This window comes from Solanum pennellii, chromosome 4 (genome assembly GCF_001406875.1).
Source record: "Solanum pennellii chromosome 4, SPENNV200".
Classification (NCBI taxonomy): Eukaryota; Viridiplantae; Streptophyta; class Magnoliopsida; order Solanales; family Solanaceae; genus Solanum; species Solanum pennellii.
In genome coordinates, this window is record NC_028640.1 from 41,766,454 (window position 1) to 41,838,542 (window position 72,089).

Below are 72,089 nucleotides of genomic sequence, written 5' to 3' on the forward strand. Positions count from 1 at the left end.
CTCACGAGGGTATTCCAAGTCAGTCGCCACGTCGAACCGACTTATAATAGGACTAGATGATGAGCATGAACCCTAGTACCTGCAACTAGTCACCTACACTCCTACCCCTATTGCCCACTCCAATAGAGCAACACCCACAAGGTTGGAGCCCGGCATAGTCACTTCCTCGCAGACTTAAGAAGAGTGCATACTGATTGGCACACCTTCTTGGTCTGCTGCATAGTTGAGCATGACCCCTAGTACCTGCAACTAGTCACCTGCACTCCTACCCATATTGCCCACTCCAATAGAGCAACACCCACGAGGTTGGAGCCTGGCATAGTCACTGCCTCACAGACTTAAGAAGAGTGCATACTAACCGGCACACCTTCTTGGTCTGCTGCATAGTACAAGGGAGCATAAAAATCCGAGGATGCTTCTGGTTCTGAGGAAGTGTTTGGTCCTTAGGAGGCCTCTGCTACCGCCACCACATCCCAATCTACCTCATCTGATGAGGTTGATAGTGATGACTCTACTGCAGCACCCCAGACTGGTGTCCCTGCCCAAGTTGCTGATCTGCCCAACCGGTGGTGTGTTAAGGGGAGTTCGTCCACCATGCTGACTATTATTGAATTATTCTCCAGGCATCAGCTGGAGTGGACGACTTGGAATGTAGGCCACTACAATGAGGATATGGTAGTTCTACGCCTCCTATGTGGCGAGTCTTTAATCTCAGATAGACAGGAAGGCAGCCCCTCCAAACATGCTCCTTTTAAATTACGTCCGAGTCCGCGGCAAGCGGGTTGACTTTTCCTTACCGGTCATCTGCAAGTATCTCTATGGCGTGGATGTTGATGCGCAGAGTTTCACAATAGGTGGAAGTTGATTAATGATGGCCGTTTCCAGTGTGAGCTAGAGTTGCGAGAAACCACCAAGTGGTGGATTGCACAATACCTTTTCGTCGTTAATGAGGCTGCCGATTGGTTGCTGGAGCCCAAGCGATGTATCAAAAAGGCTAGCCTCACCTTCACAGCCATGTTTTTGTGGATACTGGTCCGACACTGATTTTCCCCCACTACTGCTAATAATATTGTCACCTGGGATCGTGCACTGCTAATGGCGGCAATAATTTCGGGGATCGAAGTTGACTTCGCATGGCTACTACAAGCGATAATGCACAAGAGGTCCTTCAAGGTAACAACTACTTACCCTTTCCCGTGCATAGTTTTTGCTCTATGCAGGTTGGCAGAAGTGCCCGTGTGCCACACTAATGTGCTCAAGACCCCGTCTGGCACAGTAGATGTTAGCCTCATTCGGGATGAGGACAATGAGTTGTGTCAAAACAAAGGGCCCCATATTGAGGTGTATCCACTAGGTAAGAACCTAGAAACCATGGTAGAGAAGGCCCAAGGGGATAATCCGGCTACATCTCACCCTACCGACACTATCTCGGGTGGTAGCACCACTACGAGATCCTCCATCTCTATCCCATATACTACACTGGTCCCGCTAGCTAGGGTCCATAAACATGGAGCCCAAATGGCCACACTTCTACACCATATCCAGCCTTGAATGCAGAGCTTTATTGCTGAGGCAGAGGATCGCTTAGAGAGGAAGATGGCCCAGCACACTTAACAGAAGATTATGGAGGTCCACTAGTGCTTGGACGCTTTTGAGCTACGGCTCTTGCCCGACAAGCCCCTACAGTGTATGTGACGGCTCGCCAGGCACTTGGAGAGTCTTAGAGCAGAATTAGATACTATAATAGAAGATCTAGTGCACGAGTCTTAGGCCCCTTCTATAGAGCCTGCTGAGGACACAGTGTTGGCTGGCTTGTTCTCCACTGCAACAGTGCCACCACCTCTACAAAAAGAGTGTGCCAAGAGGTACCAATTAGAAACAAGAAGGAACTCCGAGATCCGAACAAGGAGCGTCATGAATTGGAATCAACGAGGAAAACCTCGCTTATTGATGAGGAGGCCCGCCAGTTGAGGGCTATAGAGTTGGCTGAGGGTTTACGACTATAGAGGGAGTATGTTCAAGGAAACCAGACCTGCCAACTTGTTGATCGCCGGCGCTTTGTGCCTCAGGTTTGCTTCACCTATGACCTTACCCTATGTAATTATATGCATTGGGGACAAATGCATGTCTTTTTGTCGTGGGTGGGGTAAATGAAAAGTGAGTGCTAGGGTGAAGTCTGAGTAGCCCAACTCATGATCCTCTCCTGGGGTTTTTTTTCTTGTGCTTTTTCCCAAAGAGATTTGTTATTTTTATTGTTGAACCGGCATGTTGGTATCCCTTGTACATAGTATATAAATGGAATCTTAAGCATGATGGATAAACAAAATGATATCCTAAGTTAAAGTATATGCTGCATCACTAGGCATAGTAACTGCTAAATGTGTGTCTCTAAGCATGATATAGAGATACACCACTGCATGACCCTAAATCTAAGACTCCAACTAGGTGTCTGATAATCTGGTAGAGTAATGAGATGTCAAGTGATTGTGAGGAAAATTAGAATAGTCCACTATTTGTACTAAGATAGAACTTACCTGGTTAAAACTGCAAAAAGTAAGTCGTAATAGACAATTAGTAAAGGATCATAGGCCCTTGTTCAAAATAGCCAATATTTAGCCTAAATAATAGAAAACCCGAATGAAATTAATCCCTTCTTGATCCAAATGATTTGATATTAAAATAGACATTTCTTTTTTACCCCAATTGATCTTTTTTGTGAACAATGTTTTTGCCCTGGTCCCTCCTTAGACATGTGCACCTCAGATTATACCAAAAGCATAAGTTGAGGGTGGCTAATGTAGGAAACAACCTTGTCGTGGCCCTGACCCAATTTTGGGTATTGTGTACCTTGACTCATGGCAAAGCTATGAGTTAAAGGTGGCTATTATGAGAAAGAACAAAAGAAAAGTGACTCAAGAATAATTGAACGCAAAGTGAAAAAAAATGGAGAATTTTAAAAATGTACAAAAAAAGAGAAGAGTCACTTATACAAAAGGAAAAAAAGGAGAATAATAAGTTTAAATAAAATTGAGAAAAAGGGAGGAATAAAATGATAAAAAGGTAGGACGCTTAGCCGTTATGTCATAAATGTCAACAAGTCACTAAAATATACCTAAATTTACCCTACCTTACCCTTATCCTATGTTTCAAGCTAAGAAAGTCCTATCGTGATCCTAAGAGTGCTTTATGGTAAACATAAAGTAGTGAAAATGAGGTGAGAAGTTTCTTTGAGAGTGAGTGTTAAAAAATAATCCTTATACTCAAACTCAGATCATTGTGTTAATAATGAGGATGTTGTTATTATGTGAGAACACTAGTTGCAATGCCGAAAAATTTTTACCTTAGTGAGAGATCAAAGAGGATAGATGTCGGTGTTTGCTGAGTCTATGTCATGGTATCATCGACATGATAAAGCCTAATAGTGATAGCATGCATAAATCAATTTGAAAATAATCGGGATTGACAGCCAGATGATTCATAAAGTTAAAATAGGATACTTTTGCGGTGAGTCATAATGAGTCGCTTGAGGAAAAACAACGAATTTATGTTAATGGTGTTGATGTACCACGGTTTAAAGGTACTTTCAATGCTTTTTCTTTAAGTTTAGTGTGTGTCTAAGGCCTCTTTGTATTAGTTTTAATGTATTTTTCTCTTTGTTTGCAGGAAAACTATCCAGAAGGAGAATGTGGGAAAATTGGACAAAAATTTTTATAAGTGACGACCGATGGAGCCATCCATGGTCCTTCATGACCTCAACGGTCTGTATGTTACCACTGTCTTACGAAGAAAAAGTCCTCTAAAGGAAGTTGGGTAATTCTGAATAAGTGTACGGATACGGAGGCTCTAAACGGACCATCATAGCCATGACAGACCGTCCTGTACATCTGTCTCCGTTAATAAAAAGTAGCCTAGTACCCATCTTCAAAAGTTTCTAAGTATGGAAGAATAGAAGTCATCGACGGATCGTCGTGCATTCAAAAGACCGTCATTTATGTCCGTCGATGGTAACAGAAAGTTTGTTAAGAAAGCAGCAGAAAAAGAAGTTGAGTATGAAACGACGGAGGGCCTCGACGGTCCGTCGCTCCAATCCTCGATTCAGACGCGTTTTTGGCCAAATTTTCCTTAAATAGATATCCCTCTTTTGTTATGACTCTTTTATTATAAATACATGTAAAAACCACGTTTGGGGTTAGAATCTTTGAAATTTTCTAGTTTTTTTGTTCTAAGTGTTGAATTTTGGGATTTTGTGAAAATTACTTTATTTTCCGAAATCATTTGTTGTATATTTTTTATTAATTCAAGTAATATTATAAATTTTCTTCAATCTCATCAATGGAATTACATGAATCCTTATCTAATAAATATGAATTTGCAGATTATTAACTTGGGTAACTAAACTCCATAAATAGGGTTTTGGGTAACATGGGTAAATAACAAGGTAAAACCTAGCTAAAATAAGAATTCTCGAATAGGGTCTTGCATGTATATATAATTATTTCAATTAGAAGTCTTTTTAATGAGTGCACGAATTAGAATTCACCTTGATGCTACTTTCCGGACCAAGGAGGTAGATAATAAGAAAAGAATTATCAACGTAGATTGAGTATAAACTATCTAATAGGCTAGTGTCGGTTGGTGCAAAGTAACTACTAAGCCAAGAATCAATTATGAAGCTTAATATGAGGTAAACGCAAGGATTAGTAAAGCATACACACGTAGCCGGACCAAGGTGCGAAGTGAAATTTCCTAGTTGCCAGACCAAAGAATTAGGGATACATAACTTACAACTTTTCCTGTAAGATACTAGGAAAGGATTGTTATAGTTAGAATTACCGCGCTAGGAACACTTAAGTCCTTGTTACTTTCATTACTTTATAAAAATCAAATCTTTTAACCTATTACTAATTTACTTAGAAATAGCTAAGTACAGTTATTGCTTAAAACCCCCATTTTTGTTTCCTCTTTCATGGAAAGGGCTTGACTAAATAGAAGTAATAATAGATTAAACTTAAGTCAAAATCATTTTCCTCGTGGGATCGACCCAAACCTCATAGTTCGGTTCTTCATTTGATACGACCACTTCTACTTCTTTTCAAGAATTAAATTAAAGCGTATCAGTTGTCTGGAAAGGCATCATATTAATCCTTAGGAAATGCATCATGAGTTTCTTATCGCCATTTAGAGGTAGCCCTAGTGGACATTCCTTGATAGGGTAAATGTGATTGGGTTATGAACTTGTTATGGAGCCCTTTTATGTAAACCTAATGAATGAATTACTCTAGGAGAACAAAGGCTATCACCGAGTAGTACGGTAAGAGAAGTACTTGTAGATAAGTATGAGAGTAGATTACAAGGAATTCCTTCATATTCCTTAACCATGTGCCAATATGGGATGTGTCCAAGTTATACCATTGGCAAGTAGAACAACCTCATCGGAGTAGGATAGATCTCTGGATTCAATGTCTATCGATCATGGTCTATGTGTGTTATTGCCCATTCTCATCATATGGAATACCTATTATTATTAGAGGATTTTGTGGAGTTTAGGTGGTGGTATGAGACACTATCGAGACATTGAATAATAGCCTTTGAACGTGTTATATGGAGTTCCTAGGTCTCGTCCAAGACCATTACTTCAATCTTCTTTATGTGATGTATGAATATTAATGAACTAATCACTTACGTTATGGAGTATCTAAAAGGAATAAGTACCTATCTAGGTTAGTTAAGGGTTGTCTAGTAAAGGTGTGAGGAGGAATAGGAATGGTAACTTCGTATGTTACCTAGATGAGTCTTGAGAATAACTCTAATTAGGGAAGATATTGATTATGTGGACATTATCCAAACAAAGGAAGTCATAAGGATTACTTTGTTAGTCTTTAAGAGGTCAATCATGGACAATATCTTCTTGACCTACATAAGTAAGTCTTTTTATAGATTTTGATAAGGAAATTTCATAGCGTCTATATGTTGATGTGTTTGATATCTTGAAGTGTGTACATGACTCATTATAAGTAATCCTAAGGGTCTTATACACACAAGTAGAGAGGGTGTATGGGCGGTCTTTCTTTACGTGACTTAAGTGAATCTTAGGATAGCCTTGAGTGAGAAGATTACATGCTAAAGGGTGTCAAATATGATGAACAAAGTGCTTCACTGTACAGTTAATTAATTCACTATAACAGTGAATGAGTTCACTGTAAAGTGATCTCTAAAATATGATATTTACTTAAGTGTTTTCTTATGTTATCCTCTATTGTTAAATGATGTAGTTATGATTATAATATGATTTTTTAAATGAAAATATGCATATTTTCAATAAATGTTTGTTTTCATGATTTTTATGCAAAAAGCCATACTTAGTACATGTGGTTGTACTAACTCCATGCTTTTATCTATCTCTATAGTTCTTCGCAGGTGAGGAGCTTTGAGAAGTTAAGACTTGGAAACAGAAGATCGTTCACGATAAATTGAAGTATGTCCTCACTTAACTATAGGGCATATATGTCTTTTATGTTTCTTATTGAAGTATTGTTATAGACTAAGTATTTCTACATTCGTATTTTTAAGTATAGGCCGTGTTCAAAGTATTCTTGTGTCTTAATATGATGAATTTGAGCTTAGTATTTCCTATTACTTTTATAGGAAAAAGAATTTTGAAGACTATAGTATGATTTGTGAAAAATTTTTATTCCTCGCTAGTTTTCACTATGTTTATGCAATGAATGATATGTAAGGGCTTGTCTTACACCTCCGAGAGGTCGACGACGCCGGTTACAATCCAACATTGTACCATAACTTCTAGGGTATGGTTCTGGTTGTGACAAATAATCATCATAATATAAGAGATATACAACATAATATTAAGAGAGTTAGGGCATCATACCACTAATCAAATCTCACAACTTCAATTCATGGCCAAATCAATAAATTCAATACTCAAAGGCTCTTACCAATAGCCTTGATAACTAATTCAATTTAATAAGCTTAATATACAATGAATCTAACAATATACATTACTCATATAATTCAATTAAGAGAGCCAATAAACTACGCAATCATGATCAATATATAAATCAAGAGCCCATAACAATCCACACATTAATTCACTACTATCATGTGATAGTCAATTCACCCATAACATAACCAAAATATAGATATTTCACGAGGTCATAGGTTCATCTATATTTTTATTTTTTTATTTAAAAATCAATTATAAATCAATAATATAATATTGTAATATTTGAAAACATTTCACGCAAGAACCCATGACTTAGAGTAGAAATTGGACTTTTTCATCTTTTTTAAATCTTTTAAAATCCTCTTTGAAATTGATTCTAAGGTGATAGCTAGAATTAAATGAAGAAATCACATACCTTATTATAAAAAAAACATGGAGAGTTTAAGAAGATACTCAATTTAATATACATCATTAATCTCCATTTTCACCTTGATATCTCATGGAGGTTTTTGGAGAAACATTTGGAGAGAAAGGGTTTTGATCTCGGTGATAGTGTCAAAATGAGAGTTTAATGACATAAGTAATATTAAAATACCCAACAAACCTGAATAAAACATCCTCCTATTTTATAAGACTTGGGGTGAATTTCCCAAAAACTCCCAAGCCTTTCAGTAAAGCAGGTAGACTTGCAATAAAAAACGACGCCCATTACCAACAAACGGTTTACTGGCCTACGCCCCGTCGATGGTGGTGCGTTAGTTTGTTATGAAACTAAAAAACTGCATACTACATGGCCCCTATCCACACCACACATCAATGAGCCGTTGCCTGGTTTACTGGTCGTCGTTTGGTGGTCGTTGTTTGGCCACTGCCAAACAGTGTTGAGCTCCAAGTTGGGGTGATCATCTAGGGCCCCTTGTCGGTCCTAAGAGGGGTCGTACCCAGACGTTAAACCTATAAATACGTATGTCTAGGTCTTAGGAACATATCTAATCTAATTCAACACAAAAGAACACATAAAACATACCAAGAGGCACATCAATACACAAGGACATTCAAAGTCAAACTTTCGAACATCTTGGACGTTCTTAGACGTTTTACCTCCAAACCTTACTAAATTAATCATGCTGACATTAAAAAATATTATTAACCATATAATGACCTCATAAACTTATGATACACACATAAGCTTATGCAATCACACAAGAAACTAATCATCAAATTTCTTGGCCGTCCCTTCACTCTTGACCTCAAATTGAATTTAACAGACTTCAAAACTCACAAAAATATTAATTAAGCTATTTATAATTCCTTAGAACAGTGCTTAAGCTATAGATAAACGTATTTCAGTTTAGGGTTGTTACAACTACTTAGAACCTCTAGCATGGCACGTTAAGGGGAGCTACTACCTCACACTTCACGAGCACCACCACAAGCCTTTGAGCTCTTCACGGCTCATGAAATGAGGCATGAAGCTGGTACGGGTTCCTATATTCTGTCGAGTTGGACTTCCTTTTTTAAAGTACAACTAGTGAGTGGTATTTTGGGGGTTTGTATGTCCTGATTTTAGGTCATTTATTACTCAATTACCACTTCAAAACACAATAAAAAATTTAAACTCCATTTCTCCCTTTTCTATCTACTTTCTCTCTCTCTCTCTCAACCTTCATTGATGACCAATTGATGTTTCAAGAAGAAGACCCAATATCCAATATTCTCAGTCAAATTTGTGGATAATGTCATCCTAAGGTATGGATTCTTTATCTCTTGGGATTCTTTCCCCAAGATTTCCATTCAAAGATTATTTCAAAAATCACCCAAATTCAATGATTTTCTCTACAAATGGTTTTCCTTAAAAATCTGAAATTTGTTGCCTAATTATGATGGATTATGAATGTTTAGTTGTATATTCATGCTTAATTAATGAGTTTTAATCAATTAATTTAATAATGAATAGTGTCGTGCTAGTGATAATGAAATTAAGGGTGCTCTTGTGATATTGATTATTTTATGATGAGGATAATGGATTGAGGGGTGAATTTATGTGTATAACATTTATTTGGGAAGGGTGTCTTGAATGTATTTCATGGAAGCCATTGGTAATACCTTCAAGGTTATGAACTAGTATTACTATTGTGTTTATGTTGGCTTATCTTCAATGGTTATGGTTAATTAGGATATGAATGAAGAATTTATGAAGGTATTATCATGTCATAAATGTTGTAAACCGTGAGATGATGATGATAGATAAGTGACTATGTAGACTTGCAGTTAATTATCATGTAAGAACATATGACCATGTTATGAAGTAATGATCACACATTAGTGACGGTTTTGAGTAAAGTTAATTTTCATCATATAATTATGAGAAAATGAACATGTTATACAAGGGGTGACTCTGTAGGGCATTTCTCATGACCTAATGTTTAAAAAAGAATTACAAGATTTTATAAAAAGGAAATTGTTTTTAGCACCGATGAACATAAAAATTAGAGGTGTTTCTTCAGAAAGGAAGGGTGGTTCACTCCATGTCTCGCATGAGGTATAAACTACAATACTAATTAGCATAAAAAGGGTTTCTAGTAACAACATCCTAACTCCTTAACTATGAGCCCCCTTAGAAAACTTAATTAGTAGATCCACGTAGACGCTATTATGATGTATATGTACTACCTTAGCAAGTAGGATGTCCTCCTTTTGGGGTAAGGGGTTGATACTGAATTCCTTGTTTAGCTTACATAGTTTCATGTCAATTATGGCAAAGTTTCTCAAAAGTAAAATGAATGAATGAAAGTAAAAAGATATATAGTAACTAGGGTTACTTGAGAGGTGTACGACTGTAGGAAAGGGAATGGTACATTACCTACTTATTTCACATGTGGACCTAGAAGGATTCCTAAGATAGTTATTAATATACATATTTTATGAATGAAAGGTATATTGTTGACTCAAAATCATGTTGGTATCTTATGATGTTGCATTCAATTGGTAAACATGATGTTGGTCTAAATTTTTATGTATGAGGTTGACTACACTTGTTTTGATGTCTTATGATGTAAATGTTGTGCTTATTGTCTCTTTTCTAGTTTACTTTTCTTATGTGGGCTTCACATTTGTATTGCACTAGTGGACTTGGAATGGGGTAATTAGTCAGGTCTTGTGATGTATTGATGAAATGGACTCTAGAACATGAAAGATTTGTTATGGATTTGTTATGATATTAATCTTGAAAATGAATATAAATATGTCTTTTTTGTTGTCATGTATAGACGTTTATATATTCTTGAAATTTGCATAAAAGGTTTCCAAAGTGAACTTGACATGTTTATACTAAAATGTCTATGTGCATGATTTTAAATGGTTTACTTTTATATATACATATTTATTACATGTGTTTTGTACTAACTCATATTCTCTCTATTTATACAGTTGCGTAGGTTTCGTTCATTGTAAAATTTCAAAGAAAAAATCCCAAGAATCTGGGATAGATTCGCAAATTGGTGAGTCCTAAAGTTTGAGGACGAAACCTATTATTCTAGTTCTTAAGATTTGATTAGCCTAAAGACTTAGTTGTAATTCCTACATTATTAATACTATGTTGTATTCTCTTATAACACATTTTGTAAACCTATTATTCTAATTCTTAATATTTGATTAGCCTAAATACTTTGTTCTAATTGCTACATTGTAAATACTATGTCGTATTCTCTTATGAAACATTATATAATGTTGTAACGGCTATGTCCTAAATCTTTTAATCCTTTTATTGATGGTTAGATGTGAGACAATTGTAGATTATTTTTGATAAATGAGATAAATGAGAAGTATAAGTAAATTTCATAAGTAATGTTCAAATTTTTTCATATTTTGTTGACCTATGAATTTCAATGATGTATGCTAAGGGCTTGTTTGACGCCTCTTTGAGGACGAAGACATCGGTTACGTCCAAGGGTCACTGCCACAAATTTAAACACCTAATAGACCTTATCTATATGCACTTGAGGATTTTTCTTAATCTTTAACCCATAAACGTCATGAGTCTCTATCCCATCTTGCGTCAACACTTGAAAACAAAACCTAAACTTCTTATTTGTTACATTATCCTCCAAAGAGTCAACAAGAATGAAGAAGTGACGTTTCCTAAATTTCTAATAATCTCTGATTTATAAATATGGCGCAATTCACACTTATGAGCAAGACTCTACTATATGTGGTTAGATACATACTAGAACCATTCAAAACCTTGTGCTTTCATTACCATATTTTCACAACCCAAGGGTAACCCATGATTTTACAAGGAGTATAAAACGCCGAAGGACTCCATACAAGAACCTTAGCATATTATAACATAAGGCGATTGAAAAGTGCAGAGAATTAAAAAAAATTAATAAATTTGAATCCTCGATTCTATGAGGACTCACCAAATCTTTACTTACATCACTTTGAACCTAACCTTGAGAATGGAAGTCAATATCGCTGAACCGTATAATTGATAAAAATATACACAAGAGTACGAATTAGTCAAATAATTAAATTAATATGATGGCACGCATAAATAATCAACATAAACATAATATGGGTATTATTTAACATAAGACATATACCATAATCATAAGAGTTATTAACATAAGGAATTGACTATATGCATAAGAGAAAAGAAAATAAATCATAAGCATGAGAAATATCAACATAGACTCAAGCGTGATCAATGCATCTAGATCAACATAATTTAAGAGAAACACGTCATAAGTAATGTCAAAGTATCCTTGTGCAATGCATGGATAAGACTCTATAAGTCTCACGCATCCTATGGAAAAACATTTAGGTCGTCATTCATATTCATTATGTTTTGTTCTCATCCTTTATCATATTTCTGATAGACAAGGTAACATTTAACTTTAGTCAATCATTTTAAGGAAAGAAACTATAGCAATAATGCATTCAAAGTATAAATCATACAAGTATATAAATACATACTTACAATACTTCATTGGAGTAATGCGTAGTTTAATTTAAAATTGGAATTATGGGAATTATCCGTATCTAACATAGAGAAAATGTTTGCTAAACCATAATCACCCATGGTATACACACCAAAAAGAGTTTTCCTATTTGCCTAAGGTAATACTGTGATTTAGTTTAGGTTAATCCATTAGCTAAATAACCTGCGGGGACACATTTTTTATGCAATACAAAGACTGCTGCAAAAAACAAGACTTATCTTGTATAGAAAGGCTCTATATGAAGACATATTTATACTTGCGAAATCAAACTCAACTACCTTTTACATCATGTCCACATGTAAGTATTAGATTAAATTAGATGAGGAAACCTTTCAACATAGAACATTGATTGTTTTTCAAAATCTTTTACATCATGTTCATTATGATTTCTTGAGAATAACCTTTCAAGAAGCCCACTGATACGCTCAAGCATACTTCTCAAATAAGAAGTAAAGAGGTCGTATCAATTAAAGAACCCATCTAATGAGGTTGGGATCATTTTCACGAGGAAAATAGTTCAGACTTAACTTTATTATATTATTACTTTTTTTTAGTCAATTATTTTCCTTGAAAACAAAAGATAGTAGAGGGGGGTTTTATTTCTATATTAATGAAAGTAATTAACTAGTTTAAAGTAAACAACCAACAGATTCAAATCTTAGAGCTTAATCAATTATTAAAAGTAACTAGGTCCTAAGTGTTCCCCACAGTTTCCTAACTTGATAATTCTAACTATAACAATTCTTTCCTAGTATCTTGCATGTAAAGTTATAAGTTATGTATCATTATTTTTTCTGAGTGTATATAATAAAATAGAGGGAAAAGGTCCACCCCAAAACCAAGGGGGTACTATCTAACGACTGAGTCCTCTCTGAACCGCAGGAGATAGTTCCATATCATACGGCTCACCAACTTCACTTGACTCTATGGGAGGCTCGCTTCGGGCAGGTTCAAATAACTTACAATGCACGGTCTCTCTAAATCCTTGGTCCGGCATTTAGAAAATTTCACTCTGCACCTTGTTCCGGCTACGTGTGCTGCTATACTAACCCTTAACTTTACATCATATTAAGCATTGTAGTCGATATTTGACTAAGTTATTACCTTGTACCAATCGACACTAGCCTATTAGATAGTATACACTAAATCTATGTTTATGATTCTTTTCCTATTATCTACCTCCTTTGTTCGGCAAGTAGCATTAAGGAGAGTTCTAACGTAATGCTACTTGTTATAGTTAGACATATCAAGTTATGAACCTGTGGGGATCACGTAAACCCTAGTTACTTTGATTAATTAATTAAACTCCAACATTCGAACTTGTTAGTTGTCTCCTTTAATTTCGCAAGTTATTTTTCATTTATTTAGGAATAGAAACCCCCCTTTTTATATTTTTTTTTCTTTCCAAGGAAGTAATTGACTGAATGATAGTAATAATAGATTGAAGTTAAGTCTAAGCTATTTTCCTCGTGGGAACGATCCCAACCTCACTAGTTGTGTTATTTACTTGACACAACCGCTTTACTTCTTATTTGAGAATTAAGTTTGATGTATCAACTTTTGGCGCCTCTGCCGGGGAAAGTAGCTTTTAGATTAACTTAAACTTATTACTATAGTTTAGTTGATATTTTCTTTATTTTACTTTGTTTTATTGTTTTTGATTCGTGCAAAACCACCCTCATTGTATGCCAAATACACGGAGAAGAAGAAAACCCCTGTTTCCCTACGATCACGAATTAGAGCGTACACTACGTAACATGAATAGAAACTAGGGAATTAATGATGATGATCCAAACCAGAACATCCCAGCTCCGGTAGATGTTCATGGTCAGTTGTTACCCGATGCCCCGGGTGAACACAACAGAGGGGACAAAATCCCGCTCCACGGCCCCAAGCATACTACAGAGGCTATTATAACATAGCAGACTCCGATGGGCCACTTGTCTTGCCTCCTCTACCACCAGTCCACACCTTTGTGGGAACTAGTAGCCTGATTCAAATGCTCACTGCCAGAGGTTTGTTTTCAGGGCTACCTTCTGAGGATCCACATGACCATATAACAAAGGTAAGGGCAGTGTGTAAAATCTGTGTAGGGAGGCCTGACTTGGACTTTGATGTAATAGGGCTTAGAGTGTTTCCTCTCTCACTTACGGGAGAGGCCGCTATATGGTTCACTGAGCTCCCTTACAACTCAATTTTCACTTGTAACCAACTAAGGGATGTTTTCTTAGCACGCTACTATCCGGTCTCTAAGAAACTAAACCACAAAGACAAAGTGAACAGCTTTGTGAAACTACCAGGATAGTCAGTTAGTAGTTCTTGGGATAGATTCACCTTGTTCTTGAGAAGTGTCCCAAATCACCGTATAGATGATGAGTCACTGAAGGAATACTTCTATCGAGGACAAGATGATAATAATAAAGCAGTGTTGGACACTATAGTAGGTTGATCTTATAGGGAGTGTCCTTATGCTGAGATTGCTGAAAAATTAGAGAAAATCTCCCGGAATAATAAAGCTTGGAGTACTAGGAAGTCAGATACCGGGAGTAATACCTTCGCATTGCAGTCCACTCACAACCCAGCCACAGATGAGATTCGTGAAGAAATGGCTCAGATGAGAACTGAGCTTGGTTGGTACTAAAACATATCACTGGGGGTGCAGAAAAGATAAATGCAGTTAACTACTTGTCTAAGACACCACCACCTAATGATGAATGCTATTATGCGGAGGACTCCTATGTTGTAAATGAGCAGACGGGGGGTTTCCGACCGAGCTCCCAAGGATCAAATAAGGATAATTGGCGCCAAGGTCAAGGGAACCAAGGTCGGCTCTATGGTAACTATAACCGTGAGGGTCATTATGTCCGAGATGGAAACTACAACCGCGACAACAACTTCAACAGGGGTAACTACGGTAACAGAAATGATATGTCCCTCCTCAAAATCGTGTAGTTACTCCTAGGGATGGTGGAAATAGTATGGCGCGAGTTAAGGATATGTTGTACAAAATGATGAGGAGGTTTGATGCTAGTGATGAGCATATGAATGAGTTAAGGTGTGATTTAGCAGGTATTGGGCAAAAAGTTGATAAACATGCAATATCGATTAAGTAGATCGAGTTGCAAATGGCCCAATTATCTGCGACTATGAACACACGGCAACATGTCACTCTTCCTAGCAACACTGTCCAAAATCTGAAAAATGATGCACAATGTATGGAAATCACTACTCGGGGTGGTTAGCAAACCATTGACCCACCTATGCCGTCTAATGAGGAAAAGGTGAGAAAAGATGATGATTAAGGTGGTAAAGGGTAGTGGTGAAGTAGAAGAGAGCACTGGAAAAGATGCAGAAGTCTCTATGAAGGTAATTCCCATGCCTAGACCACCACCACCCTTCACTAAGAGATTAGTGAAAAAGACCAAGGATGGTAAATATCGGTGTTTCATAACATGCTGAAGCAGCTTTCTATCAATGTCCCTTTGGTAGAATCTCTAGAAAAAATGTCCGGTTATGTCAAGTTTATGAAAGATCTGGTTACAAAGAAAAGATCGGTCACTTTCGAGGATGATGATAGACTGCAGCATTGTAGTGCTATTGCTACAAGATCTCTCTTACAAAAGAAAGAAGATCCGGGTGTGTTCACTATTCCTTGTACAGTCGGGTCATTACATTTTGCGAAAGCATTATGTTATCTAGGGGAAAGCATAAATCTCATGCCCCTCTCGATTTACAAGAAGGTGGGTTTGGGTGACCCAAAACCCACTGCGATGCGGCTACTAATGGCTGATCGAACAGTGAAAAGGCCTATAGGGATACTCTATGATGTGCTAGTAAAAGTTGAGTCATTCATATTTCCGGCAGATTTTGTTATTCTTGATTGTGAAGTCGATTTTTAAGTGCCTACTATTCTTGGGAGGCCATTCCTTGATACAGGTAGAGCCTTAGTTGATATGAAAAAGGGGCAGAAGAAATTTCGGTTGAACAATGAAGAAGCGACCTTCGACATTTGTAGGTCCATGAGGTATAGTGGTCAGCTCCAATCGATATCCGCCATATCCCATAAAGAGAAGATGAAGAAGGATAATGAACAAAAAAGTGAAAAACAAGAGTTTATGGTTGGGGATTTGGTGCTTTTAGACAGTTCAAGGTTGCATTGGCTTCCGGGCAAACTCAATTCCAAACGGACTGGCCCTTACTTGATTACCCAAGTATTCCCACATGGAGAAGTTGAGTTAAAAACCAAGGAGGGAGTGCGGTTTAAGGTGAATAGAGAACGAATAAAACTCTATTTATGGCATACTGCATCGGTGAATGAAGTGATACAGGCATACCATCTTGATGAAGGCTGAGTAATCAAATATCCTCAGTCGTGCCGCGACGTTTAGTCAGGCGCTTGTTGGGAGGCAACCCAATACTTATAGTTTTTTCTTTCTAGTAATGGATTTTAAATTTGCAGGCTCATCATCACGAAATTATGCATAAAATTACTCTGCAGCAGTCACTAACATATCGCATCTATGGACCGTTCCTCCTGCGACAAACCGTCGCATTAATCCGTCGTGCCAGGTACGTCTTTCTGTTATTTTCAAACTACGGCACAAGCGACGGAACCAACGACGAACCGTCACAACCGAGACGGACCGTCGTCGGGGAATCATCCCGTCTTTAATGAAGCGTACCTGACCCGACCCGACTGGGTTTTTTTAAAAAAATTCATCATTTAAAACCCCCACCCCTTCATTTCACCCCATTCTTTCACTCTTTCTCCCATTTCCCTCCCTTCTAAACTTTCAAAGCTCTCTTACAACCAATTTTTCCCCCGAATTCTCCAAATTCCTAATAGTCATCATCTACTAGTCGGAGCTGCTGCTGTGGCTGTCTTCTTGATCACCAAGTACCTTTTCCTCTTGTTTTTCTCAAATTCTCAGATACGTGTCTCTAATTTCTACTCATTTATATTGAATTTTTGTTTATCAATTAGTATTAGCCTAGTTATTCTTGATATGTTCATTCTTTTTTATAAAATTCTGTCTGACCTAGGTTAATAATTCTCGAAATTGCCGTGTTAAAACCCTAAATATATGTGATTTAGCATTGCTAGTTTACTAGGTATTTGGGTTAGACAAATATAGGTAAAAACACTACCAATTGGATTTGGGTCATAGGGGATGAATGGGGCATCTCCAGTTCTATCATTGTGTTATAGAAAGAGACCCCGATGACGGACCGTCTTACCCACGACGGACCGTCATTGGGTCCGTTCCAACCGCCCTAACACGCACTGTCCAATTTTCTCCAAGTGTCCACCAACGGCCACATGCGACAGACCATTTTTTCCACGACGGTCCGTCCTGCACAACCGTTCTGGTTTTCAGAGACCCTATTCCTAAAGGTCTCTCACTTTTTCTAAGTGTCCTCCTACGGACACATGCGACGAACCGTCATCCCTATGACGGTTCGTCCTGCACAACCGTTTTGGTTGCGAAAGAACCTATTCCTAAGGGTCTCTCATTTTTTTCCAGGTGTACTCAAACGGACAACTACGACGGACCATCATACCTACGACAATCCGTCCTACATGTTCGTTATGATTGTCAGAGACCCCTCTCTTGAGGGTGTCCATATTTTTTTCAAGTGTCATCTGACGGACACCTACTACGGACCGTCGTACCTGTAACTGTCCGTCCTGCACATACCATCATACTTGTCAGAGACTCTCCATCAGGGTTCTCCATATAAACATAGTCTAAGTAAGACACGACGAACCCCATGACGGTCCGCCATACTCACGACGAGCCGTCACCTGGACTGTTGTGTTTCACTGTTACTATAGCAATGTCATTTTATTTTAATTTTTTATTTATTTATTTTGTGTGGTTTTGCTTGCCTTGTTTTCTCCTTCTAGTACTAATATTGATCCTTTATAGGTACTATCTACTATGGCACCAAAAAAAGATCGAGTCTATGCACGCGGGCGATCAAAGTCTGTCGCCCCGTCTTCCCGCCTGGTCATTGGCTCTAATGATGAGCGTGACCTCGAGTACGTGTCCCCAGGCACTTCAACCCCATCCGTTGTTGCACGTTCTGCCAGAGCCGCACCCAAAAAGGTGGCGTCCAGCGTAGTCACTGCTTCCCAGTCTGATGAGGAGCGCACACTGAGCGGACACCTTCTGGGTCAGCCACTAATGAATAGGAGCGTCTTTCTCTTTAGGAGTTTTGTGGTCGGAGGAAGCCTCCGGATCTGTTAAGGTTCCCGCACCCGCCACCACTGCAGCGTCGGCCTCGTCTGATGAGGCTGACAGTGCGGAATCCACACCCGGTTCACAAGCTCGTGCTCTCACTCGGGTTACTGACTAGCCCAACCGGTGGTGTGTCGACGGGCAGTTTCAAGTCTATTCCGATGTAAAGTTCCTGAATGACAAAGGAGATATGACTCGGACACTTACGTTGGAGGCGGGTCCTTATGGGAAGTTTCCTGATTATGCCTGAGATCCACAATCGCTTCACCAGACATTGACTGGAGTGTACAGCTCGTCCGTTGGGACGTTATAGTGAAGAGCTGGTCCGAGAGTTCTACGCATCCTAGTTGTAGTACCGGAAATATTAGCACCTCGGTGAGAAATTGAAGAAGATAGGTGTTAGTGCATGGTGAGTCTGTGTCATGGTCAGATTCCACATAATTCAAGCCTAATATTGATAGCATTCTTAAATATGATGAGATTAATCGGGATTGATAGCCAAATGATTGCAAAGGATAAAACATAGATACTATTGTACAAAGTTTTTGTATTGAGTCATAGTGCGTCGCTTGAGGACAAACAACGAATTTAAGTTGAGGGTGTTGATATACCGTGGTTTCATGGTATTATTAATACTTTTTCCCTATGTTTAGTGTGTCCAATAGCCTTTTTGTGCTAATTTTTATATAAGTTTCTTCTTATTTACAGGAAATCTGTCCAAAGATGAATGCGGAGGTTTTTGAGCGAAGAAATGCAGAAGAGACAACCTACGGAACTTGTGACGGTCCATCATGCTCGTGACGGTCCGTAGGTGCCAGAGTAGTGCAGCTGCTGAAGGAAGATGGGAAGTCTGACCAAGTGTGGGGTTACGGAAAGCGTGACGGACCGTCGTACCCATGACGGTCCATCCTGCAGGTTCGTCATGAAGATTAGAGAAGTAGGCCCAATACCCATATTCCAAGAGTTCAAGTGTTTTGGAACGGAGACCCTCGACGGACCGTTGTGCCTCTGACGATCCGTCATACCTGTAGTCGAGGATAATGAAGAGAGCAACAGAAGAAATTGCACAAGTATGGGACGACGGAATCCATGACGGCCCGTCGTGACCAGGACGATCTGTTGCGAGGTCCGTCGACCCAGCCGCGTTTTAACAGATTTCCAGCAAATAGAGTCCTGGTTTAATTAGGTTTTTATTTTCTATAAATAGTTAGAAAAACCTCGTTTTTGAGGTTACACTCTGGATTATTTGGTTAGGCCCTTGATTATTGTTAGGCTCTTGATTATTTTTTAGACCTTTTGTGAGATTCTTGATTATTTTGAGATTCTTGTACTTGATTGTTGGTGATTTTTGTTGATTAATCAAGAGAACTTTCGGATTTTACTCTTTCTCATTGAAGTAAGTACATGAATTCTTATACCATATATTTGAATATTGTTATTATGACTATGGGTAACTAAACTCCATAACTAGGGTTGTGGGAACCATAGGCAAATAATGAGGTAATACCTAACTAAAATAACAATTCTAGAATAGTGTCTTGCATGTATTGATAATTCTTTTTCTTCGAAGTCTTTTTAACGGATGACAAACGTTAGAACTCGCCTAATGCTACTTGCTGGACCAAGGAGGTAGATAATAGGAAAAGAATTATCACGATAGATTTAGTGTATACTATCTAATAGGCTATTATTGATTGGTACGAGGTAATAACTTAGTCAAATATTGAATACGATGCTTAATATGAGGTAAAGATAAGGGTTAGGATAGCAACACACGTAGGCGGACCAAGGTGCAGAGTGAAATTTTCTGCATGCCGGACCAAGTATTTAAAAATACATAACTTATCACTTTGCATGCAAGATACTAGGAAAGAATTATTATAGTTAGACTTATCAAGTTATGAACCTGTGGGGAACACCTAAACCCTAGTTACTTTAATTAATTGCTTAAACTCCAACATTCGAAGCTGTTAGTTGTCTCCTTTTATTTCGCTAGTTATTTTTCATTTCTTTTGGAATAGAAACCCCCCTTTTTATCATTTTTGCTTTCCAAGGAAGTAATTGACTGAACGATAGTAATAATAGATTGAAGTAAAGTCTAAACTATTTTCCTCGTGGGAACGATCCCAACCTCACTAGTTGGGTTATTTAATTGACACGACCGCTTTACTTCTTATTTGAGAAGTAAGTTTGAGCGTATCAATCAGGACGAGCCGTCATTACCTCTATCTTCCCTTACATCACAAATTCTTCTGCTGCTTTCTTAATTACCCTCAACAGCAGGTATGATGGACCGTTCCAAGAATGACGGTACATCAAGGGTCTCCGTTCCATAATACTTAAACTTCTTGGAATTCGGGTACAGGGACTACTATCTGATCATTACAACGACCCAGCAGGAGGGACCGTCGTGGCTATGACGGTCTGTTGTGCACTTCCGTAATCCCACACTAACTCAGACTTCTTCATCTTCCTTCAGATGCTTCACTACGATGCCACCTACGGACCGTCACAGGCTCGACGGACCGTCATAAGCTCCATAGGTGGTCTCTTCTGTATTTCTTTGCTCAAAAACTTCCGCGTTCATCTTTGGACAAATTTCCTACAATTAAGGAGAAACTTAGATAAAAATCAATACAAAGAGGATTTTGGACACAAACTAAACTTAAGGAAAAAGCATTAAAAATACCAGCAAAACCACGATATATGACTCACAACAACAATCTATTCATTAACACTTCACTCTCAAAGTGTGCTTATGACATTTACATAGATTTCATGGATAGATGCATGATCTCATCATCTTTAAATCTCAATGATGAAGACCTACTATCAATAAACACATCTATAATATATATATTAAATATATATTTTATAATACATATATACCTTAATAATATAGTTCATGTAGTTCAAGCCTTCCACTACAATCGTATCAACCGTTCATCAAAAACATAAGATTTACTCTTAAATCCTTAACATTTGTAGTTTATCATATTAGCTTACTCTCAAAGCCTTTGACATATATATTCATATTACAAGTCTTACTCGCAAAGCATTACTTCATAAATTCATCACATATGCCTATGCATGAATACATTCTAATCACACCTTATGGATGTCTGTTGCAGATTATTTATTGTGACCCTTGTAAAGAAAATATCAATTGTACCATGTTGACGGAAACACGAGGTTAAATGTATTTCTGCCTTTTATTGTGTCTAGCTAAAATCCAATATTGTAGTGTAATTATGTGATTATGGGGTGATACAACTTCTGGGTATTGTTAAATATTAGATTATTTGTTATGTTTTTGTTATTTAACTTAATATTTGTTGTTGAATTTAATTGGTTGTAGTTGCAAATAAAATCTTATCTTAGTATTTTGGGTAGTCGGTTGTCATATGTTGAGATATAGAGAGTGAGTCCTAAGTCGTCTTCAACATATTCAACTGGAGAGAGTGAATAGACAAAGGTGAAAGTTGTGCTTAAAATTGTCGATTATATGCATTCAAGAAAAAAAATTCATTAGGGGTAAATTGCTCATGATAGAGAGAGTTTAACCCACTTAAGTCTAGCTTAACGAGTAATATGCAATTGTTTACTATTCATTTAAATTACACGGTTATTTGTCCTGTCCCATAATCCTATCACATCCCATGAATCTCGTTTCCATATTTGTATTTTATTATACTTTATTTTAGTTTATAATTTACTAAAAAGCTCTTCTTTTATAATTGACGCTTGTGAAAATCTTTAATTTCTGATGTTTTCATTCGTTAATATCTTTTACCTATAATTATATAAAAAATATTCACAATTATGTACTAATTCTCTAAACCACTCCCTTAGGACTCGACCTAACCCTTTTTTGGGTTATATTACTACTCACGATCACTAACACTTAAACCAGAATAGTGTTTTTATTATCATAAAACATAAAGATCTTGACCCTACCTCTAAAAGTATCTTATTCTTCACATTCTATTGACAGAATATTTGAGAAGATGAACTTTGAGATTCATTTGGGTTTTTGAAAAAATGATTAAAATGGGTAAGTTATGGGGTTAAACTAGGTTATATAGGTGTCCTAGGCTAAATAACATAGATTTGAGTTAAAACAGTTAGGAAAATACCAAATAATTCCCGCCTTACAAATTTGCCGAATTGGCTCAGTTAGAGATCACCATGGGCTAACAAACGGGTCTTGAAGAATTTCAGCCTAAAAGTGCTTCTCTATTTTGGTCTTAACATTTTACTCCAATATGGGAATCGGGAAATCGCTGTGGCATTTCAAAGAGGAACCAAAGAACATTAATTTTATAGGTGATGTATTGTGATTTCAAGGTATTTATAATGCATTTCACTTAAAATTTGAGTGTGTCGACAACCTTTTTGTAGGGGTTTTATAATTATTTTTGACTTTTTCGCAGGAGAGATATTAAGTCATAAAAGAGAGAAGACAACTTAAAATAGTGCAGAAATAGACCTATGAAGGAAATCGATGGTCCATCGTTCAATTGACGGACTATAGGTGGTAATTCTAGATGGGCAACTCAGTCATTGAAGGAAAATAGGGAATGTCTAACTTAGTGTGGGATTACGAGAGGAAGCAGCGGTCCGTAAAATTATTGGTAGACCATAGTTGTGAACCATCGCTTTGTTCAGAGAACGTTCTAGTATTTGATTTTTGAAGATTCTAAGTATGGGGCTTTGGAGGAGCATAAACGGCTCATACTGTCTGTCCGTCGTTTGATTAAGAGTGGGTTCCATCTCTAGATAAAAATATTTTATGTGTCCTAACTAATGGAAAAAACACATAACGATGGTCAGTCAGTTGAACATTGCTCATTTGAATTCTTTTTTCATTACGACTTTGTTTTCTATAAAAAGGGTATTAAAACATCATTTTTGGGGATTAGCTCCTACAATTCTTGTTTATGTGTTTTTAATTAGAGATTTACTTTTGCAACTTTGACAATTAATTTATTTTCGGATTCGGTTTTGAAGATTGTGATTTGAATTTAAAGTGTGATTTGTAGGTTTAGTCTTCTTGCTATGTATGTTCATGATTTATTCATCTAAAACTATGTATTGTGATCTTGCTAACATGGATAACTAAATCCAAAACTAAGGTAGTGGTGGGAACCATTGGTAATTAACAAGGTATCACTAGTAACTATGAAATTCTAGAATCGTGTTTTGCATACATTGATTATTATTTCGTTTAGAAGTCTTTTTAACTTTGGACAACGTTAGAACTCGGCTTGTTTCTAATTGCCTGATGAAGGAGGTAGTTAATAGGAAATGAATTATCAACATAAAATTTAGTGTGCTACTATCTAATAGGATAGTGTTGATTGGTGTGAAGTAATAACTAAGACATACATTGATTATTATCTCTAATATGAGGTAATGTTAAGGCGTACTATGTTATACAAAAAGTAGCCGAACCAACGTGCGGGGTGCAATTCTCTAGATGTCGTACCAAGAATTTAGAGATACCTAACTAATCGCTTTGCATGTAATACACTAAGAAAGGATTTATATTGCTATGAATAAAGCGTTACGAACCTGTGGGGAAAACACATACACTAGATACTCTTTCATCTTGATAACAAGAAATGTTTCCTATTGTTCACTTGTTTACCATACAATTGAAGGAGTTTGAAACCCCCCCCCCCCTTTAGTTACTTATTTTCAGAAAGACATTGACTAAATAGATATAATCATGGAATGAAGTTCAGTCTAAACAATTTTCCTCGTGGGATCGACCTAATCCTAGAAGTTGGGTTCTTTACTTGATAAGGATCGCTTATGCTTCTTAAAGTAGGTGAAATTTGAGCGTATAAAAATTTGGCGCCACTATCGCGGAAATTGGCTTTTCGATTAATTATAACTACATTATTGAACGTTAGTCAACTATTTCCTAATTTTATTTGGTTTTCTTTTTGCTTTTCTCATGTCAAGATCTAGTGTTTTCCAAGTATATGGTGCCCAGGACAACCATTAACACCTTACGATCCTGAATTGAATCAAACTATGAGGAGAATGGAGAATCAAGGGGTCCCAACTAACCCGAACTGAGGGATGTAGGTGATGGAGAAGGCTTGCAGACTCACATACTAGTTGGTGCAAAAAACAAGGCACCCATTAGGATTCTATTAGGAGATGCTTTGAGAGTGCAACCTCCAACAGCCCAATGACCTTAGGATTATTATAAATGCAACGTAAACATTGCTGACTGTTATGGACCTCTTTTCCTACCCCTACAACCTATGGGTCACACATTTGTGGTCACGAGTATCCTGTCGAAAATGCTCAGCATGATGGGTTTATATTTGTGAATGCTTTTAGATGATCCACATGCGCATATAGCCAATCTAAGGGTTATTTATAAAAATTGCGTTGGTAGAAAAGATTTGGATATGGATGCCATCGGGTTGCGAGTATTCCCTCTATCACATATAGGAGAGGATGCTATATGGTTCACGGAGCTGCCCTAAAATTCAATATTTACCAGGAGTCACTTGAGATATTTGTTTTTAGCGAAGTACTTTCCACTTTTAAAAAAGCTCAACTTATGAGGATAAGGTGAACAACTTTGTGGTATTATCTAGTGACTCGGTGAGTAACTCATGGGACAGATTTACTATGTTCGTGAGGCTGTCTCAAATCAATTCATAGATGGTTAGTCATAAATGGAGTACTTTTAAAGAGGTCAAGAAAACAACAACAAAATGGTGCTCGATACTATTGCAAGAAGTTCCTATGGGGAATTCACAAATGTGGAGATTGCATAGAAGTTGGACAAGTTATCTCGCAATAATAAAGCTTGGAGCATTGGAAAGTCGGACTCTCGGCGAAACACCTTTGTTGTTAAGGCTACAAAAAATCAAGTCGCAGATGATATTTGTGAAGAGATGGTGCAGATGAGAACTGTGTTAGGGTTAGTCTTAAAGCATGTGAGAAGAGGCGCATAAAAGGTTAATGCAGTGAACTATTTGACTAGACCACCACTACCGGCAGAAGAGTATTATTATGAATAGGATGCATTTGTAGTTAATTATCAGAGGGGGGTTTCCGTTAAAATGCCCAAGGTCCCAATCAAGATAATTGGAGCCAACGTCAAGGAAATCAAGGTCGAAACTATAGAAACTACAATTCAGAGGGTCAATATGTCCGAGATGGGAACTACAATAGCAACAATAACTTCAATTGGAATAACTATGACGACATGAATGATATAGTTGTTCCATATGTTCCTTAGTAAATTGAGAAGTTGCCCCTAGGTAAGCTAGAGTTAGTATCATGTGGATTAAGTATATGATAAAGAATATGTTGAAGATGTTTAAAACAACTAATGATAATGTCAAGGGGATTAGAATTGATCGATCTGGCATTTCCCAAAAGTTTGATGCATATAATGTCTCGATAAAATACCTAAATCTACAAATGACTGAGTTGTTTGCTATAGTGAACCCACACGAACCTGGAACTCTCCCAGGAAACACTATCCAAAACCCAAAGAATGATTGGCATTGCATGGCAATAACTATTTGATGAGGAAAGCATACCATTGATCCAACCATGTCATCCGTAGTAGATGGTGAAAGGATAAGGGAAGATAATGTAGAAGAAACTAGTGGAGAGTTGGGTGATGCAACAACGAAAGAAGCAGGGTTATCTCAGAATGTGTCCCCATCCCTAGACCTCTAGCACCATTTTTACATAGAATAGTGAAAAAACTAGAAAAGGGTAAATATCGCCAATTTATCGCTATACTAAAAAAACATTCCCTCAATGTTCCGTTGATAGAAGAATTGGAGAAAATAAACGCTTATTCTAAGTTTATGAAGGATATGGTGGCAAAGAAGAGGTTGGTGAGTTTTGAGGATGATGACAAAATGTAGCATTGTAGTGCTATCGCCACAAGGTCTTTAGTGTAGAAGAAGGAGGATCCCAGTGCCTTCAATATTCAATGTAATATAGGGTTTATACACCTTTCTAAGGTGCCTTGTGATCTAGGTAAGAGTATAAATCTCGTGTCACTCTCCATTTATAATGTGTTAGGCTGGGGGAACCCAAAGCCTTCTATGATGCATTTACTAATGGCTGATCAAACTGTGAAGAAGCCCATATGTGTACTCTATCATGTGCTTGTGAAAGTGGAGTCGTTCATTTTTCTTGGAGATTTTATAATTCTTGACCGTGAGGTTGATATTGAGGTCCCCATTATTATAGGGAGACCACTCCTTTCAACTGGGCGTGCACTAGACGATATGGAAAGAGGGCAGATGAAGTTTACGTTGAACAATGAAGAAGCAACTTTCGTTATATGTAGGGCCATTAGTTGAGTGGTGACCTCCAAAAGGTATTCACTATATCCTAAAAAAGTTGAGAGTGTATCAAAAGTGCAAATTGCAGCGGGACTAGGTGTTGAGGTGGTAGTTGCGATCATCATGAATTTTAACAAGTATTGTTATTGAAGAGTATGATTGTTTGGTGGCCGCACTTGAACGAGACGAACATCGATCAAAGTCGAATAAGTTAAAATTGGATATAAAACTTTGTGAGTCTCCACCTTCAAGACCATCTATTGTGGAAACACCAATATTAAACCTTAAGGTTTTACCACCCCGTTTGAGGTTTGTGTTTTGTGGTGGAGATGCCACTTTTACGGTGATTATTGCAGAAGATTTAAATGGTCAACAAATAAAGTTCTTAGTGGAGATGTTGAAGAGGTTCAAATGAGCTGGTGGATGGACTATTGTGGATATTATTGAGATCCCTCCCGGTATTTTTTCCCTCAAAATCAAACTCACTAGAGATCCTTAACCGAGTATTGAGCACAAAAAAAAAATGGAATCCACCTATGGAAGAAGTAGTGAAAAAGGAGATGATTAAGTTGTTGGATGTTGGGGTCATTTATCACATTGTTGACAACAGTTGGGTGTGTAAACTTAAGTGTGTGCCTAAAAAGTGTTTGATGATTGTGGTACCGATTGGAGAGTTTGCATGGACTATCGAATGTTGAATGGCTTCACTGAAAAGGACAATTTTCCCATGCTCTTGATGGATCAAATATTAGATCGAATTACAGGCAAGGGTTGGTATTACTTTCTTTATGGTAATTCGGGCTACAACCATATCTCTATCTCCTTTTAGATCTAGAAAAGACCACATTCACTTGTCCCTATGGGACTTTTCCATTCAAAAGGATGTTGTTTGGGCTAGTTAATGAGTCGGCTAGCTTCCAACGTTGTATGATGTAGATATTTTTGTAAATGGTGGATGACAATATTGAGGTTGTAACAAACTGAAACTACCCCCTACAACAAGGATCACCCTTTGGTTTGAACAACTGCGTACTTGACATTTCAGGGGTCTTACAAGCTTTAGCTATCATTCAATACATAAGATGCTCAATAAAAAATTTCACGAATATATTAATGAAAGGAAACATCTTTCATAAAAGCTAAAGAGTGATCTCATCTTAACAAGTAATCATAAAGGCACAACATAAAGAACTTAGGGACACGACCCTATACATAAAATTAAAAAATACATAATAAGTATTACTGGAAGAATCTAAGAAGTAAAAATATTCCCCCAAATATAAAAGCATATACTTAGTCGTGAGAGGATATATCCCAAGCCTTGTCGTCTAAACTTCTTCCTTGCCTCCAACCTATGCTTATAGAGTATAGAAAAGTGTGGAGTTAGTAAAAAAGAATATACTAAAGTATGGCATATTCAAAAACATGTGAAAAGGGACATTTTAGTAAAATAAGCATTCATGCCAAATAAATAAAACCTTTATGATTGTAGTGTTAAATAATTTCCTTTAAGGTTTACCTAATAAAGTTATCCTAAGACTCCCTAAGGTAAGACAAGAAGGGACCGCCCATACACCCCTAAGACACACCAAAGCGATCTTTAAGACTACTAACCATAAACTTACCTTATCTTGTAAACAAGTTCACATACTTGGCTATACATTTCAAAGACATTAATACCTTAAGGATATCATGTTAGAAACCTTCTCCAATAGGACATACAAGTTACACAAAGTGCAATCTCAAAGTAGAATCCCATACTACTACTCCCACATAGTGCTCCTTGAGGGTTCCCTTCGATTAACAACTCTACATTAGTCATTCATAACTTCATTATATAAAACTTAATTTTGACTTGCTTCATTAACATTAGACCTTAAATCATCTAACGTCATTTTAAACTCATGATAACTTTTTTATATACTTCATATATAACACACCAGGAATCCCCTACCGGAAGGTCTACTTAGTGGAATGATTAGATAACGTCCCATACAACCACCTACCGTATGAAGTATGTCCTTTCAGGAGACTTACTTCATTCATTATTTGGTGGGGAAATAGCATAACCGACATAGACCATGATGGCTAGACATGGAATCCCGATACTGCCCTTATCGGATGAGGGTTCCCCACTTGCCTAGGGTGGGAGTCATTCTCTTAGCTATAACATGGCTTTTCCAATAGCTACACCTATGCTTGCGGTAACTCATTCTCTACTGAGGAGAAGGAATTATCTAAAGAGATACATTGGTTACAACATCTCAACTCACTTAGTGTAACCACCCCTTCTTCATTAACTCTCTGTGATAGCCATAACTCCCCCACAGAGTCTTAAACATTATTTACTATAGAGTAAGGGATAGCTAATTATCACCACATCTCAACTCATGAAGGGTAATAATCCCTAGAGGTTTTCTTGGAAAACCACTTCTCAACTCACGAAAGATATCCAACCTCCAACATATCATTGAAAGCTCTTGGGAATAGTGAGGTTGCTACCAAAAACTTCATCTCAACTAATGAATAATGTTGACCCCGAAACTCCTCTTTTATTTCATATTCTTTAGCTTCATTAATTGATTCATTCAAACTATGTGTGAGTATTCATGTCAGCACACATTGCACATAATCACCATTCTCATTAACATTGAATATTAGACATTCTTACACGTTGATTCATCAGTTCTCACACACTGGCATGCTAAACATATACTCTTAGGCATAGTCTAAGTAAGACATACAGTTCAAGCTTCGTAATGCAAATCAACATGAACCTCATCATTATAAATTCATCTGACACCTTAGGTCTTCAAAGCCACACTCCAAACACATACAAATATATATCAAAATACATAAAGTAACCACTGCCGACAAGAAGGATGACCGTACAACTTAATAGCATATCATAATAATAGTTGTACAATATGACCAACTCACCATTTAACCACGCTTTAACCTCCTAGAACTAATTATTCAATATTTCATCATAATATGTCCCTTAGGAAATATCTAAACAATAATAACACAAGGAAACCAATGGTCATGCCCTACACAAACATGTTCATTTTACTCATTTCTTATGCTAAAAGTTGGAAATATGCGTAAGCATGAGTTCATTAGGGTTTTGATATTAAAATCATCAATTAATACTAGAAAAAACATATCTGAATCATTAAAACAATTTTACATGAAAACCCATGCTTAGAATCAAAACTAGGAGAAGACAGATTTTTGAAACCCTTTTTAAAATCTTTTAAAATTGGCTCGTTGAATGGAAGAAGGTTGAAGGATGACTACCATGCCTCAAGAGAAGGAACCCCACTGAGTTTTTATGAATACACTTTCCCAACCAGCCCTTCTACCTTGTACTGGAGTCCTAGCTCCAATGCTGACTTGAGAGATTTTTTTTCTTTAGAGAGAATTTGAATATTTGAAGCGAGAGGTATTATGTAGGTCTAAAACTTAAAACTAATTTTATATACTTCAAAAAACCTAAAAATATCATCCTAGGTTAATAAAAGATATGGGGTGAATTCATAAAAAAAACAAGCCAAAAGAGCCGCGTCGAACAGCTTTTGAAGGAACCTAGCGATGGACCCAACAAATGAGGCGTCGACTGAACGAATGCCCGTGCTAAATGTGCGACGTTTGGGTCTTCCACTGGAAAGTGGAGGTTTGAGCTCCGAACTGAAGTCTTGATCTACAACCCTATAAGACGCGGCGTCTACTTGACTACGAACAGTATACTACTAGGGTGTCGATTTCACAATTTTGGCATTTTGGTTGACAAGTCTTGGGTCCACTTCAAGGGCCCCTTGTTGATCCTAGATGGGGTCATACTGTAACCTTAAACCCCTATACATAGTCTTATATGTATTAGGAAAATCCCACATAAGTTTTGATTAAAACAAACACAAAAACTCACTAAAATACATAAAGACACACAAGCACGTTCTACGACACACCTTTTGAACGTCCTGGATGTTATTGGACTTTTAACCTCCAAACATCACCAAACTTCACATATTGCCTAAGAACATCGTTACAAATCATTTTAACACAAAATTTACTTATGAAACATTCACGAAGATATAGGTAACCTTAGTTTGTTATAGGATATTACATTCTCCCCCACTTGGAAGAACGTTCATCCTCGAATTACACTAAACTAATTTAAGAATAGTTAGGACACACTATAGACATGTAACACACTAATTCAAGCCTCAAAAATTCATAAAAAATGCACCAAACTTATAAGGAATATCAACTACAATTCAAAACATTTTTGCTAAGCCACAAAGGCAACTTGTAAAAAGGAAAGTTCCAAATTCAAGCACACACTTAATTCTTAGTTTTATGTAGTAACTACCTTATAAAATATTAGTCATGATCATAAACAACATTTTTAAACACATTGAAACCATTATGCATGAAAATGGAATTTTTCCTCAAACATTGAAATATTACAGTGAGAATCAATTCTCACATAGTGAAACATGCATGAATTTCCACAATGTCTTATTATTAATTTTATAAAGCAAGCATGATCAAAGAAAGACAAAACCGTATAAAATCATCTTACCACATAAACACAACAATCATAAAGGATAATGGATTATAGGGACTATCAATTATTGTTAAGTTCTAATTCCTAGTCCTCAACCAATAGGGATGTTCTTCTTTGGAGCATTAGGATTTAGAGGATATTGATAACCTTTTTCCCTTTTGCCTTGTTGATAGGAAGGTTCTTCATCTTGTTATTTTTAGTAGCACATACAAAATAACCATCCGTTCCTCAAAGACACTTATCCAAATGTAGGTGTCTCAGAACTATAGCCACCTCCTTGGGAATTTTTGTTGGAAACTCTATCCTTGTTCCCCATGGAAGAATCTTAGTGATAGAATCTCTTATTAGGTTTTGGGTGACTAGTTTCATCAAACCTAGGCGTCTTCCCCTCTTTTCTTACCTCCCTAATTTTAGACTCAATGTTTTTGTGCATCAACCATGAGCCTAAAGATATACCATGTCATTAAGAAGCATTGTCGTACGACACTCATTTTCAACCAAAATCGACACTCGCATCACAAATTTTTCATCCTAGACCTAGGGTTTACTACCATGATCACGACATACTTAGAGAGTTGGGTGAATTTGAGAGTGTACTCTTTCACACTTATCCCCCCTTGACGAAGATTCATGAATTCAACCTTCTTCTTCCTCCTCCACTCTAAGGTAAAGAACAAATCTAGAAAAGCATGTTTGAACACTTCCAGTGTACCAGTTAATCCCTTAAGGGTATCTCATCCCTCCATTGTCAAAGCCATAGTTGAGACACATCCTTGAGTTTGTAAGCTTCTATCTCTGCTCTCTCCCTATGGGTAACACCCATAGCATCAACCACATAGAATACCTTATCTATGAAGCTTTGTAGATCTTCATACACCTTAGTGACATGAAAAGTAGGAGGGTTCATCCTCCTGAAATCTCGAATTTTGGAATAGGCAGTACTCACATTATGTTGAGGTCTATTCCCTTGGTTAACTAGGGCAACCAAATAATTAGTGATGACTTGAGCTTGAGCCGTCATAAGTTATGTCAAATTCATTAGGGCAGCCCTCAACTCCACTTTAGTCATATTCCCTTAAATAAGGGAAGCTTGAGGAGCTTGAGGCATAGGGGGCATTTGATGTCCTTGGGGCCCTTAAGGTTCTGGAGGGGGAGGGTTCCTCTCATTAGCTATACATTCCTCCTTCCTCCTACTGTTTGTTCTCCTTTTAGTTATGTTCTATAATCACAAAGACAAGAGGTTGAGAAAGACATCTTATATAACTCAACTCAAGCGCACGACATTAGAATAATGAAAAAAGATAAACTTCTATCATCTTATAACCTCTCATCGGAGGATGTGTCGCGACTCACACCAATGAACAACACTCTTCTAGACGTGGGTTGTGAGACTTTAAACCCTAAACTATTTCCCATAAATTTATGTTCTGATAACATGTTTGTAAAGACCCGAAGGTACCCCCTAGAAGAATGGAGTACCCTTAGGTCGGAACAATTAGGTAATTGACCCTTCAGGGGTCTTGTACAGGACTTATCTATCATTAATTACATAAGACATGAACAAAAGTTTGGAATAATTCTTTTCACCAATAAATTTATAAAATGAAACATCTTTCATAAAAGCAAAGGAGTGCTCTCGTCTTCACAAGCCAACATAAAGACACTACACAAATATCATAGGGACACGAACCTTTACATTAAATAAAAAAATACATTATAAGTATTAATGATAGAATCTAAGAAGTAAAATTATTCCCTCGAATATAAGAGGATATAATTAGTCTTAAGAAGGTAGATTCCCAAGTCTTTCTTTGTAAACTTCTTCCTTGCCTCCAACTTATACTTATAGATTATAGAAAAGCATGGGGTTAGTACAAAATAATGTACTAAGTATGTCATATGCAAAAAGATGCGAAAAGGGACATTTTAGTAAAGTAATCTTTAATGCGAAATAAGTAAAACATACATGGTTTTAGAGTTAAAATATTATAAGAATCATCATTAACAACATAAAATGAGACTCTCAGTTTTAGAACCAAAACATACTACTACTCCCACTTACTTCTCCTTTAGGGTTCCCTTGGATTAAGCACCCTACATTAGTCATTCATAATTTCATTAAGTTAAACATAACTTTAACATGCTTTTTTATTATTAGACATTAAGTAATCTAACTTAATTTTCAACTCATGATAACTCATTCTTATACTACATATAGAACACACCAAGACTCATATTTCGTAAGGTCTACTTAGTGCAATGGGTAGATATTATCTCATACCAGCACCTATCCTATGTAGTATGTTTTTTTAAAAGACTTATTTCATTCATTGCTTTGTAGGGGAATAACTGAACCGACATAGACCATGAGATCTAGAGATGGAATCCTGATACTAACCTTATTGAATGAGGGTTCCCCACTTGCGTTGGGTGGGGTCATTCTCTTAGATTTTACATAGATTTTCCAATAGCTACACATATTTGGCTTCATAATTAAGGGATAATGAGATTGATAATAAGTAACTCATTCTCTACTAATGAGGAGGACTCATCTTAAGAGGTACATTGTAATATAACATCTCAACTCACGAAGTGTGACCACCCCTTCTTCATATCCTCTCGGATTTAGGTATCACTCCCCCTTGGAGTCTTACACATTCTTTACTATAGACTAAGGGATAGCTAATTAGTGTAACATATAAACTCACGAAGGGTACTTATCCCTAGAGGTTACATTGGAATACCACATCTCAATTCACGTAGGGCATTCCACTGCGAACTTATCATATAAATTTCTTGGGAATAGTGAGGTTGCTAGTAAACACTTCATCTCATCTAAAGATGAATCTTCACTCCAAAACTATCCTTTTCATTCACATTCTTAAAGTTTATGCATTCATTCATTTAAATTTTAGTGTGTTTACATGTGATCATACCTTGCATATACTCATCATTCTCATTAACATTGAATTCTAGACATGGTTACACCTTCAATAATCATTTCTCACACACGTACATGCTCAAAATATACTCATACTTCTTTTAGGGATAATATAAAAAAACACATGCAATCAAAACTTCATAATGCATATCAACATCAACCTTTTCATTATCACGTCATTTCACAGGTTAGGCCTTCAAACAATACTCCAAACACATAAAAATATATATCCAAATATATCAATTAAAAACCTCCACGAAAAAGGTGGACACTACCACTCAAGAGCATTTCATAATAAGAATTATACAATATAACTAAGTTACCATTTAACAAAGATTTCAGATCCTATTAACAACTCTTCAATATTTTATCATAATATGTCTCTTAGGGTATTGGATAAACCATAATAACAACATAAGGAAACTAATGATCATACCCTACACAAACATGTTCATTTAACCCATTTCTTAAGGTTAAAGTATGAAATATGCATAAGCTTCAGTTCTTTAGGGTTTTTTTTAATTAAAATCGTCAATTTATACTAGAAACAATATTTTTGAATCATTAAATCACTTTTACATGAAGTACAATGCTTGAAATACAAACTAGGAGAAGATAGAGTTTGAAAACCCTTTTTGAAATCTTTTAGAAATTACTCCTTGATTGGAAAAGGGTTCAAGGATGATTAACATACCTAATGTGAAGGAAACCCACTGATCTTTTATGAAGAAACGTTCTCAACAAGCCCTCCCAGATAATCCTTGAGTCTTAGCTCCAAAAGTAACTTGAGAGTGTTTTTTCTTTAGAGAGAGAGAGAGAGTTTGAATATTTGAAGTGAGGGGTCTTGTCTAGTTCTAGGATTTAGAAATAATTTAATATACCTTAAAAACATAACAATATTGTCCTAGGGTCATAAAAGACTTGGGGTGAATTTACAAAACACCCAAACCAAAGGCAGCCGCGTCCAGTAGCTTTTGCAGGGACCTATCGACGGATCCAAGCAACGGGGAGTCAACCAACAGGAAGCCCGCGCTGCATGGGCGTTATTTGGATCTGAAGCTGGAAAGTGGAGGGTTGATCTTTCAAGTGAATTCTTGACCTACACCACTAGACGAAGGGGCGTTGTCTTGACTAAACTTGTAGACTACTAGGGCGTCGATTTCCAAGTTATTGCAGCTTGGTTGCCATGTCTTTGGTCCTCTTATAGGGTCCCTTGTTGTTCGTAAATGGGTTCATAACCGGACGTTAAACCCCAATACATATTCATATAGTTTTGAGGAAAATCGCACATTAATTTCAACTAAAACCAACACGTAAAACTCACTAAAAAACATAAAGATATACATGTACTTTCTAAAGCACAACTTCCAAACGTCATCGACGTTCTTGAACGTTTGACTTTCAAACATAACACGCTTCCTAAGAACATCATTATAACTCTTTTGAACACAAAATTAACTCATGAAACATTAAGGAATCTCTAGTCCACATTAGTTCATTTTAGGATATAACATTCTCCCCCACATGAGACAACATTCGTCCTCGTATGACACTAAACTCTTTTAAGAACATTTAGGACTCACTAGCAGTATATAACACATTAATTCATGGCTCAAAAATTCATAATAAATGCACCAAACTTACAAGGATCATAAATTACACATTCACAACATTTTCTTTAAGCAACACAGGAAACTTGTAAATAGGAAACTTCAAAATTCAAGAACACACTTAATTCTTCATTTTATGGGGGAACTACCTTCCCCAATATTAGTCATTATCATATCATTTTTAAACACATTGGAACAATTATTCATGACAATGAAAATTTTCCTCAAACATTGAAATCTTACAATGATTATCAATTCTCACAGAGAAACATGCATGAATTTCCACATTCTCTTCTCTAAGCATTCATCCAAGAAAGAAAGATCATAATAAATACAAAACCATCTAAAATCATCTTTCCACATAAACACAACAATCATAAATGGTTAAGGCATACTGATACAATCAAATTCGGATAATTTCTTCCTCCTAGACTCCACCCCATATAGAGTGTTCTTCTTTGGAGTATTAGGGTGTAGAGGAGATTGATTGACCTCTTTCCCTTTAGCCTTGATTATAGGGAAGTGCCTCATATTGTGATACTTACTTGTATATGATAAAGAACAATCTATTGTTGCGAGACACTTACCCACATTTAGCACACCTATGTCTCTCAAAAGTATTGCCACCTCCTTGGGAGGTTTTTTTGGAAACTCTACCCTTCATCCCAATGGAAGACTCTTGAACATAGAACTTTTTCTTAGGTTTCGGGTGACTAAGTTTATCAAACCTAAGTCTCTTTCCCTCTTTCCTTACCTCCCTAATTTTGAACTCCTCAATTTTTTGTGCATTCACAATGAGCCTAGAGATGTCCATGTCATTAACAAGCACTGTCGTACAACACTCCTTTTCCACCAAGGTAGAGACTCCCATCACAAATATGTTAATCCTAGACATAGGGTGGGCTACCATGGTACGGTCATACATAGAGAGTTGGGTGAATATGAGAGTGTCACATCCCAAAATCACACCCTAGAAGTTAGGGTCAATCTCGGCTTGTAACCTGCGTACTTGACCTCTCGGAGGTCTTGTACAATCCCTTAATATCATTGATCACATATACATAATGAAAAGTAGTTCGGAATTAAAACTTTTTACAAAACATTTCATAGTCTTTAAAAGCTCTTACATCTAAAGTCATAGGAAATACTAAATATCATTCTCATCAAACTTAAGACACGATAATACTTTTGGACACGGACCATACACAATACTACTATAGAAATACTTAGTCTATTACAATACTTCAATAAGAAACATAAAAGACATCTATGCTCTCGAATAAAGTGAGGACATAATTCGACTTCTCTTGAATTATTGTACGGTCCAAGTGTTCCATCAAAAATTCTCCTCACCTACCAACTACTATAGATATAGATACAAGCATGGATTAGTACAACGACATGTACTAAGTATGACATAATGCATAAGAATAATGAAAACGGACATTTACTAGAAATATGCATCTTTTCATTTAAAAATAATATTATAATCATAACAGAAACATTAAAAACTTAGAAACACATAAGATAACACATAAAAAAATTAAGATATTCTAAACAACTTTCGACTGTGCTCAACTCACCGTACAGTCAAGGAATTCACTGTTACACTAAAATTGTTTAGTTCTTCCTTAAAATCTTCATATATTGTAATCATCCCACTTAAGTTATTCTAAGACATACTTAAACAACACAAAGAGAGACCGTGCATACAATCTCCCTAAGAAGAATATTGATAATAAGACAAATACATACTTTACAGGACATCAAATATATCAATATATAGATAATATGAAATTTTGTTATCAAAGAATATCGAAATACTTACTTAAGTAAATCAAAAAGATAAAGTCGATGATTGACCTTTTCAAGACTATCTAAATACTCCTTAACACTACTTAAGTTTAGATCATGTCCACATAATCAACATCTTCCCTAACTATAGTCATTCATAAGACTCATCTATGTAAGATACAATGTGACAATTCCTATGCCCCCTTCACACCTCTAATATAAAACTCTTAACTACGCTAGATAATTACGTATATTATTCTGTCACATCCGAGTTTAACCCCCCCATATGTAATCAGCGTCCTCATCCTATTGAAGGACTAAGACTATCCTATTTGTCTCATGTCATTATATTCACAGGTTCAAACATGTGGAAAAAATTAAAATTTTCATTATCACTACTTGGAGGTTTACATAGACCTCTACATATACATAATATAGATTAATATTGAGTATACATAGAACCTTCGTATAGGAACGTTACATAGCCTTCTAGTTTTATTTCACAAACATATATGTAAAATATAGAAATAGTCTCAACGATTGTGTCATCTCATACCATCTAAATAAATATCACAATATGGACATAACCCTTATATCAATCAAACAAGACCATGTATAGGTTATACGAAATTACAATACTTCAATTAAAAAGGAAAGTAATGAAAGAGTAAATAATCTCATAACAAAATCCGTAAGCTGGAGGGTACATTGCCTTCGAAAGTTGAGGACCTACCCTACTTGGCTGGATGGAAGAATCCAAACCTTCAACAAAATCGCCTTCCAAACTCTTCAATGACCGGAACCTAAAATGCTTGGGAAAAGGGGAAGAAAATAGGGTTAGTACCCCACATGTACTAAGTATGGGATCTTATACACATACACAAGCAAAACATGCTAAAATGATTTTTTATCAAAACATGCAAAATTACCCCTTTAGGGACATAATGCAATGTAAAGTAAGTCATATCAACCAACCAAACATGCTTATTATCTCCAAGTAATACTTATCCCAACATACATTGTAACCATTATTTAGTACAACCGTAACATCAAGAAACCATATAAAAAGATTGAATAAGAGTTAAGCACATCATACTAAGCAAGACAACTAGTCACAAATCCTTATCAAGTCAACTAGTGCAATGACCAAGCAAAACCCCATAATCTTACACAATCAATTATCCTCAACAAGCAAAAAATGAACACTGTACAACATTACATATCATGGCACTTAGGTTTACATTTCATCATAAATTAATATTACAACTCTAGGCATATTCATAAATGAACTAATCAACATATATTATCAAAAATGTGCCATGGTAATCATATATAAATCATATATTATCACAATATAAACATATATAAGAACCTCCTCCTAATACTACCCTCAAGTCTAACTAGTACAATGTTAAGGTAGAGTCCCATACACTTGCCTAGACGAAGCTAGACCTCTTCGGTTATCCAAGTTAGAGTTTCATTGTCTTAAAAGTTAGTTGAGGGTATTTATAGTAGGACCTAATGAACTTAATTAATCTCATTTTAATCCTTAAATAACCCCTAAACTACTTAATTAGTTGAATAAGACCAAATTAAATTAGGCAGAAAACTCGACTCTCACTGACGAAACCCCGATCGATGGGCTGTCTGTGAGTCGACGGACAACCCCCGCTCCTCCGTCCTGCACTTAGTCAGCTGGGTCTCCCATAATGTTATCCTTTAGGATTCCATTATCTTAGGCACACCACATTAATCATTCATAAACTTCATTTTACAAGACATAATTTCAACATGCTTTCTTAACATTAGATATTAAGTCACATAACTTCATTTACATCACATGATAACCCATTCATACATTTCATATAAACTAAGACACCCCTTTCAAGTGCCTATTCGTCAAATGTATAGATATATTACTATAACACCACCATCCCTAAGTAGTACACTCTTAAGGAGACTTAGTTCATTAAATTCTTTTGTGGGGGATAGCTTTACCAGACATAGACTATAAGGACCATAAAAATAAATAAAGGTTCTAAAATAATCACATGCATCTAAAAAGTTTTAAAGTATGTTGATTAAGTATTTTACAATATGCATGTCTAATTAGAAGTCAGTTGGAGGTCAAACGTCCGAGGATGTTTGAAAGTTAGCCTTGAGACATGCATATGTGTCATGACATTTTTTGCGTGTGTGTTTTCGTGGAACTAATAGGGAAGTTATGTAACATGTTAATGAGTATATTTATGTTTTAAATGTATGGGAACGAAACCCCAAGTTCCCCGCAAAAGGTCCTCAAGGATGACCCACAGTCTGCCTAGACATTTCCTTGGAAGTGTGTACCTATGTCTAGGAAATGATAGCCAGTAGTTATGGTGACACCCCATGGATAGATAAGCGTCATTATATGCATAGTTTAGGATCCAAATCAACAAATGACAAGACTCAAACTGAAACAATGTCCAGAAGAATAGTCCGTCAATGGGCTTATGGGTTGTTGGTAACTCCGTCGATGCAGCATGCACTCCAACTGCAAGGCGCACTGTTTTATTAATAGGTGAATGAGAAATTCACCCCACTTACTAACCTGATCCTAGGCCATTATATTAGATATTTTTTGTCACACTATGCTAGATAAAGGATCAAAACCCCAAAACCAATTAATATGTAAAAATTAGACTTTCCTCTCCTAAAGAAACCTCTATAAAAACCTCAATTGGAGATAAAGCTCAAAAACATCTTCGAACTTCGATTCTCATGGATTATTCATCATGTTGTTGTGGTTATATACTACAATAATATATGTTTATCATTCCTCTTTATATAATCATGCAACTAAAGAGCTCTTTCCAATGTTTTCAATGAATGTTCATGATCAACATGGTTATCTTTCATTCTAGCGACGGATTCTTTATCAAATTGATTTCAAAAGCATGCTTCTGATGAATTGATTTTTATTTACTTGTTTTAAAGTTAATTTCAATCAAATTTCATGATGAATCCATGTCCCATCAAAAATTATGATTTAGCCTATTTGTGGGCATTATTATTATCTTGATTCTATTATAAGTGAATTATGTTTCTAGCATGTTTAATTGCCGATTGCCACTGTTTTGTATTAAAATTTATTGTGAGTTATTGATGAGTGATCAATTATTATATAGTCTTGTAATTTAGGTTACGTTGACCTATACTCGTATATCTTTCTATAGTTTGAGTAAGTAGGATACATGATATGGACTTAATTCTTTGATGATTGATTCATGATTTTTTATCTGGCTATTGTACTTTAGTTAATGACTATGATGTAAATTGATGGTGAAATATTTATCTATGTGGATCAAGGTTTGTTGATTGACCTATGTTCTCGTATCCTCTATATATAAATAATGTAGTGGACATAATGTGATCTTAATTCTAGGGTAGATGAAAAATGATTTTGTTTATGTTAAGATTCATTTCTCTAATGCCCCAATATTTTTAATATTGATGGATTGTAAGTATTTCTCATTTATTATAAAATCAAGTGCGATTTGGTAAGATTGCCTTATTCCTCTACTTTTCTATAGTATTGCTAATAGAATTCTCGTTCTGTTGTATGGTCCACTTATGGTGGCGGTGTTTTTTTCTTGTCAATGAGTATGTGTTTATTAGTCTATGCATGAATGTGCATTGTGGTCTTAAGAGGATGGCTGCCTCAATGTGTTGTTGATAGACAACGTACGATCATGTTGACCAATGTACACACACCTACACCTAATGCAGGATTGCAAGTAGTATAGGTTCATAGTGTGTAATGAAAGGGTATTAACATATGCACTAATTCTTACAATTATGCATGTACAATATTTTTCCATAAAGTATGTTAGGTATTTCTTCAATATGATGACTTGATATGTGTACTAGTATGGACAAGGGTATGGGTCCTTGTCTATGCATTACGCGTGTGTGCCTTATAGGATAGTTCCCAGGTTTTTGATCATTGTGAATGAATATGAAAGCATGAGCATGTTATGAATATTACTTGTATTCTATGATGTCAAGTTTATGCTATGATGAAGTATGAATATGCATTGTGTCTGAATGTATTTATATGAAAGGGTTGCTCATATAGTTACACATACACACTTATGTATGAAATGAAGGGAAGTATGAGCATATGTGGTTTAAGGGTGTTTATGTGAAAGTTTTGCTTAAATATATGTATACCCACACATGAAACATATCCATTATTCATGTATAATGATCTACTGAATAGAGGGGCACTTGAAAGGTGTCCACAAGGGTATCCTAAACTATATGATGCTTTTATATGCTAGATTCATGTTTAATGTCTTCTAACATGAATTAGGTTAATGAACTCTCATCTATGACCTACAATTTAAGCATATGGGGAGAAAATCTCCTAAAGCTTAATTTTATAAAGTAGTAATAATAAGGAATTTTCAATAAAGAAACTTAGCTTAGCCCGAGTGAACTTGAAGTAGAGGGGTGTCCCTTCCCAATTTGACGAGGTAGGTTCACTATAATTATCACGAGGTGGATACCTACAATGACTATAGGATCTAGCAAGGTATCTTAACTAATATGCTAGCATATTGTTGGTGTTCTACATCATCAAGGTAGAGCACCTTCCCTTTGTCTAAGGCACTACAACACCTAATTCCATGTTTAGCACCCATAGTCTTAGTGTAGGTTAAGACTATAGTTTCCCAAAAGTAAAATGGACAATGAAAAGTAAAGTAAGGACCCTATCTAAGATAACCTAGGTGAAATTGCTCACTCTACGTGAGGGTTTGGGACTTAACCTAGGCATTGCATAAGTATCTCTATATGAGAGTTCTAGGAAGGTGTTCTAATCTATATTATTATATTTATGTCCTTTTTGCATGGCATTGTAGTTTTATCTACTTTGTATGATAATATGCATGGTATGAGTATATGTGATTGGGTGTTACCTTATATGCATAATGTGGGTCTTAGTGACCATATGAAGATGATCTTACCTTGCATGTATGAACTTGTCTTTACTTGCCTTGTTGATGTATGAACTGAAGGATATATGCTTGTGGTCTCTTGATATATTTACTTAGTATGTGTGAGGTTATGGGGATTCATATGCACATTGAACTAGTAGACTTAGATTGTGGTTATGAGTAAGGTCTTATAAGAGTGTATGTAAAGTAAAGTAAGTATATGTGCAAATTGACTATGGTTTACTGTAATGGTTTTGGTAGTCCTGACTTGAATGATTCTTATGATGTACTATACTTCTATAAATGTATGTGTTGAGTTAGGAGGGTGTATGCATTAGTACCTTTTGGCCTTAAGGTGACACATTACACCAATTATCATGAGAGGGTTACTTGGGAAGTTAATGAGTTAATGTATAGACACTTACTTTAAAATTAAGGTGCTCATTGTAATTGAAATCAGATTACTGTAAAGTGGTGCTGACAATTCGTTAAATTTTATTTAAGGTTTTATGAAATATTGTGACCATTGAATATGTCTAAATTAAGTATGTAAATAGTATAATGCTTATTGTATCATGATTTATGATGTTTTTACAAAAAGGCATGATGCATGGTTTTCAAAGGAAAATGTTCATTTTAAATGTATGTTTTTTCATGTTTTCCATACTTAATGCATTCTTGTACAAACCCATTCTTAATTTCTTTTTAACAGAAAGTGTATGTTATGGATGCTTAAAGGATCTCTCTAAGGTGAAGGGATCGATATGTGATTCCCTAACACAAGGAAAGGATCCTTAAGTTCAAGGATTTCCAGTGTCTTGTCTTACTGTAAATCATGTAATAATTTAGTTATGAATTATCTTATAAGGGTCGTGTACTATTATACTCTAATGATGTTGAGTCTAAGATTGCAAAGAGGCTTAGATTCTTTAACTACGTATTATGATATTTTATATTTAATGGAAGTGATGTTCTAACATATGATGTGCTATGAAAAGTATTAAACATTCTGCTAAACTAACCTATGAATATGTGATGAATTAAAACTATGCGTTTTTATAAGACCTCTAACAGGTCAAGTACGCCATTTTACTTCTAGGGGGTACTCCCTGGTTATTACATAGACCATGATAGCTAGACACGGGATCCTGATATTAACCCTTACCTCATAAACGATCCCCACATGCCTAGGGTGGTGACATTCTTGAGCGTATATATGGATTCTCCATTAGCTACTCCTATGTGGGCGCATAGTTAACGTATAAGAATGTTTCTTATAAGTAACTCATTCTCTACTAACGAGGAGTACTCATCTCAATAAGTACATTGGATACAACATCTCTACTCACGAAATTTACCCACCCTTTCTTAAAATCCTCTCGATGCTAAGCATAACCCCCCCCCCATGGAGTCTTAAACATTAATTGACTTTTGGTTAAGAGGTATCTAATTAGCACCACATCTCAACTCACAAAGGGTGCTTATCCGTAGAGGTTACTTTTCAACACCACATATCAACTCACGTAGGGTATTCAATCTCCAACCTATCATAGAAATCTTTTGAAAATGGTGAGGTTGCTACTAAACAATTCGTATCTACTCACGAAGAGTTGTTCACCCCAAAACTCCACTTTTTCATACTATAGAAATAGTAGGGGTAGTCTAGACACTTCATCTGTACTCATGATGAGTGTCCACCCTACAATTCTCCATTCACATTCGTTAACTTCACTCGTTCATTCATAGTGTGTATGTGAGAACCTGTGAGCACATCTTTCACATAATCACCATAGTCATCACTTGACTTATAAACATGCTTAGACATTCACATAATTCACACACTATCACACTTCACATATTATCATGATTCACATCTACATATACGTTATTCATACATGATATCTTCAAGTAACATCTGAACAATTTCAAAAGTGTACCACGTGCATATCATTTAAATCATCACTTCACATTACATGCTATGACATCAAGGCCATAATAACAATACACACATTCATACATATATCAATATACGTCAAGTAAACACATCGACCAAAGGTGGACCATACCACTCAAGAGCATTTCATTAAAAGAGCTTAAAAATATAACCAACATACAATTCATCCATGCTTTCACCTGCTATTCTCAACTTCTTCAATAATTTATCATAAATATCCCTTAGGGCAGTAGCTAATTACAATATAACCAAAAAGAAGACCATAGTAAAAACATTATCATATCGTGTTCATTAATCCAATTTATAAGCAAAAAGTTGGAAATATTCATAAGCATGCGTTCATTGAGGTTTTTCCATTAAAATCATCAAAAAATACTTGAACAACCATCTTTCTTTCATTAAAATATTTTAATTCTAAGATGCATGATTAGAGTCAAACATAGAAGATATTAGAGCTTCAAAACCCTTTTGAAATCTCTTTGAAGTGACTCCTTAAATGAAATAAAGTACAAGGATGAACTACTATACCTCATTATGAATAAACCCACGATTCAGAATGGAGGGGTTTTTAATGTCTAGGACTTAAAACAACATAATAATTTAAAACCCTAAATTCATCATTAAAGATATTTTTCTTAATTTACAAAACACCCCAAGCCTTGGCAGACTTTGCAGCAGCTTTTGCTGGCAGCATCTACGACCCTTAAACGACGGACTCATCGTCCAGTCGATGCCCCATAGATGGGGTTCGTCCTTTTGTTCTGTGCCTCTACTTTGTGCAGGCCTTGTAGACCTTGAAGGTCCAATCGACATCCTAGATCGACGGTCCATTGTTTGACCAACGGTCCGTCCGTTGTGGTAGTCAATTGTCACTACTTGACAGCATCCTATCAAAGAGATGGGGTCCTTCTCTAGGGACCTTCATGGTTCCTATGTGGGGTTGTACACATATTTTGAACCACTATACAAGGTCATATAGATCTGAGGAACTTCCACATTCAATTTTGACCCTTCACAACACACCTAACATGTCAGCACACTCAAGAAATCACATAAGCAGATAGACATCAAGTCGTCGAACGTCATGGACGTCCGTTGAAATTTGACTTTCAAACATAACAAAACCCTACACACTGACTAATAAAATTATAAATAAACATTTGTGGAATGGAAAAACTCATCACACTCATGCTTGTATCTAGCTTTACTTAGTTTATTTTAGTAACATTACATTCTCCCCCACTTGGAACAACATTCGTCCTTTAATGACACTAAACACTTTAAAGGACATCAAGGACTAAAATAAAAGAATATAACACATATAATCAAGGCCATACCCTTCATATTCAATGCACCAAAATTACAAGGCACACCTCCTTAGGTACTCTAAACAACATAGAAAATTTGGAACGATTTCCACAATTTAAAGTGCACACATACTTCATCATTTTCAATTTATTTATGGATAAACTACCTTCTCAAACATTAGACTTTCTCGTATATATCATTCATACACACAATGAAACCATTATTTATAAAAATGAATTTTTGTTAAATTTAGAACTTCCTTGCAGTGAATACCAAAACCTTAACAGTAAAAAATGCTTAAAATTCAATAATTCATCTTTCAAGCAATTTGCACGTGAAGGCATGACAATATGATAGACAAGACCATACCAACTCATCTTATAACATAAATGTCAGGACCCTAAAGTACCACCTAGAAATTAAGGAGAACCCTCATGTCGTGAGTGGGCATACTTGACCCTTTGGGGTCTTGTACAAGAACTTTAACTATTGTTCATTTCATAAGTTGAGAGTGGTTAATTCCAAAAGAGACATCGTCTCGGTCCTGGCCCTTTCCCTTCCTCGTGTATTGTGTACCTCAATTCATGGAAAAGCCTTGAGTTGCGCGTGGCTATTAAGATCGAAGAATGGTTATGAAAATTTTTTGATGGTTACAAGAAAAGCTTAATCAAGAGAAATATGTGATTTGTTGAAAAATGAAAGAACAGTAAAAAAACCTACAATTAGAAAGAGAAAAGAGTTTTCTGAAAAAAAGATGCAAAACAAGTGAAAGTCAAATGTAAAATGGAAATACGGCAAAGAAAAGAAGGGAAAATAAATAATGGGTCAAAAGCAATAAAATGATGTATGATTCTTAGAGGTAATTTCAAGGAGCGAAGAAAGTTACTAAATGTACCAAAATTTACATCTCTTAACTTTGAGCCTAGGTTACAAGTAAAGAAAGTCCTACCGTGATCCTAGAGTCTAGTGTGGTTAACCTAAGCACCGAAAATGGCAAACCTATGGCATGGAGATCTAATTGCATTTGAACTTATTCCTAAGTGCGAGTGTTGAAAGATAGATCTTTGTACCCTAATGCATAGTCCTTGTGTGAAAACTGAGTATTTCTTTTTGAGTGAGGGCACTAGTTTCATTATGAGAAAGTTAGTAACTTGATGAAAACAAAAATAGAAGAAGTATCTGTTGCATGCTGAATTTCTATCATTGTGTGATCCGTAAAAGTTATCTTGTCGAGCCTTAAAGTATAGGCCTGCATTCAATTAAGAAAGAGTCGAGAAAGATAGTCGTGTTGTTGCTATAACTTGAAGTACCGCTTTTGTGCAAGTGTCGTTTATGGTCATAGTGCGTCACGTGAGTACAATTAACAAATTTAAGTTTAAGGTGTAATACCGTGATTTCACGGTATTTTTAATGCATTTCACTTAAGATTTTTCAATAGCTTTTGTGTCTTATTTTGCAGGAAAGATGTTAAGGCAGAAAAGAGAGAAGACAATTGAAAAACGTGCAAAAACAGACCTATGGATGCAATGGATGCCCATACGTGGTGGTCATAGATGGGTAGCTCAGGCATCAAAGGAAAATCAAGGAAGTATGACTATGTATAGAACCGTGTTATGCCGTTTCTTTTTTACCTAGTTATGCAGTTTCCGTACACTTTTGCCTTCATTGCTGAAAATTTAGCATTTTATCATCAATTTAAGTACTAACAAAGACATTGAGGACACTAATTACTATTATATTTAGACCTAAACGTGTTTAAACCCCCACTCATCCACAGTCCCCAAACTTAAACATTTATTCATCCTCAAGTAAATTATAAGATCAAAGAGTTAAACAGAGATGCATACAAATAGTCCTACTTAAAAATAAACATGAATGCTCGTGATGTTCAACCTTCCTATGCAATGTTCCATTGTGGAATACATGTTTCAAACTTTGATTAGACATCATTAAATAAATTTCACCTAAAAAATGCTTTCTTCAAATGAAAATTCAAGTTCAACAGAAGTATTCCAATGCTCTCACATAAAACTAATAACATTCCAATACAAAGCTCATTTAAATATAATAGTTAAGGCATCAAAATAAACTATGAAATTCTAAAAGAAGAACCCTCAAATTTTTCTACAAATGGCTTGCCTATATTTTAAAATCAACATGAAATTCAGCTCATTCAAGATCACCAAGGTCATCCAAGGCTTGAAATCGGGTGAGGGAGAAGGTATGATGACTTTATCTTAGTGTATTCTACCTTCATTAAGCATGTCTTTCATTACACTTTTTCTCTTTTCATTTCATTCTTTTTTAATTTTCAGTATCCACCTTATGTTTTTTCAAGGTTTAATATCACAAACTTTCTGGCTTTCCTTATATTTAACCACACCCCAAATACAGGCTTTTAGATAATGTTTAATATTTTTATCGGGTCAATGCTTCATCAAGGTTTTAGGTTGGTAGGAAAGAGATAAAATGTGTACATGATTCATCCAATGATAAGCTTAGGCTCCAATGGTTCCAAGCTAGGTTCACACTATCATTATTTTATAACAACGAGGTATAATAGCAATTTTGTTTTCTCTAATGTTCTTTGCTAGGATAATCCATTTAGTTAACCTACATAACTCAATTGGACTAATAGAAAATTGTTTAGGTATAAGCAAGAGCATATTATAAGAAAATACCACAGCACAATATATTCAACACAATCATTAATGAGTACTCTACAAGTTGAACTCACGTTCAATGATCATCACAAGAATAATTTCAACAATTAGCTATTCACAATCAGATGCTAAGAGTTTTCCTATGACTTATCCATGCATGGTTTGACTCATTAATATTGCACAAATAGACAATTCAACCAAGATCACTATTAAAGTCATCGGTATCGATCGCAAAATATACTCAAATAATCAATAGATCAACCATATTCATGAACATAATAATCAAAAGTTGAATTTTTATTCGGATAAAACAAACAATCACATTAAAAACAAAAAACAAAAAGTCATAAACATAAGCAACCAAAACAAGTTACATACAACCTAAGTTGATCGGTATGAAGATAGGTCACCCCGTAAAACAAAACCTAACATTGCCCTAAATAAAAAATGAAGTAATTTTCACAAATAAAAACAAGAATTTTTTATAAAGTTGGGATACCCATATCAAGCGAAGATTGAGGTGAACATTGCACATGGGCTTTGTCAATATCGACAGTAATGCCCGACTAATCTCCATCCACAACCTGAACTTAGTTGGAGCCAACCATGAAGGTGTCAAAAGAGAAGTCTCTATGGTTTAGTGACCATGGCACAATCAACATCGTCAAGAACATCATACACAACTGCATCAAGATCCAAAGTTTCTCCTCATCAGTGTTAGGAGCGTCCGACTCAACATCATCATAAGCTACAATAGCTTCTCCGATCGATGCAGCTAGAGGGAAATAACTTGAATATTTTTACACAAAACCTCAGGAAGATCCATTATGCCAAACAATAAGGACAGATTTGTGGATTTTATCTCATCAACATTGCTGCTCGATCAAACAAAAAATTAGCTCTGAAGGTTGCACCATTAGGGGCCTGAAGGACTCTATGCTCACAAGCATCAACTCACATCGTGCATGAGTCAAAAGATAGTACATGTGCATGATAAAATCTCGGTTATTTATATACTAATACCGGATAGGGGCTATGGCAACAACAATAAATCATTGAATCGGATTGGAATAATTGCCACAAACTAAGAAGCACAAACAAGAGTAGATAGGGATACATGTCCCATCTTGTAGAATATTACATGTGTGTACATTGGGTAGAAGACGACATCAATAGAATTAGTAGTAGCATACGCAAAAGGGGTAGTAGTTTTAGTACAAATATTACCAGAAGGCTCACCGGAAAGAGACGGTTAAGTTATGTCTCCCTCGAGCATGTAAATATTCACTAGGGGTGTCTATCAATCGACACTTCATGCCTCTTCTCAGCCTCGTCCTTTGTGTACTTGGCCTTCATCCTACGAAAGTTGTAAGAGAAAGTCGGAGGAAATTTCACATCCGTCTTCATGACATAGGTTACTTTTATTAGCACAAGAAAATGGAGCAATGTATGGATCTACTTGGCCCATATAGTCACCTCTTACTTAATGATCAACCTGAGATTTAGTTTATCTATGTCAAAAATATAACCGAACAAACCTCCGTTAAGATGAAGGAGTATGCAGTCAATCTCGAATAGCATCATTGCGCTTCTAATATAACCAAACCAGTACCGCACAACTACATTCAAGTCGTTCTTCCCAATCATGACCTATTAATTGATTCATGGAGATGTAATTTTAATAAATCTAAGGGTGCAGCCACATGTTAAGGTCATTTGATGCCTAATTCTAAATTTTATCTGCTAAGAAATCGCTACAAGAAAAGAAGTCTCAAAGGACGGGAAATCTAGTCCTTGAAAAAGAAAATGTGGTCCCAAATGCGCGATCGAGACAAGAAAAATATGGTCGTCACTCATCCTTGAAATTGTAGACACCATTGGTCAATAAGGACGAGTTCAAAAACTAGTCAATGAATGGTTTTTGGGATTAGCAAATTCGTTGTGAACTTCTTTTAGAGACTACATATTTAGTATCAAATATGTCATTCATATCTTGGTATTCAGGTCGTTATATCTCTTTTGCGACATTCCACAACCTGTTTGTAATAGAGAAATAAAGACGATTATAACCTGGTCACGAATAGCATTAGATGTAACATCTGGAGAGCACCCCCTAGATATAACTGGCGGCGTCATCCTCTGTCACGACTAAGACTAGCCTGTTAGCTTACATCATTACATTCATAGGTTAAAATGCATAAGTATTAAAACTTTTGTATATCTATCTTGAGGTTTACATAGACCTCTCGTATACACATAATATTGTCAATATTGAGTATACATAGACCCTTCATATAGGAATATTACTTAGTCTTGTACTTTTATTGCACATAGATAAATATAAGATATAACATAGTCTTAAAACTGAATGTCTCATCTCATAACAATTTAAAAGAATAATATATGAATTGGGTATATCCCATACATCAAGTAATAAAGCCAGATATATATGCAATATAACGTTTAGTACTCAAACGAAAAGGAAAGAACTACTAGTCATATAACTAGAACAACATCAAAAGCTTTATAATGGCATTGCCCTCGGAAAGTAACGACCTTCCCAACTTGGATGAGTGAAAATTCCAACTCTTCCTTCAAAGTCTTCTCAAAAAGCTCTTCAACAATCGAAACCTAAAATGTTGGGGGAAAATGGATAAATGGGATAGTATACCACATGTACTAAGTATGAGACCATACACACACATATCAGAGAATTATACAAAAAGGAGACATTTAATTAAACTATACAATTTAATTTAAAAATTCTTATGCATGTTAAAGAAGACCATACAAATCAACAAGACATATTCATTAAGTCAAGAGAATCTACATCATTAGACAAAAACTAATAAGTCTAGTCAAGCCAACATGCATAGCCACATAATTTAAACACATAGTAAAGACAACCCTTTTATCAAGCTTTAACATCAAAAACATGAATAAGAGTTCATTACAACATAACCAAAGCAAGACCATTACCCGTGAACCCTGATTAAGTCAACTAGTGCAATGACTAAGCAAAGCCCCATAACCTTACTCAATCCGTTGAACTCTACAAGAACCATTAGAAATGTCCAACTTCACTTAGCATATCATTAATATTACATATCATAATACTTTTGATATAGAGACGAAACATATATTAAGAAGTTAAATTGATCATCATATAGTATCATCAATGTTCAAGATCCTCATATACATATCATGAACCATTATAAACATATAAACATATAAGAACTTCCTCCTAAGACTTCCCTCAAGGCTTACTAGTGAACAATTTAGGTAGTGGCCCATACCCCTACCAAGACTAACCTAAACCCCTTAGGTCATTCTAGTTCGAGTTCATTTATTTAGATCATTTTAACTTTTGGGAACATCTTTCCTTTACCATCATAGACCACATGAGCTAATGTAAAATGCGGTAGTATGTAACCTAACACCAAAAGAATGAGGACTACTTGACAACGTAGTACCGATACATGAACAAGGCAACTACGTGGATTTACTAGCTAATATTACGATTGGGGAAACATAGTTCAAGAAGTAAAAGATATAGTTCGGACTCTCTTTATGCGTCATGCATAGTAGTATACAATCTCATGAATACATTAGTGATCCTACCTTCCCTATTCGGGAAGGGACACTTCTCACAATAGTTCACCCGGTGCTAAGTTAGAGTCCCTTTTTTAAATGTCATTAATGCATTTATGAATCATCATAGCTTAATGTAGGTCAGAGGGTCTGTCCCTTGTATAATTATCATCGTCATAGCTCAGTAATAATTTCATAGATATTTTCTTTCTTTAAAATTCATATAAGTGAGGTTACCACATTTACATAGTCACATCATAATAAGATACATTGGTAAGTTATCACCACCCTAATAACCTTTACATCTTAACCAACGACGCACAATTAACATAGTTCAAGACATTTCAATTTAACATCATACTAACCCTATCAATCTTAATATAAGGTATACACCAATAAAACATCATCACGTAATCAAAAGTAACCATGATGGAAGTAAAGAATAGAGATCACAATAATTACTTAGTCTCCATCACAATGCAATCAACAAGTTCTTACCATCAACCTCCAACTTAACCCAACAACGGTATAATAGCATCATATTATATTGACCAACATAATATCTAGTCAAATTGAATCATTATACAATAATCCCTCACTAGTTCATAGCCTGCAATTAGAGACTTAGATCAAGTTCATAGTCTACTTCATCATCTAAGTCAATCACTCAAGAACTAGCATAATTGGATTAGAATGCATCAAAATTCAATAAGAATTAGAATAATAACAACATAGGATATTCAATACACTTACCAATCCAATTGAGTCAATAATATACAATTCAACTCATGATCACAACCTAGGGTTAAAGGGAATGAGTCATCTTCTACAAGCTAGACAAATCGATAAAGAAATAACATAATTAAGTTATAATAAATGTTAATATATTTATGATGTCAAATTTTTTTAATAACCAAATCAATTAAAAACATCAATTTTGTATTGGATGAAAATCCACTAGAATTTTCATACTTTTGAAATCAATTTTGACGGAAACCTTCTGGGAAAGAAGTCCCAAAGGTAAAAGAAATCCTATACCTTGATAATTAATGATTAGTGAATGAAAAACTTTGATTTTTCAAGATATAAATATCCTTGAATTTCACCTTCTATGGTGTTTTTGTTCTTGGTAGAGTGAAACAAGAGAGAAGGAAGATCTAATTAGGGTTTGGGAATTATGATGGCTTAGGTTAGTTTAATTAGGTTAAGGTCTTTATATAGTTTGTTAATTAACTTAATTAGATCTCCCTTAACACCTAAATAATTTACCAACTAGATAATTAATTAATTTATTCACTTAAAATCATGTATCAAAAACACTGCCTCACAGACGACTCCCCGTCGACGCTCCGTTTGTCAATCAACGACCACAGGACCCTCCGTCATGTTGGTACATCGTTTTGGTCAAAGACTGGTTCAAATCAAATATTTTCCAAATATTGTAAGTGCCCATCGAAGAATGCAATCGAATCCCCGTCGATTGGACCACGATCCATTTGTGGCAAGTCGGTGGTGGACAGTGGCATAGGCAGCCTTCGACACAAATGCAAGGGTCCTCATCAAGGGCCCTTCGATTGTCCTTGGGAAGTCTTACCAGGACTTTTTTAATATGAATTAAATTAAATACATGTTATACACTCTTCAATTAAATTCTTCATTTTCCGACTCCGAAAACTAGGTCAAATAGGTTAAGCCACACTAGCACCTCATTGAACTAGTTTCCGGACGTCGTGGGCGTTCCTTGATGTTTTATTTCTAAATTTCCTAAATGACTCATAAACATTAAATTTGACCTTAAAACAATGTCTAAATATTTTAACACTTATGTTAGTCTCTAGACTGGGCTTTATAATTTCGGAGTATTACATTTGTCCCCCCACCCTTTACGAACATTCGTACCTCAATGACACTAAAAACTTTTGAAAGGAAGGAATGGACTCAAGACTAGTAGCCCAACAAACAACATATCAAAACATAAGTTACATTTAAAACTAACTACATTACCTTTCAACAATCAACATTTTGAAAAAATATTCAACCTAAAAGCTTAACAACATGCATTATATGAGACATTCCTTATTACAAAAGTTGATACAACATTTTTGAACATATTTAATAAAATTCATGAAGGCACCACATACAAGAAATACACCATATAAGCCCAAAAATAGACAAAGAGAAAATTTGACAATTTTCATGTTTATTAGGCACATTTCGCTGTAATTTTATTGTAACATATTATTTTTTGCAAAACTTCAAAAACAACCTAAGAAACTTCAAATTTAGTCATTATTTTCATTATTAATAAGATTAACTACCCTTGGTTATCAAATAGATGAGGGTAAGCGGACTTGATGCCGGCCTCGGCCTCCGATGTTGCACCCTCATCAAGGTTATTCTTCCATAACACCATTACAGAAGACACCTCATCGTTCCTTAACTTCTTTACTTGCCTATCAAGGATTTTAACCGAAACCTTCTCATAAAATAGGTTCACTGATACACTAAGACCCTCTGCAGGAAGAATGGACTCGGGATCAATGATACACTTCTTAAGCATTGAAACACGGAACACCGTATGAATCAAAGCTAATTCACTAGGACACCTCTACTCGTATGCAACCTTACTAATCTTTTGCATGATTTCATAAGGACTCACATAAGGAGGACTCAACTTCCCTTTCTTGCCAAATTTCATCACCCCTTTCATAGGATATTTTTTTTGGATACACTTTATCACCTTCTTCAAACTCTTATTACTTTCTCCTAATGTTTGCATAGTAATTTTTCCGGCTATTGGCTATTTTCAAGTGATTCCTTATGTGACAAACCTTCTCAAAAGTCTTATAAATCAAATCAGGATGCAAAAATGAAGACTCACGCTCTTCAAACCATCCAATTGAAAATCTACATCTCCTACCAGACAAGGCTTAATAAGGAGCAATTGATATAGATGAATGGTATCTATTGTTGTAAGGGAACTCCACCAAAGTCAAGTCCTTATCCCAATTGCTCTAGAAATCAATAATACAAGCTCTAAGAATGTACTCAGGTGTTTGAATAGAACACTCCGCTTGACCACCTGTTTGAGGATTAAAGTGGTGCTTAGCTTCACCTTGGTACCCAACCCATTTTTGAATGATCTCCAAAACCTAGATGGGAATGGTTCACACCAATCCTATATGATAGATAACAGAATACCATGGCGACACACAATCTCATCTATGTAGATCCTTCCATAATTTTCAACCCAGTAAGTAGATATGACGGGAATAAGTGAGTTGATTTTGTAAAGCTTTCCACACCCACCCATATGGAGTCATATTGTTTTTGCGTCTGAGGTAAACCTATAAAATAATCCATATTGATATCTTCAAATTTCCAAGTAGTAACTTGGATATGTTGAAGTAAACCACCCGACTTTGGTGTTCGAATTTCACTTGTTGGAAATTTGAACATTTTGCAACAAAATTTTCTGTTTCCTTCTTCAATCCTTCCTCCCAAAACACTTCCCTAGGGTTATGGTACATGTTTATAGAACCTGGATGAATGGAGTAACCGGACCAATGAGCTTCCTCCAGAATCTGGTTCCTCAAACCATCTACATTGTGAACATCTAAAATTCATTGATACCTCAAGACACTAGGCCCCCTAAGGAGAATGAATCATTATGGTTACCAAGAACCGATTCCTTAAACTCCATCAATGGTTTATAAAGGTGTTGCATAGACTTCAGATCAACCACCAAAGATGACTTGGAGTTATGATAGATCATAAACCACCAATAGAATAATTTTATAACCAAACATCTAATCTAGAAAACCTATGAACATATTTATCATAGTCTTTCTTGGATTCTTCTATTTGAGACACACTACCCAGGTCATACGACTTAGAGCATCTCCAACGCCATTGGCCTTGCCGTAGTGGTAGAGAACACTCATGCTATAATCCTTCAACAATTCCAACCACCTTCTTTGTCAAAGAATCAACTGCTTTTGAGTATATACATATTGAAGACTCTTGTGGTCGGTGTACACATCAACATGAACACCATACAAGTAATGTCTTCATATTATCAAGGAAAATACCACGGCCTCTAACTCAAGATAATGAATTGGATAATTCTTCTCATGCACATTATGTTGTCTAGAATCATAAAACACTACTTTCCTATGTTTCTTAAGCACACACCTTAAAAAAAATTGGGATGCATCACAATACACAACAAAGCCCTTGGTACCCTCCGGTAAAGTCAACACCAACACGGAAGTAAACCTATCTTTCAAGATTAGGAAACTTCTCTCACATGCCTCCTCCCACTAAAATTTCCTACTCTTTTGTATCAAATTAGTCAAGGGAGATGAAATATATATGCAAAACCTTCCACAAACTTCATATAATAACCCGCTAGAACAATAAAAGTCCTAACGTCGGTTGGATTCAATGGTTTAGGCCAATTCTTTACCGCCTCAGTTTTCCTTAGACCAACCTCAACCCCCTCACTAGATATGATATGACAAATAAACAACGCCAGTGAGCTCAAACAAAACTCACATTTGCTATACTTGCCATCTAATTGGCTTTGCTTAAGCACTTCAAACACTACCCTCAAATGGTCCATGTGTTTACCCTCATTTTTTCTAATATATCAATATGTTGTCAATGAAAACAATGACAAATTAATCTAGGTAACTTTGAAACACCCTATTCATGATATCCATAAATGTTCATCTAGCATTTTTGAGACCATAGGAAATTTCTAAGAACTCATGGTTACCATATTTTGTCTGTAAAGCAATTTTTGGTATATCCTCATCTCTCACCCTAAATTGGTGATACCCTAACCTCAAGTCAATCTTAGATAAGTAGTTTTTCCCTTGGAACTGATAAAAGAAGTCTTCAATCTGAGTGAGAGGATTCTTTTTCTTAATAGTTACTTTATTAAGTTGTCGATAATCAATGCACAATCTAAGGGACCTATCCTTCTTCTACAAAAACCAAAAACCGGATCCCCCCATGGAGAAATACTAGGTATAATGAATCCATTGTCTACTAAATCGTAGAGTTGAGACTTCAACTCTTTCTATTCAGCCGAAGCAGTCCGGTAAGGAGGAAATGAATTGGGTTGGTATCCTATAGAAAGTCAATACCAAAATCAGTTTATCATTCGGGAGGGATTCTGGGAAGATTATTAGGAAAGAACTCCAGAAATTCCCTTACACAGGGACTAACTCAATGGGAGGAACTTTGTAGTCTAAATCCTTGACCCGTACAATGTGATATCGACACCCTTTTGAGATCATTTTACAAGACTTAAGACAAGATATGATACGACCTCAAGGAATAGAATATCCCACCTTCCTATGTAAAACGGATTTATTTTGGAAATTGAACTTGACAATTTTAGTTCTACAATCAATGGAAGCAAAACAATCATGCAACCAATTTATCTCCAAAATGACATCAAAATCGATAATACCAAGTTATACTAATTCAAAATGAGTAACTCTATTGGACTACATTATAGGACAATTTCTATATTTCCTCTTTGCAACCACCGACACAGCTACTAAGGTAGTTACAATGAAATGTTCAGTTAGAATATCGAGCAAAATATCAAACTTTCTAGGTATCAAGGGAGTAATAGAACATAGTGCAGACCCTAGATCAAGTAAAGAATATACATAAGTAGAGAAGACTTGTAACATACCGATCATCACATTTGGAGAACTCTCATTTTCACCCCTTGAGCGAAGTGCGTAAAAGTGATTATTCCTTGGACCACATTAGAAACACTAGCTTGAGCTTTCCTTCTACCTTGGATTTGCCCCTTAGACACACTATATTAGCGAGCCTTGGGAAATTTGATTGGAACATTATTAGAAGACCATTTCATAAATGTAGGATTGTCTTAAATGTCAAGCCTACCCTTAGGTGAACCACCATCAAAAGACCTTGCCCTCTTGGCATCTCTACTCTTCCTCTTAGATCTTGTCTCTTACACTTGTTGAGCATGAACCATGAGATGAAAAATGTTAATATTTTCATGTATCATAGCAGAATGACATTATTCCTTCATGTCATCCGACACTCCCGTCACAAAGCTGCTCATTTAATCTCTAGGATCAAATACCAAAGAAGGAGCATACTTTGATAATTTAGTGAATTTCACAGAGTATTTATGTATACTTATACCTCCTTGATGAAGGTTGTTAAATTCAACAAATTTGGTTCCCTCTTATCCCTAGGAAATAACCTATCAAGAAAAGCCTTCTTGAAATCTCACATGTCACTCGTCCACCTCTTAAGAGCCTATTGTCTTTCAATTGAACGTAACAAGTTTGGGCCACATCATTGTGTTGATAGTGTATATCTAGGCATTATCACTAATAGTCAACCCCATGGAATAGAGGATATTTTAGGTTTCATCAATGAACTCTTCGATGCCTTCCTCCACTATGGAACCATATAAAGTAAGGATTCATCTTTGTGAAATTCCTCAAGTGAGGGGCCATGGTTACAACATGTTGGTTTCCTGAGGAGACAATCTCCCAATTACTTTGAGGCGTCATGGCTTGAGCTTGAGTAGTGATGGATTGTGATTGAGGTGTAATGGCTTGGGCCATTTTACGAAAGGCATCCATTATGTCACCGTTAGTCAAAGGAAGAGGATTACTGGAGCTTGGTAAGCATTAGTAACATCTTCAAGAGGAGGTACTTGATTGCCCTGCGGAGGAACTCCCGCATTATAAATATCTTAATCAAGTCTTCGAGTGGATATTCTTCGAGTATTCATTGCCTATAATCACTATAAAAGTATTAGATTCTAAGGGACGAACGAGTCAAGACTCTAGAGGCAAGATATTGGATTTCCAAGAAAAGGAGAGTTTCCTAATCATTTTATAATTTCCTACTCATAAGTGTGGCGTGCTTCGAAATTATGAATAAGAATCTACATTGACGTCGTTATGTGAGAAATCGACTCTAAAGGTATTCAACCTCAATCTCTAATACCGAGTTTGTCACATTCGAGGAGCACCCTCTATACGTAACAGGTGTCGTCGTCCTCTTTGAGGACTCAGAATAGCCTCTTAGATTACATCATTACATTCATAGGTTAAAAATTCTGAAATTTTAAAACTTTTTTATATCTATATTAAGGTTTACAGAGACCTCTCACACACACATAATATAGTCATATCGAGTATACATTGACTCTTCATATAGGAAGATTACTTAGTCTTGTACTTTTATTGTACATAGATATATATATGATTTAAGATAGTGTTAAAATATGATGTCTCATCTAATAACCATCTAAAACAAGAGTATAACAATTTGGCATATCCCATACATCAAGTAATAAAGCCACATATAGGGTATACAATATTTATTACTCAAATAAAAAGTAAAGAATAGTTAGTCTTATAACTAGAACAATGTCATGACCTAGATTATCTAATCCGAATTGCAATCGGCGTCGTTGTCCTCCAAGAGGTCGCAGTCAAGCCTCTTCTTGAATTCATCACATTCATAGGGTTAATTTTAGCGGAAAATTTAAAACTTTGTAAATTTATCAAGAATACATAGAATTCATATAGTTATTACATAGTTACATTATATAAAAATCTCAATGTAAAGAAAAATCATAGATAATATAGAATCAATTCGAAACAGAAGATGAATATATCATAACTAAGTTTCCCAAACACGACCTTATTACAAAGCTTCAAAACAAAAGTATGAAATAAATGCTATGGACAACATCCACTATCTATGTATACTACTAGCCTAGACTAAAATTGTAGCATCCTCTAAATCAAGAGGACCTACCAAATGGTCTAGAGAACGCTGATGTACAAAATGCTGTGATGAATCTTCAATGTGTTCTTTGACCTGCACCTATATAAACAGTAAATTGTATAGGGTTAGTATACCACTTTTACTATGTATGGGTCTATGAACACATACACATGACACTATGCATGATTAAGGAAAGCTCTTCTTAAACATTATGCCATTTCTAGAAAGTATAATCACTAGACTTTCCTAAATCGTTAGTTATGAATTGTGGAATGAATATGATGTACTTTAATGCAATAAAATAACACAACTCATTTTCTATATGATTAAAAGACATTAGTATGATTAACATAATTTAAGAAAAACTCGTGCGAATATTTGAGATTTTGATCCTCTTGAACCCGAAAGCTCCTCTTTGAATGCTTAGTTTATCTTTGAGCCTTTTTCTTCTTGTTGTTTGTGTAGTTGAATAATTCCTTTGGTCCTATGTTTTACTTACACGTACAATGATTCATTCTAGTGCCATACCCACAATGAATCAAGTAAGTAATTTACGAGATTAAGAAAATGATTTAACTACAATTTGGGGCATGAAATCTTCATAAACCAATCTTTAGTGATGTAACATTCCAAAAACCCACACGTCTAACGAAAAACCAGTATGCCCTTAGGATAACCTATTAGGGATATATAGGAACCCAAATTCCCAATACTGAGAAATAGTGGATATAGTATAGAATAATTGGTTAAGGGATATAAACCAATTTTCTATATATGAATAAGAATATAATTTTTGGGTTGTCACACCCCAATCCAAGATTTATGTTCAATAAGAGTACCTGCAAGGAAGACTCTAAGATAAAATTCAATATTCAACCATATCAACCATACTACCAAACAAGGTACTAGGCATCCAAGTAACAAGCCTAGTACTATAGCACATGATCATTTAAAATGATCATGTCAATTAAACATTGCCCAAGGACATAGTGAGGGTCCTTGGGACAACAATTAAAGATTTCCAAATGAACCATAAATAATATTTAGTTAGGGAAGTACAACCAATCCATGTGTAGGCACATGTGCAAGACATGTGAAGAAGCAGCAAAAATAGGGGACCACCCTAATCGAATTTGGTTAGGGTAGTTAAGGGGAAAACGTGCATAAGGGACCACTCCATGTGGGTCCTAACTTCACAACAAACTCTACGTCCTAACTAACTGTCCCAAAATGTAGGACTAATCGAATTGGACCCATTAGTGCACCCGACAACCAAGGACCAAAACCGGGTTGACACTAACCTAGTACTAGTTTAAGAGACAACGTAGTACCTAACCTAGGATGGTCCAAAAGGTTAGTTATGGTCCTAACAACACAGGGGTACTTTATTAATTCCCCTAGGTTAAATAATTAATTAATTTATCAAATGAATTAATTAATTTAAAAGGGCTAAAACGAAAAATAAAAAGGGAACTTTTGTATTTCGGTTAAAACAAGAAAAGGACAATGTAGTACCTAACCTAGGATGGTCCAAAGAGTTAGTTAAGATCCTAAACACATACGGGTAATTTAGTAATTATCCTAGTCTACATAATTAATAAATTTAACAACTTAATTTAATTTAAAGGGACAAAACCGAAATCACAAAGCAATATCCAAATTTCGGTTAAAACAAGAAAAAAGACAACGTAGTGCCTATCCTAGGATGCTTCAAAGGATTTGTTATGGTTATAACGACTTAAGGGTAATTTAGTGATTACCCTAGGTAACGTAATTAATTGAATTATCCATTTAATTAATTAAAATAAAGGGGTCAAATGAAAATTCTTACACTAACCTAGTAAAACACAAGAAAAATCCTAGTACTTAACCTAGGATGGTCCAAAAGGGTTAATTTTTGTTCCAATGATTTTGTGTTACTTTAATAGTTATCAAGGTACATGAATTAATTAAATTATAAATTTAATTATTTAATTTAAACGGAAAAAAAAGAAATTCATAGGAAAATTTTTAGATTTGACCAAGTAATGAGTTTTTCTAGTTGTAGTCAATGTAGTAGGGGCTTTTTAGTAATTAGTTTACTAATTTATTTAATTTACTTATTAAAACCTAAGTTGAATAACTAAATCTCAGTTCTTAAACCTAAAAATCATGTTCAAACTCATAGACCCAAAGGATGCAAAAAAAGTAAGTAACGAATGAAAGAAATAGGCCAAAAATTTGTCAATTTCTGTAGGTCTATTTCATGGTTTCTTCAAGGTTTTGTTCAAGGCATTCTTCATAGATTACGTTCTACATAAGGTATAAGTTTCTCTCCTGGACTTCTTTCTCCAAGAGAACTTTCTTTTGAAGGATTAAAAGATCTTAAAAACTAGGGTTGTTTCCCATCGTTCTTGTCGAACTGTTTTCCCTAGTACCCTTGTTACCATTTTAAGGTTGAATATGTTAGGAATGATGTTGGTTGTATGTGCTGCTGGATGATCATAATGTGTATGGTTTTTAATGGAATAATTATTGAATGAACCTATTAATTGGACTTTGACATTAAGTGTTATTATGTGAATTAAAAGAATGATAGTATGTTAAAGATATTTCCGAAATTGTTATGTATGAAGATCATACGGCCAGTTCTTCATACTTGATGTTAGCATGACGTTATAAATATGATATATTCATCAAATGATAATATGATGCTGTCCAAGATGTTTAAAAAAACGTTATGCCTAAAGTTATGTTATAAGGATAGCTAAAAAGATCTCCGTAAAATAATAATTTGTGTGAATGTTTGCCTTATGTCAATAAAATGTCTAACAAAAACATTGTAGAAAATTTAAATGGGAATTTTCTATAATTTTACATCTTAATAAGTAAAAGATTGTCTAATGAATACTGTATCCCAAATGGAGCATGATTGAATGAAACTTTTGTTTATGTCAACAAAACAGCTATGAAATCTATAGCCAATTTCTTAAGCCTTATGCCTTTAAATTGGCTAACACTACATTGTCAAAAAAGTTTTAGGGAATTATCTATAATATTATGTTAAAGAACTAAAATATTGGCTAATTTATAATGTATAAAAACTTAGGCATGTTGAATATGACAATTGGCTTCTGCCAACAAATATGGTTATGAAATATATGCCCAATTGTTTATGCCAATACTAATCGTATGCCAATAAAATGGCTAACGATACATTGTCTTAAAGTGATGCATGTATATGGATATAATATTATGTTAAATAATTAAAAGATTGGATAATGGTTCATACATAGTATATTTAAATATGACAACATGTAAAATTGGCACATGCCAACAAAAATGTTTATGTAGTTTAATATTAAAAGGTTGAGGCCAATACTAGTCATATGCCAATACTGTGTAGTTAGAGTATCAAATGATAATATAAGCACTTCTAAACTAATTCAATAAACCCATAATGAAGGGAATGCCACTCATTAGGACAACTCCCAACATGCTCTAAAAGAATTACATATGAACTCATGAAACTTATTGAATGAAGTGCTCATCGTCCATAAACAATAAAATTAATCTACTACACTAAAGTAAATAGGTAACGTGAGTTATAACATAATTAAAGGGATCTAATGTAAGGAAGTTACCAGAATGGGGTGTTAAAGGGAGTGAGACAAGTCTCACTTACACCTAAGCTACAATGTTAAAACAATACTCACGTATGAAGGTGGTAGAATGTGTGAGCCAGTCTCATTAACACCAAAGGATGATATGTAAGTAAATTCACATTTAATTAATGTAAAGTAAGGATGAAAAGTCATCAATAGAGTAAGTAAATCTCAATGTAGAAGCAAGCCTTCATAATTCTTGAGTAAACCCTAAAAGATAAAGAAGAAATGAACATTACGTAATGAGGTGAGTAATTAAAGCAATGATGCTAATGAAAATGGTGACAACATGATAAGAGGCTACGGTTAATGGTGAGACAAGTCACAACCAAGCCTCAGTAAGGGTCACTAAAAGTACTCAGCTAAGAGAGTTTTGAATATAAAGAGAGAAGTCTCAATCGCACTCTATATGTATGTGTAAGGACAATTCAAACTTAATACTAATGATGAGATGATAAATGATCTAATGAGGAATGATTCCCTCATGCTAGAAACCATCTTCCATATTGTATGAGTTGAATGTAATGGAACTTTATACTGAGCACCGATAGGCTAGCTATGAGCGGTGATGCCTTCTTTCGGCAAGGGCAGAGGTTCACGTATTTCTTATTAGATTAGACTGTCCGACATGCGGGGTACAGGCCTCCGTATATCTCCTAGTCTTTGAACCTATTATGTCAATATAGGTATCTAGTAGGGTTTGACTACCTATATACGCTAGCATGTTTGGTTCACTTCAGCCGGTGATTCCACCAATTTTAGGTGTGGGGCAGACACTGGATTTCATGATGCTCACATGATCTATGTCGGTTAAGTTTAAAGTTCACAAAGAAATAATGAGGCCATACTCAAAGTATGAAAGATAATAAAATGAACGATACCGATGGTGTTTGTCCATGACAATCAGGATGTGAAATAAGATTCAAGTAATGACATTAGGTCATTCTTGGTCATTGCAGTTCATGATCCCGATGAGAGTCTTAAACTTCATCCTAGGTAAAGAAGGTGTTTACATCAGCCTACGAATGAACTAAATCAATAATGTGAAGTATGAATGAACGAATGAAGCAGACTCCATATATACTAAAGAAGGCCCTCGAGTTGAGGTCCCATTTGTTGTGCCCTTTCTTGAGATATATTATTCTACATCAAAGATTCCAAAGTCTCAGGCATATGAAATGTCTAATATATAAAACATCAAAGTAATGAAATAAATTGCATGATCAATAGAGAAATGCATATTTAAGGTAATGAATATATAGTGCAAAGAATGACTCATTATAAGGTAGGGAAATCATTCCTTAGTCCTTGGATTACTTACATCGATTCATTGTGGGTATGGCACTACAATGAATCATTGCACTTGTAAGTACAACATAGGACCAAAATATTTATTGACTACAAAACAAGAAGAAGAAAAATACTAAAAAATAATGTAAGTGTACAAAGAGGAGCTCTCGGCCTAAACGGATCAAAAATCTCAAATATTCGCCCGAGTTGTTGTAAAATTATGTGGATGATACTGATGTCATATAATCATATATAAAATGAGTTGTGTGCTTTGAATGCATTAAAATACATCATATTCATACCACAATTCACAACTAACATTTTTGAAAAGTCTAGTGACTAGGCTTTTCAGAAATAGCATGTTGTTTAGGAAGAGCTTTATTTAATCATGCATAGCATTATGTGTATGTATGCATATACCCATACTTAGTGGATGTGGTGCTCTAAACCTACTTTTTACTTTTTTTATAGATGTAGGTTATGAGACAGATTGACGACTCTTGCAACGGTTCGGACATCAGAGTTTCTCCAGACCATTTGGTAGGTCCTCTTAATTTTGAGGATGATCTAATTTTAGTCTAGACTTATTTTTAGAAAAAGCTATTTGATGTTGTCCCTAGCATTTCTTTAGTACTTTAATTTCGAAGCTTTTGTAATAAGGACGTGTTTGACAAATGTATTTATGATACAGTCTTATTCTATTTCAAATTGATTCTTATGATAGATGGTTAATATATTTTTGTTGATCTTAGTATATGATTTAATTCATGAAAAAACTATATGATGTCTATGTACACTTCATAAGTTTAAAAGTTCTAAATTTTCTGCTAAAATTAACAATATGAATGTAAGATGAGCCTTGTTTGCGACCTTTAAAAGGTCAACGCCGTTGGTTGCGATTCAGATTCTAGAATTTGGGTCGTGACAAGTGAGTATTCCTATTATTGTATTATTGACATAATATAAGAAGTCATTACAAGCCAATCATATTTGGCTAAGATCCTTTGCAAATAATATGAAGTCATTATAAGCCACTTTATTTGGGTTTATCATTTTCATAACATGAGGATTCATTATTAGCTATGCCCTTTTCTTATTGTAAACTTCATTGGACATGATTTGACTGTCCTTACAACAAGTCAATCATTACATCAAGTATTCATTAATACTTCATAAGCCAGTCTCTATTTTATGCCACTTATTTCACCATTTTCATGTTAGGGAAGTTATGATGTCTTGAGTTGTTATTATCTTTCTACTCCCTTTTATTAATATCATATAAGAAGTCATTATAAGCCTATTTTTTTTTGGCTTTGCCCATTATTTGCTGAAACTTCATTGGTAATCATATTGGCAATTCACATTCCAGCATCTTTATTTCTTGCTTTCTTAGACACATCTTTAGAAGTAAGATCATGCGAGCTAACATGTAATCCAGTGTAATCCTAACACCGAAAAAGAGGTGATTCACCGGTTAAAATGAATCTACATCGTGTGAGCTACTCATGAAATACAATGTTTGCCCCCTACCGAAAAGGGTTCGATCCTCGTTAAGGAAAATGCAAATCAAGCGTTAACTCCACACCGAAAAGGAGGGGCTCACATCTATAGTGAACCAAGTAAATATTTTGAGCATTAACCGAAATAGATCATGTCAGCTAACATATAAATCTGGTGTCCTCCCCACACTGAAAATAGGTGATCTCACATGCCAAGGTGAGATCGAAACGTACCTAGCTCTCTTAGGTGGAAACCACATGCTAGTTCCGATGTTGTCTAGACATAGTTCGAAGACTAGGGACTTATCGAGACTACTTATCCACCTCGGTTGTAGCCTTTTCTCATAAGAGTTACACGTGCAAGCACATGCCCATAACGAGTCTCGGTGCTTTGCTCACTTTCATTATGTTCTTATCTTTTAGAGTTGACTCAAACATTGTGGAAGCTTTCTTCTAGATTGATATTTACTTACTCTATTTATTACTTGTCATACTTTTCATTACAATGATGAAATTTGTATTGTCCTTACAGAACATCTTACGTGTTAATGAGACTGCTCTCTCACGTTCGAAAACCTTCATTCGTGAGTATGTTTAACATAGTAGCTTAGGTGTTAGTGAGGTTATCTCACTTCATTTAACACCTCATTTTTGTAAGTTTCTTAATTTAGACATCTTTAGTTATGTTATTACTCACGTAACTTTTTTACCCTTTTTAGTAGCTTCATATCATCGTTTATGGACGATGAGCATTTCATTCAATGAGTTGCATATGTTCATAGTTCAATCTTTCAGAGCATGTTTGGAGTTGTCCCAATGAATAACATTCCCTTGGTTAAGGATTCATTGAATTAGTTTAAGAAGTTCTCGAGTTGTCATTTGATTATTTTGGCTACACAAGATTGCATATGATTAGTATTGGCCTAAACAATTTTCGAGAATATTACATAACCATCTTTTATGGCATAAGCCAATTTTCATGTTCATCATGCTTAGGTTTTATACATTATACATTAGCCAATCTTTTAGTTATTTGAAAACAACATTATAGCCAATTCCATTAATCATTCTTAGACACTGTTTTGTTTGCCATTTTATTGGCATAAGATAGGTAGTTCATTCAAATGTGATTTCATGGAGATCATTTAAGACAGTCTTAGTTCATGAATTTAAACATAACATTTTTACACATATTGGACAACATCATATAAATATTTGATGAATATAACATCATCATAAAGTCACAGTACAAGTAGGTATGCATCAAGACGTCACACATCAACACTTGAACATTTTTGGACATAACTTAACAATATACCGTTCTTTCATTCACGTAGGAAACCCTTAGAGTCATACGAGTTCAATTCATAGTTCATTCAACATTTAGCAATCAATAACCTACACTTTAATATCAGCCAGCACCTCATACCAACAACATATAAATCCTAACAAGAATACTAGGTAAAGGAAAGTTCGACCAGAACTTTGGGAAACAACCCTAGTTTTCGAGATCTCATGAGTTTGTTCAAAGGAAAGTACTCTTGGATAAAGAATTCCAGGAGAGAAACCCGTACCTTATGTAGAAATTAATCTACGAAAACCACTTTGAACAAAAACTTGTAGAGACCATAAAATCGCCATAGAAGTCGATGAACTTTTTGCCTTTTTCTTTCGTTCGCTTTAGCATCCTATTCTCTAATTGTTTATCGTGAATTTTATGTTTATGAACTGATAAATACTCATTCAACTAAGGCTTAATAATTTAAATAATTAAATAAATAAATTAATTACTAAAAAGCCCCATCAAGGTTGACTAGAACTAGGAAAACACAACACTTTAGTCAAATCTGAAATTATTCCTACGAATTTCATTTTGAACCTTTAAATTAATTTACTAAATTAATATTTTAAATAATTAAGGGACCTAGGTTAATTACTAAAGTACCCCTAAGTCATTGGAACCATAACTAACTCTTTTGGAGCATCCTAGGTTAAGTACTAGTGTTTCTTATGTTATACTTGGTTAGTGTAAGAATTTCAATTTTACCCCTTTAATTAAATTAATTAAATGGCTTATTTAATTAATTAATTGACCTAGAGTAATTAATAAAGTACCCTTAAGTTATTATAACCATAACTAATCATTTGGAGCATCCTAGGTTAGGTGCTAGGTTTTCTTTTTCTTGCCCTAATCGAAATCAGGAAATTACTTTGTCACTTGGGTTTTGCCCTTTATAATTAATTAAATAAGCTTATAAATTAATTTATTAAGTAACCTATGGTAATTACCAAAGTATCCCTAATTTGTTAGGACCATAACTAACCCTTTGGACCATCATAGGTTAGGTACTAGGTTGTCTCTTTAATTAGTACTAGGTTAGTGTCAGCACAGTTTACTCCTAGGTTGTCGGCTGCACTAGTGGGTAATTTCAGTTATTATTAGGGTATTCAGATAGGTTGTACAGCTAGTTATAGACTATAGTAGGATAGGTAGTTATGTACAACATGGAGGTACCCGTCCGCACATGCTGCCCCTTAACTACCCTAACCGAATTCGATTATGATGGTCCCCTCCTTTGGCCGATTCCCACATGTGGTACCCATGTTCTTTAACATGGGTTGGTTGTACATTCCTCACTAATTATTCTTGATGGCTCATTTGGTAATGTTTTCTTATCGTCCCAAGGACCCTCACTAAGTCCTTGGGCACTGCTTAATTTATATGATCATTTTAAATGGTCGTGTGGAATGGTGCTAGGCTTGACACTTGGATGACTAGTACTTCCTATGTTTTGTTGAGACATCATTTTTATGAGCTAAGGGTATTTATTTTAGGTACATTTCTTAAACAAGCTCATTAATACTTAGAAAAATTGGCTAACACCCTTTATGCCAATATTTTCTAATATGCACAATATTTTGTTTATTTGGGTTGTATATAGAAATTGGCTAATACACCTATATCATTGGAACAATAACTAAACTATTTGGACCATCCTAGGTTAAGTACTCGTGTTTCTTGAGTTATAATAGGTTAGTGTAAGAATTTAGATTTTACCCCTTTAATTATATTAATTCAATGGCTTATTGAATTAATTAAGTGAACTAGAGTAATTAATAAAGTACCCTAAAGTCGTTATAACCATAACTAACCCTTTGGACCATCTCTGGATAGGTACTAGGTTCTCTTTTTCTTGCCTTAACCGAAATTTTGAAATTGCTTTTTGACTTGGGTTTTCCCTTTTTAATTAATTAAATAACCTTGTAAATCATTTAATTAAGTAACGTAGGGTAATTAATAAAGTATCCCTAAGTTGTTAAGACCGTAACTAACACTTTGTACCATCCTAGGTTAGATACTAGGTTGTCTCTTTAATTATATCTAGGTTAGTGTCATCAAAGTTTGATCCTAGGTTGTCGGTTTCACTAGTGGGTAAATTTCGGTAAGTATTAGGGTTTTTAGATAGTTAGGACAGCTAGTTATTGACTATAGTAGGATAGGTAGTTAGGTCCCACATTGGGGGACCCGTCAGCACATGATGCCTCTTAACTACCCTAACCGAATTCGGTTACGGTGGTCACCTCCTTTTGCCGATTCCCACATGTGTTGCCCATGTGCTTGCACATGGGTTGGTTGTACATTCTTAACTAATTATTCTTGATGGCTCATTTGGTAATGTTTACTTATTGTCCCAAGGACCCTCACTATGTCCTTGGGCACTATTTAATCTACATGATCATTTTAAATGGTCATCTAGAATGGTGCTAGGCTTGACACTTGAATGTCTGTTACTTCATATGTTTTGTTTTGACTTCATTTTTATTATATTAGGGTATTCATTTTAGGTACATTTCTTAAACAAGATCATTAATACTTAGGCTAACACCCTTTAAGCCAATATTTTCTAATATGCCAATATTTTGTTTATTTGGGTTATATATAGAAATTGGCTAATACCCCTTAGCCAATTTTCTATTTTATGCCTAACATTTCTTAAATACCTATTGGGCTATTTATTATAAATGTAATTTTCCAGAATGTTACATTATCCCGCCCTTAGGAATATTCATCCACGAATGACACTACACATCATTTTAAAATAAAGAGGGTGATTTTCGAAAACACTTTATCATGATGTAAATTAAGTAGTGATTGATTCAGTTGTCTTTATTATGGGTTAAATCACTATAAGTTGATGATGTTACACCAATCATTAACAAATTAGAATGAATTTTCGTCTTTCATGCTAATCTTGAGAAGTGATCTAGGTTATGGAAATTGGCCTAATGTAATCTTGTTTTAAGCATTGATTTGGTATTGAATTATCGTGTAGTGACTGTATTGTTATCATGTTGATTTTTGAAATATGATGTTAAAAATCTAAATTGGCTTAAATTGACGTTTTATGGTAAGTCCTAGATGATGAACCATGAAGGAGACTTGTTAAGCCTTGGAATATCTATCATTACTTCTAATTTTGATTAATTGTGGTTAAGTCATGATGTTACATTGTAGTATGCCTTATATTACAATGATAAGGTGGTATGATTATGAATTGAAATGTGTTGACTACGTTGTAATGTTGATTAAGGTGTATGTGATATAAGGATGGTGATACTATCTATGTGCCTTGTTATGCTATGAAATGCTAATGTGTTAACCTCACTTATATGAATTCTGATGAAAGTACTATAATCATTCAATTCTTATTGAGCTATTGATTATGATCATTATATGAGGGGTAGACCCTATGACCTAAGCTAGCACCGAGTGAACTTGACAATGGGAGGTGATGAATTCCCAAAGAGGAAGATTCACCTTATAGTTCTATAAGAGATGTTAACTTTTCAAAGAGGAATACTCATCCAATGGATTCACATGAGATTAGGACCCAAATACCAAGTGGTATAAAAAGGGAATACACTATATCTTAGTTCATTAACTATGTTGCCCCCATATAAAGACTAGCTAGTGGATTTACCTAAAAAGCAACGTTTATGTTAGTTTTACTTTTGCTAGTACACCACCTTCCATCGGTTTAACATTTTACAACACCGGATATCGCTCTTGATTTTGTCGTCTATGTCAGTTAAGGAAAGTGTTCCCCAAATTAAAATAAGGTAATGAATTATAAAGTAAATAAGGTTACTTGAGAGGTTTAACTTAGACTAGGTAGGGGTATGGGACTCTACCTTTGTCATGCACTAGCTGACCTTGATAGAAGATTTAGGAAGTTGATATTACGTGTGTGTGTGTGTGTGTATATATATATATATGACAATAATGTGTATGATGATAATATGTAGATGCTACAATATAAATGATACTATATGATGATGATTATCCTCTTGAACATGTAATTGCATTGTACTGTTAAAGTATGATGTTAGGTATCCTTTAAGGTTATGTTCTGTGAAGTTGGACATTGGTTATGGTTTCTTGTTGAAGTTACTTGATTGAGTAAAGTTATGGAGTTTTGCTCGGTCATTGCACTTGTTGACTTGATAAGGATTCATGAGTAGTTGTCTTGCTTATTATGATGTAATTGACTGTTAACCATGCTTGTGAAACTATTCCTTGATGGCAGGGTTGTTGTAAATCATGGGTTCAAGTATGTTGGGATACATATTACTTATTTGAATTAATAATCATGTTTAATTGATTGGTATGGCTTTCTTGGTTATGCATGAGACTTTTAAACTTGTAAATTGACTTTTTTTGAATAAAATTCCATTTATAGCATGTTTTGATATTATATGTGCATATGGTCTCATACATAGTACATGTGGAGTACTAACCCAATTTTCTTTCCTTTTACCAAAAATTTTAGGTTCCGGTCATTAAGGCTCATTCGGAACGACTTGAAGAAGGCTTGGATATTCTCTATCATCCAT